This window comes from Procambarus clarkii, chromosome 45, assembly GCF_040958095.1.
Source record: "Procambarus clarkii isolate CNS0578487 chromosome 45, FALCON_Pclarkii_2.0, whole genome shotgun sequence".
Lineage (NCBI taxonomy): Eukaryota > Metazoa > Arthropoda > Malacostraca > Decapoda > Cambaridae > Procambarus > Procambarus clarkii.
Window position 1 is genome coordinate 26,559,700 of NC_091194.1, and position 72,089 is coordinate 26,631,788.

The window sequence follows — 72,089 nt, forward strand, 5'->3', positions numbered from 1 at the left end:
CATCACGGTCCTCACCATACCAGGTCCACACCACCAGCATCATGGTCCTCGCCATACCAGGTCCACAACACCAGCATCATGGTCCTCACCATACCAGGTCCACACCACCAGCATCACAGTCCTCACCATACCAGGTCCACGCCACCACCAGCACCATTGTCCTCACCATACCAGGTCCACACCACCAGCATGATGGTCCTCACCATACCAGGTCCACACCACCACCAGCATCATGGTCCTCACCATAACAGGTCCACACCACCAGCATCATGGTCCTTCTCTATACCAGGTCCTCACCACCACCATCACGGTCCTCACCATACCAGGTCCACACCACCAACAGCATCGTGGTCCTCACCATACAAGATCCACACCACCTGCATCATGGTCCTTACCATACCAGGTCCACAACACCAGCATCATGGTCCTCACCATACCAAGTCCTCACAACCAGCATCATGATCCTCACCATACAAGATCCACACCACCAGCATCATGGTCCTCACCATACAAGGTCCACAACACCAGCATAATTGTCCTCACCATACCAGGTCCACACCACCACCAGCATCACGGTCCTCACCATACCAGGTCCACACCAACACCAGCATCACGGTCCTCACCATACCAGGTCCTCACCACCAGCATCATGGTCCTCACCATACCAGGTCCACACCACCAGCATCATGGTCCTCACCATACCAGGTCCACACTACCACCAGCATCACGGTCCTCACCATACCAGGTCCACACCACCAGTATCATGGTCCTCACCATACCAAGTCCACACCACCAGTATCATGGTCCTCACCATACCAGGTCCACACCACCTGCATCATGGTCCTTACCATACCAGGTCCACACCACCAGCATCATGGTCCTCACCCTACCAGGTCCACACCACCAGCATCACGGTCCTCACCATACCAGGTCCATAACACCAGCATCACGTTCCTCACCATACCAGGTCCACAACGCCAGCATCATGGTCCTCACCATACCAGGCCCACACCACCAGCATTATGGTCCTTGCCATACCAGGTCCACACCACCAGCATCATGGTCCTCACCATACCAGGTCCACACCACCACCTGCATCATGGTCCTCACCATACCAGGTCCATACCACCAGCATCATGGTCCTCACTATACCAGGTCCACATCAGCATCATGGTCCTTACCATACCAGGTCCACACCACCAGCATCATGGTCCTCACCATACCAGGTCCACACCACCATCAGCATCATGGTCCTCACCATTCCAGGTCCTCACCACCAGCATCATGGTCCTCACTATACCAGGTCCACACCACCATCAGCATCATGGTAATCACCATACCAGGTGCACACCACCACCAGCATCACGGTCCTCACCATACCAGGTCCACACCACCACCAACATCACGGTCCTCACCATACCAGGTCCACACCACCACCAGCATCACGGTCCTCACCATACCAGGTCCATACCACCACCAGCATCATGGTCCTCACCATACCAGTTCCACACCACCACCAGCATCATGGTCCTCACCATACCAGGTCCACACCACCACCAGCATTAAGATCCTCACCATACCAGGTCCACACCACCACCAGCATCACGGTCCTCACCATACCAGGTCCACACCACCAGCATCATGGTCCTCGCCATACCAGGTCCACACCACCAGCATCATGGTCCTCACCATACCAGGTCCACACCACCAGCATCACAGTCCTCACCATACCAGGTCCACGCCACCACCAGCACCATTGTCCTCACCATACCAGGTCCACACCACCAGCATGATGGTCCTCACCATACCAGGTCCACACCACCACCAGCATCATGGTCCTCACCATACCAGGTCCACACCACCAGCATCATGGTCCTCACCATACCAGGTCCTCACCACCACCATCACGGTCCTCACCATACCAGGTCCACACCACCACCAGCATCGTGGTCCTCACCATACAAGATCCACACCACCTGCATCATGGTCCTTACCATACCAGGTCCACAACACCAGCATCAGGGTCCTCACCATACCAAGTCCTCACAACCAGCATCATGATCCTCACCATACAAGATCCACACCACCAGCATCATGGTCCTCACCATACAAGGTCCACAACACCAGCATAATTGTCCTCACCATACCAGGTCCACACCACCACCAGCATCACGGTCCTCACCATACCAGGTCCACACCAACACCAGCATCACGGTCCTCACCATACCAGGTCCTCACCACCAGCATCATGGTCCTCACCATACCAGGTCCACACCACCAGCATCATGGTCCTCACCATACCAGGTCCACACTACCACCAGCATCACAGTCCTCACCATACCAGGTCCACACCACCAGTATCATGGTCCTCACCATACCAGGTCCACACCACTAGTATCATGGTCCTCACCATACCAGGTCCACACCACCTGCATCATGGTCCTTACCATACCAGGTCCACACCACCAGCATCATGGTCCTCACCCTACCAGGTCCACACCACCAGCATCACCGTCCTCACCATACCAGGTCCATAACACCAGCATCACGTTCCTCACCATACCAGGTCCACACCGCCAGCATCATGGTCCTCACCATACCAGGCCCACACCACCAGCATTATGGTCCTTGCCATACCAGGTCCACACCACCAGCATCATGGTCCTCACCATACCAGGTCCACACAACCACCTGCATCATTTTCCTCACCATACCACGTCCATACCACCAGCATCATGGTCCTCACTATACCAGGTCCACATCAGCATCATGGTCCTTACCATACCAGGTCCACACCACCAGCATCATGGTCCTCACCATACCAGGTCCACACCACCATCAGCATCATGGTCCTCACCATACCAGGTCCACACCACCATCAGCATCACGGTCCTCACCATAAAAGGTCCTCACCACCAGCATCACGGTCCTCACCATACCAGGTCCACACCACCAACAGCATCATGGTCCTCACCACACAAGATCCACACCACCTGCATCATGGTCCTCACCATAGCAGCTCCACAACACCAGCATCATGGTCCTCACCATACCAAGTCCTCACCACCACCATCATGGTCCTCACCATACCAGGTTCACACTACCAGCATCATGGTCCTCACCATACCAGGTCCACACCACCACCAGCATCACGATCCTCACCATACCAGGTCCACACCACCACCAGCATCATGGTCCTCACCATGCTAGGTCCACATCACCACCAGCATCATGGTCGCCACCATCCCAGGTCCACACCACCACCAGCATCACGGTCCTCACCATACCAGGTCCATACCACCACCAGCATCATGGTCCTCACTATACCAGGTTCACACCACCACCAGCATCATGGTCCTCACCATACCAGGTCCACACCACCACCAGCATCATGGTCCTCACGATACCAGGTCCCCACCACCACCAGCATCATGGTCCTCACCGTACCAGGTCCACACCACCAACAGCATCATGGTCCTCACCATACCAGGTCCACACCACCAGCATCATGGTCCTCACCATACCAGGTCCACATCAGCATCATGGTCCTCACCATACCAGGTCCACACCCCCACCAGCATCATGGTCCTCACCATACCAGGTCCACACCACCGCCAGCATCATGGTCCTCACCATACCAGGCCCACACCACCAGCATTATGGTCCTTGCCATACCAGGTCCACACCACCAGCATCATGGTCCTCACCATACCAGGTCCACACCACCACCTGCATCATGGTCCTCACCATACCAGGTCCATACCACCAGCATCATGGTCCTCACTATACCAGGTCCACATCAGCATCATGGTCCTTACCATACCAGGTCCACACCACCAGCATCATGGTCCTCACCATACCAGGTCCACACCACCATCAGCATCATGGTCCTCACCATTCCAGGTCCTCACCACCAGCATCATGGTCCTCACTATACCAGGTCCACACCACCATCAGCATCATGGTAATCACCATACCAGGTGCACACCACCACCAGCATCACGGTCCTCACCATACCAGGTCCACACCACCACCAACATCACGGTCCTCACCATACCAGGTCCACACCACCACCAGCATCACGGTCCTCACCATACCAGGTCCATACCACCACCAGCATCATGGTCCTCACCATACCAGTTCCACACCACCACCAGCATCATGGTCCTCACCATACCAGGTCCACACCACCACCAGCATTAAGATCCTCACCATACCAAGTCCACACCACCACCAGCATCACGGTCCTCACCATACCAGGTCCACACCACCAGCATCATGGTCCTCGCCATACCAGGTCCACACCACCAGCATCATGGTCCTCACCATACCAGGTCCACACCACCAGCATCACAGTCCTCACCATACCTGGTCCACGCCACCACCAGCACCATTGTCCTCACCATACCAGGTCCACACCACCAGCATGATGGTCCTCACCATACCAGGTCCACACCACCACCAGCATCATGGTCCTCACCATACCAGGTCCACACCACCAGCATCATGGTCCTCACCATACCAGGTCCTCACCACCACCATCACGGTCCTCACCATACCAGGTCCACACCACCACCAGCATCGTGGTCCTCACCATACAAGATCCACACCACCTGCATCATGGTCCTTACCATACCAGGTCCACAACACCAGCATCATGGTCCTCACCATACCAAGTCCTCACAACCAGCATCATGATCCTCACCATACAAGATCCACACCACCAGCATCATGGTCCTCACCATACAAGGTCCACAACACCAGCATAATTGTCCTCACCATACCAGGTCCACACCACCACCAGCATCACGGTCCTCACCATACCAGGTCCACACCAACACCAGCATCACGGTCCTCACCATACCAGGTCCTCACCACCAGCATCATGGTCCTCACCATACCAGGTCCACACCACCAGCATCATGGTCCTCACCATACCAGGTCCACACTACCACCAGCATCACAGTCCTCACCATACCAGGTCCACACCACCAGTATCATGGTCCTCACCATACCAGGTCCACACCACCAGTATCATGGTCCTCACCATACCAGGTCCACACCACCTGCATCATGGTCCTTACCATACCAGGTCCACACCACCAGCATCATGGTCCTCACCCTACCAGGTCCACACCACCAGCATCACGGTCCTCACCATACCAGGTCCATAACACCAGCATCACGTTCCTCACCATACCAGGTCCACACCGCCAGCATCATGGTCCTCACCATACCAGGCCCACACCACCAGCATTATGGTCCTTGCCATACCAGGTCCACACCACCAGCATCATGGTCCTCACAATACCAGGTCCACACAACCACCTGCATCATGGTCCTCACCATACCAGGTCCATACCACCAGCATCATGGTCCTCACTATACCAGGTCCACATCAGCATCATGGTCCTTACCATACCAGGTCCACTCCACCAGCATCATGGTCCTCACCATACCAGGTCCACACCACCATCAGCATCATGGTCCTCACCATACCAGGTCCACACCACCATCAGCATCACGGTCCTCACCATAAAAGGTCCTCACCACCAGCATCACGGTCCTCACCATACCAGGTCCACACCACCACCAGCATCATGGTCCTCACCACACAAGATCCACACCACCTGCATCATGGTCCTCACCATAGCAGCTCCACAACACCAGCATCATGGTCCTCACCATACCAAGTCCTCACCACCACCATCATGGTCCTCACCATACCAGGTTCACACTACCAGCATCATGGTCCTCACCATACCAGGTCCACACCACCACCAGCATCACGATCCTCACCATACCAGGTCCACACCACCACCAGCATCATGGTCCTCACCATGCTAGGTCCACATCACCACCAGCATCATGGTCGCCACCATCCCAGGTCCACACCACCACCAGCATCACGGTCCTCACCATACCAGGTCCATACCACCACCAGCATCATGGTCCTCACTATACCAGGTTCACACCACCACCAGCATCATGGTCCTCACCATACCAGGTCCACACCACCACCAGCATCATGGTCCTCACGATACCAGGTCCCCACCACCACCAGCATCATGGTCCTCACCGTACCAGGTGCACACCACCAACAGCATCATCGTCCTCACCATACCAGGTCCACACCACCAGCATCATGGTCCTCACCATACCAGGTCCACATCAGCATCATGGTCCTCACCATACCAGGTCCACACCCCCACCAGCATCATGGTCCTCACCATACCAGGTCCACACCACCACCAGCATCATGGTCCTCACCATACCAGGTCCACACCACCAGCCTCATGGTCCTCACAATACCAGGTCCACACCACCACCAGCATCATGGTCGTCACCTTACCAGGTCCACACCACCACCAGCATCATGGTCGTCACCATACCAGGTCCTCACCACCAGCATCATGGTCCTCACCATACCAGGTCCACACCACCAGCATCATGGTCCTCACCATACCAGGTCCTCACCACCACCATCACGGTCCTCACCATACCAGGTCCACACCACCACCAGCATCGTGGTCCTCACCATACAAGATCCACACCACCTGCATCATGGTCCTTACCATACCAGGTCCACAACACCAGCATCATGGTCCTCACCATACCAAGTCCTCACCACCAGCATCATGATCCTCACCATACAAGATCCACACCACCAGCATCATGGTCCTCACCATACAAGGTCCACAACACCAGCATCATGGTCCTCTCCATACCAGGTCCACAACACCACCAGCATCACGGTCCTCACCATACCAGGTCCACACCACCAGCATCATGGTCCTCGCCATACCAGGTCCACACCACCAGCATCATGGTCCTCACCATACCAGGTCCACACCACCAGCATCACGGTTCTCACCATACCAAGTCCACGCCACCACCAGCACCATTGTCCTCACCATACCAGGTTCACACCACCAGCATCATGGTCCTCACCATACCAGGTCCACACCACCAGCATCAGGTTCCTCACCATACCAGGTCCACACCACCAGCATCATGGTCTTCACCATACCAGGTCCACACCGCCACCAGCATCATGGTCCTCACCATACCAGGTCCATACCACCAGCATCATGGTCCTCACCATACCAGGTCCATACCACCAGCACCATGGTCCTCACCATACCAGGTCCACACCACCAGCATCATGGTCCTCACCATACCAGGTCCACACCACCACCAGCATCATGGTCCTCACAATACCAGGTCCACACCACCAGCATTATGGTCCTCACCATACCAGGTCCACACCACCACCAGCATCATGGTCCTGGTCCTCACCATACCAGGTCCACACTACCAGCATCATGGTCCCACACCATACCAGGTCCACATCACCACTAGCATTACGGTCCTCACCATACCAGGTCCACACCACCACCAGCATCATGATCCTCACCATACCAGGTCCACACCACCAGCATCACGGTCCTCACCATACCAGGTTCACACCACCACCAGCATCGTGGTCCTCACCATACAAGATCCATACCACCTGCATCATGGTCCTTACCATACCAGGTCCACAACACCAGCATCATGGTCCTCACCATACCAGGTCCACACTACCACCAGCATCACGGTCCTCACCATACCAGGTCCACACCACCACCAGCATCACGGTCCTCACCATACCAGGTCCTCACCACCAGCATCATGGTCCTCACCATACCAGGTCCACACCACCAGCATCAAGGTCCTCACCATACCAGGTCCACACTACCACCAGCATCACGGTCCTCACCATACCAGGTCCACACTACCACCAGCATCACGGTCCTCACCATACCAGGTCCACACCACCAGTATCATGTTCCTCACAACACCAGGTCCACACCACCAGTATCATGGTCCTCACCATACCAGGTCCACACCACCTGCATCATGGTCCTTACCATACCAGGTCCACACCACCAGCATCATGGTCCTCACCCTACCAGGTCCACACCACCACCAGCATCACGATACTCACCATACCAAGTCCACACCACCACCAGCATCATGGTCCTCACCATGCTAGGTCCACATCACCACCAGCATCATGGTCGTCACCATACCAGGTCCACACCACCACCAGCATCACGGTCCTCACCATACCAGGTCCATACCACCACCAGCATCATGGTCCTCACCATACCAGGTCCACACCACCACCAGCATCATGGTCCTCACCATACCAGGTCCACACCACCACCTGCATCATGGTCCTCACGATACCAGGTCCCCACCACCACCAGCATCAAGGTCCTAACCATACCAGGTCCACACCACCAACAGCATCATGGTCCTCACCATACCAGGTCCACACCACCAGCATCATGGTCCTCACCATACCAGGTCCACATCAGCATCATGGTCCTCACCATACCAGGTCCACACCCCCACCAGCATCATGGTCCTCACCATACCAGGTCCACACCACCACCAGCATCATGGTCCTCACCATACCAGGTCCACACCACCACCAGCATCATGGTCCTCACCATACCAGGTCCACACCACCACCAGCATCATGGTCGTCACCATACCAGGTCCTCACCACCAGCATCATGGTCCTCACCATACCAGGTCCACACCACCAGCATCATGGTCCTCACCATACCAGGTCCTCACCACCACCATCACGGTCCTCACCATACCAGGTCCACACCACCACCAGCATCGTGGTCCTCACCATACAAGATCCACACCACCTGCATCATGGTCCTTATCATACCAGGTCCACAACACCAACATCATGGTCCTCAACATACCAAGTCCTCACCACCAGCATCATGATCCTCACCATACAAGATCCACACCACCAGCATCATGGTCCTCACCATACCAGGTCCACAACATCACCAGCATCACGGTCCTCACCATACCAGGTCCACACCACCACCAGCATCACGGTCCTCACCATACCAGGTCCTCACCACCAGCATCATGGTCCTCACCATACCAGGTCCACACCACCAGCATCATGGTCCTCACCATACCAGGTCCACACTACCACCAGCATCACGGTCCTCACCATACCAGGTCCACACCACCACCAGCATCACGGTCCTCACCATACCAGGTCCACACCACCAGTATCATGGTCCTCACCATACCAGGTCCACACCACCAGTATCATGGTCCTCACCATACCAGGTCCACACCACCTGCATCATGATCCTTACCATACCAGGTCCACACCACCAGCATCATGGTCCTCACCCTACCAGGTCCACACCACCAGCATCACGGTCCTCACCATACCAGGTCCATACCACCAGCATCACGGTCCTCACCATACCAGGTCCACACCGCCAGCATCATGGTCCTCACCATACCAGGTCCACACCACCAGCATCATGGTCCTCACCATACCAGGTCCACACCACCATCAGCATCATGGTCCTCTCCATACAAGATCCACACCACCAGCATCATGGTCCTCACCATACCAGGTCCACACCACCACCAGCATCATGGTCCTCACCATACCAGGTCCATACCACCAGCATCATGGTCCTCACCATACCAGGTCCACATCAGCATCATGGTCCTTACCATACCAGGTCCACACCACCAGCATCATGGTCCTCACCATACCAGGTCCACACCACCATCAGCATCATGGTCCTCACCATACCAGGTCCACACCACCATCAGCATCACGGTCCTCACCATAAAAGGTCCTCACTACCAGCATCACGGTCCTCACCATACCAGGTCCACACCACCACCAGCATCATGGTCCTCACCATAAAAGATCCACACCACCTGCATCATGGTCCTCACCATAACAGGTCCACAACACCAGCATCATTGTCCTCACCATACCAAGTCCTCACCACCACCATCATGGTCCTCACCATACCAGGTTCACATTACCAGCATCATGGTCCTCACCATACCAGGTCCACACCACCACCAGCATCACGATCCTCACCATACCAGGTCCACACCACCACCAGCATCATGGTCCTCACCATGCTAGGTCCACATCACCACCAGCATCATGGTCGTCACCATACCAGGTCCACACAACCACCAGCATCACGGTCCTCACCATACCAGGTCCATACCACCACCAGCATCATGGTCCTCACCATACCAGGTCCACACCACCACCAGCATCATGGTCCTCACCATACCAGGTCCACACCACCACCAGCATCATGGTCCTCACGATACCAGGTCCCCACCACCACCAGCGTCATGGTCCTTTCCATACCAGGTCCACACCACCAACAGCATCATGGTTCTCACCATACCAGGTCCACATCAGCATTATGGTCCTTACCATACCAGGTCCACACCCCCACCAGCATCATGGTCCTCACCATACCAGGTCCACACTACCACCAGCATCATGGTCCTCACCATACCAGGTCCACACCACCAGCATCATGGTCTTCACCATACCAGGTCCACACCACCACCAGCATCATGGTCGTCACCATACCAGGTCCACACCACCACCAGCATCATGGTCGTCACCATACCAGGTCCTCACCACCAGCATCATGGTTTTCACCACACCAGGTCCACACCACCACCAGCATCATGGTCGTCACCATACCAGGTCCACATCACCAGCATCATGGTCCTCACCATACCAGGTCCACACCACCATCAGCATCATGGTCGTCACCATACCAGGTCCACACCACCACCAGCATCATGGTCGTCACCATACCAGGTCCTCACCACCAGCATCATGGTTTTCACCATACCTGGTCCACACCACCACAAGCATCATGGTCGTCACCATACCAGGTCCACACCACCAGCATCATGGTCCTCACCATACCAGGTCCACACCACCATCAGCATCATGGTCGTCACCATACCAGGTCCACACCACCACCAGCATCATGGTCGTCACCATACCAGGTCCTCACCACCAGCATCATGGTTTTCACCATGCCAGGTCCTCACCACCAGCATCATGGTTTTCACCATACCAGGTCCACACCACCAGCATCATGGTCCTCGCCATACCAGGTCCACACCACCATCATCTTGGTCCTCACCATACCAGGTCCACACCACCATCATCATGGTCCTCACCATACCAGGTCCACACCACCAGCTTCATGGTCCTCACCATACCAGGTCCACACTACCAGCATCATGGTCCCTCACCATACCAGGTCCACACCACCACCAGCATCATGATCCTCACCATACCAGGTCCACACCACCAGCATCACGGTCCTCACCATACCAGGTCCACACCAACAGCATCACGGTCCTCACCATACCCGGTAAACACCACCAGCATCACGGTCCTCACCATACCAGGTCCACACCACCACCAGCATCGTGGTCGTCACCATACCAGGTCCACACCACCACCAGCATCATGGTCGTCATAATACCAGGTCCACACCACCACCAGCATCGTGGTCCTCACCATACAAGATCCACACCACCTGCATCATGGTCCTTACCATACCAGGTCCACAACACCAGCATCATGGTCCTCACCATACCAAGTCCTCACCACCAGCATCATGATCCTCACCATACAAGATCCACACCACCAGCATCATGTTCCTCACCATACAAGGTCCACAACACCAGCATCATGGTCCTCACCATACCAGGTCCACACCACCACCAGCATCACGGTCCTCACCATACCAGGTCCACACCACCACCAGCATCACGGTCCTCACCATACCAGGTCCTCACCACCAGCATCATGGTCCTCACCATACCAGGTCCACACCACCAGCATCATGGTCCTCACCATACCAGGTCCACACCACCACCAGCATCACGGTCCTCACCATACCAGGTCCACACCACCAGTATCATGGTCCTCACCATACCAGGTCCACACCACCAGTATCATGGTCCTCACCATACCAGGTCCACACCACCTGCATCATGGTCCTTACCATACCAGGTCCACACCACCAGCATCATGGTCCTCACCCTACCAGGTCCACACCACCAGCATCACGGTCCTCACCATACCAGGTCCATACCACCAGCATCACGGTCCTCACCATACCAGGTCCACACCGCCAGCATCATGGTCCTCACAATACCAGGTCCACACCACCAGCATCATGGTCCTCACCATACCAGGTCCACACCACCATCAGCATCAGGGTCCTCTCCATACAAGATCCATACCACCAGCATCATGGTCCTCACCATACCAGGTCCACACCACCACCAGCATCATGGTACTCACCATACCAGGTCCATACCACCAGCATCATGGTCCTTACCATACCAGGTCCACACCGCCAGCATCATGGTCCTCACCATACCAGGTCCACACCACCATCAGCATCATGGTCCTCACCATACCAGGTCCACACCACCATCAGCATCACTGTCCTCACCATAAAAGGTCCTCACCACCAGCATCACGGTTCTCATCATACCAGGTCCACACCACCACCAGCATCATGGTCCTCACTATACAAGATCCACACCACCTGCATCATGGTCCTCACCATAACAGGTCCACAACACCAGCATCATGGTCCTCACCATAGCAAGTCCTCACCACCACCATCATGGTCCTCACCATACCAGGTTCACACTACCAGCATCATGGTCCTCACCATACCAGGTCCACACCACCACCAGCATCACGATCCTCACCATACCAGGTCCACACGACCACCAGCATCATGGTCCTCACCATGCTAGGTCCTCATCACCACCAGCATCATGGTCGTCACCATACCAGGTCCACACCACCACCAGCATCACGGTCCTCACCATACCAGGTCCATACCACCACCAGCATCATGGTCCTCACCATACCAGGTCCACACCACCAACAGCATCATGGTCCTCACCATACCAGGTCCAAACCACCAGCATCATGGTCCTCACCATACCAGGTCCACATCAGCATTATGGTCCTCACCATACCAGGTCCACACCCCCACCAGCATCATGGTCCTCACCATACCAGGTCCACACCACCACCAGCATCATGGTCCTCACCATTCCAGGTCCACACCACCAGCATCATGGTCCTCACCATACCAGGTCCACACCACCACCAGCATCATGGTCTTCACCATACCAGGTCCACACCACCACCAGCATCATGGTCGTCACCATACCAGGTCCTCACCACCAGCATCATGGTTTTCACCATACCAGGTCCACACCACCACCAGCATCATGGTCGTCACCATACCAGATCCTCACCATCAGCATCATGGTCCTCACCATACCAGGTCCACACCACCACCAGCATCACGGTCCTCACCATACCAGGTCCATTCCACCACCAGCATCATGGTCCTCACCATACCAGGTCCACACCACCACCAGCTTCATGGTCCTCACCATACCAGGTCCACACCACCACCAGCATCATGGTCCTCACCATACCAGGTCCACACCACCAGCATCATGGACCTCACCATACCAGGTCCACACCACCAGCATCATGGTCTTCACCATACCAGGTCCACACCGCCACCAGCATCATGGTCCTCACCATACCAGGTCCATACCACCAGCATCATGGTCCTCACCATACCAGGTCTATACCACCAGCACCATGGTCCTCACCATACCAGGTCCACACCACCAGCATCATGGTCCTCACTATACCAGGTCCACACCACCACCAGCATCATTGTCCTCACAATACCAGGTCCACACCACCAGCACTATGGTCCTCACCATACCAGGTCCACACCACCACCAGCATCATGGTCCTGGTCCTCACCATACCAGGTCCACACCACCACCAGCATCATGGTCGTCCCCATACCAGGTCCTCACCACCACCAGCATCATGGTCCTCACCCTACCAGGTCCACACCACCAGCATCACGGTCCTCACCATACCAGGTCCATACCACCAGCATCACGGTCCTCACCATACCAGGTCCACACCGCCAGCATCATGGTCCTCACCATACCAGGTCCACACCACCAGCATCATGGTCCTCACCATACCAGGTCCACACCACCATCAGCATCAGGGTCCTCTCCATACAAGATCCATACCACCAGCATCATGGTCCTCACCATACCAGGTCCACACCACCACCAGCATCATGGTCCTCACCATACCAGGTCCATACTACCAGCATCATGGTCCTCACCATACCAGGTCCACATCAGCATCATGGTCCTTACCATACCAGGTCCACACCGCCAGCATCATGGTCCTCACCATACCAGGTCCACACCACCATCAGCATCATGGTCCTCACCGTACCAGGTCCACACCACCATCAGCATCACTGTCCTCACCATAAAAGGTCCTCACCACCAGCATCACGGTCCTCACCATACCAGGTCCACACCACCACCAGCATCATGGTCCTCACTATACAAGATCCACACCACCTGCATCATGGTCCTCACCATTCCAGGTCCACACCACCAGCATCATGGTCCTCACCATACCAGGTCCACACCACCACCAGCATCATGGTCTTCACCATACCAGGTCCACACCACCACCAGCATCATGGTCGTCACCATACCAGGACCTCACCACCAGCATCATGGTTTTCACCATACCAGGTCCACACCACCACCAGCATCATGGTCGTCACCATACCAGGTCCACACCACCAGCATCATGGTCCTCACCATACCAGGTCCACACCACCACCAGCATCACGGTCCTCACCATGCCAGGTCCACACCACCACCAGCATCACGGTCCTCACCATACCAGGTCCACACCACCACCAGCATCACGGTCCTCACCATACCAGGTCCATTCCACCACCAGCATCATGGTCCTCACCATACCAGGTCCACACCACCACCAGCATCATGGTCCTCACCATACCAGGTCCACACCACCACCAGCATCATGGTCCTCACCATACCAGGTCCACACCACCAGCATCATGGTCCTCACCATACCAGGTCCACACCACCAGCATCATGGTCTTCACCATACCAGGTCCACACCGCCACCAGCATCATGGTCCTCACCATACCAGGTCCATACCACCAGCATCATGGTCCTCACCATACCAGGTCTATACCAACAGCACCATGGTCCTCACCATACCAGGTCCACACCACCAGCATCATGGTCCTCACTATACCAGGTCCACACCACCACCAGCATCATGGTCCTCACAATACCAGGTCCACACCACCAGCACTATGGTCCTCACCATACCAGGTCCACACCACCACCAGCATCATGGTCCTGGTCCTCACCATACCAGGTCCACACCACCACCAGCATCATGGTCGTCACCAAACCAGGTCCTCACCACCACCAGCATCATGGTCGTCACCATACCAGGTCCTCACCACCAGCATCATGGTTTTCACCATACCAGGTCCACACCACCACCAGCATCATGGTCGTCACCATACCAGGTCCACACCACCAGCATCATGGTCCTAACCATACCAGGTCCACACCACCATCAGCATCATGGTCGTCACCATACCAGGTCCACACCACCACCAGCATCATGGTCCTCACCACACAAGATCCACACCACCTGCATCATGGTCCTCACCATAACAGCTCCACAACACCAGCATCATGGTCCTCACCATACCAAGTCCTCACCACCACCATCATGGTCCTCACCATACCAGGTCCACACCACCACCAGCATCATGGTCCTCACCACACAAGATCCACACCACCTGCATCATGGTCCTCACCATACCAGGTCCACACCACCATCAGCATCATGGTCCTCACCATACCAGGTCCACACCACCATCAGCATCACTGTCCTCACCATAAAAGGTCCTCACCACCAGCATCACGGTCCTCACCATACCAGGTCCACACCACCACCAGCATCATGGTCCTCACTATACAAGATCCACACCACCTGCATCATGGTCCTCACCATAACAGGTCCACAACACCAGCATCATGGTCCTCACCATAGCAAGTCCTCACCACCACCATCATGGTCCTCACCATACCAGGTTCACACTACCAGCATCATGGTCCTCACCATACCAGGTCCAAACCACCACCAGCATCACGATCCTCACCATACCAGGTCCACACCACCACCAGCATCATGGTCCTCACCATGCTAGGTGCACATCACCACCAGCATCATGGTCGTCACCATACCAGGTCCACACCACCACCAGCATCACGGTCCTCACCATACCAGGTCCATACCACCACCAGCATCATGGTCCTCACCATACCAGGTCCACACCACCAACAGCATCATGGTCCTCACCATACCAGGTCCACACCACCACCAGCATAATGGTCCTCACCATTCCAGGTCCACACCACCAGCATCATGGTCCTCACCATACCAGGTCCAAACCACCATCAGCCTCATGGTCGTCACCATACCAGGTCCACACCACCACCAGCATCATGGTCGTCACCATACCAGGTCCTCGCCACCAGCATCATGGTTTTCACCATACCAGGTCCACACCACCACCAGCATCATGGTCGTCACCACACCAGATCCTCACCATCAGCATCATGGTCCTCACCATACCAGGTCCACACCACCACCAGCATCACGGTCCTCACCATGCCAGGTCCACACCACCACCAGCATCACGGTCCTCACCATACCAGGTCCACACCACCACCAGCATCACGGTCCTCACCATACCAGGTCCATTCCACCACCAGCATCATGGTCCTCACCATACCAGGTCCACACCACCACCAGCATCATGGTCCTCACCATACCAGGTCCACACCACCACCAGCATCATGGTCCTCACCATACCAGGTCCACACTACCAGCATCATGGTCCTCACCATACCAGGTCCACACCACCAGCATCATGGTCTTCACCATACTAGGTCCACACCGCCACCAGCATCATGGTCTTCACCATACCAGGTCCATACCACCAGCATCATGGTCCTCACCATACCAGGTCTATACCACCAGCACCATGGTCCTCACCATACCAGGTCCACACCACCAGCATCATGGTCCTCACTATACCAGGTCCACACCACCACCAGCATCATTGTCCTCACAATACCAGGTCCACACCACCAGCACTATGGTGTTCACCATACCAGGTCCACACTACCACCAGCATCATGGTCCTGGTCCTCACCATACCAGGTCCACACCACCACCAGCATCATGGTCGTCACCATACCAGGTCCTCACCACCACCAGCATCATGGTCCTCACCCTACCAGGTCCACACCACCAGCATCACGGTCCTCACCATACCAGGTCCATACCACCAGCATCACGGTCCTCACCATACCAGGTCCACACCGCCAGCATCATGGTCCTCACCATACCAGGTCCACACCACCAGCATCATGGTCCTCACCATACCAGGTCCACACCACCATCAGCATCAGGGTCCTCTCCATACAAGATCCATACCACCAGCATCATGGTCCTCACCATACCAGGTCCACACCACCACCAGCATCATGGTCCTCACCATACCAGGTCCATACCACCAGCATCATGGTCCTCACCATACCAGGTCCACATCAGCATCATGGTCCTTACCATACCAGGTCCACACCGCCAGCATCATGGTCCTCACAATACCAGGTCTACACCACCATCAGCATCATGGTCCTCACCATACCAGGTCCACACCACCATCAGCATCACTGTCCTCACCATAAAAGGTCCTCACCACCAGCATTACGGTCCTCACCATACCAGGTCCACACCACCACCAGCATCATGGTCCTCACTATACAAGATCCACACCACCTGCATCATGGTCCTCACCATAACAGGTCCACAACACCAGCATCATGGTCCTCACCATAGCAAGTCCTCACCACCACCATCATGGTCCTCACCATACCAGGTTCACACTACCAGCATCATGGTCCTCACCATACCAGGTCCACACCACCACCAGCATCACGATCCTCACCATACCAGGTCCACACCACCACCAGCATCATGGTCCTCACCATGCTAGGTCCACATCACCACCAGCATCATGGTCGTCACCATACCAGGTCCACACCACCACCAGCATCACGGTCCTCACCATACCAGGTCCATACCACCACCAGCATCATGGTCCTCACCATACCAGGTCCACACCACCAACAGCATCATGGTCCTCACCATACCAGGTCCACACCACCAGCATCATGGTCCTCACCATACCAGGTCCACATCAGCATCATGGTCCTCACCATACCAGGTCCACACCCCCACCAGCATCATGGTCCTCACCATACCAGGTCCACCCCACCACCAGCATCATGGTCCTCACCATTCCAGGTCCACACCACCAGCATCATGGTCCTCACCATACCAGGTCCACACCACCACCAGCATCATGGTCTTCACCATACCAGGTCCACACCACCACCAGCATCATGGTCGTCACCATACCAGGTCCTCACCACCAGCATCATGGTTTTCACCATACCAGGTCCACACCACCACCAGCATCATGGTCGTCACCATACCAGGTCCACACCACCAGCATCATGGTCCTCACCATACCAGGTCCACACCACCATCAGCATCATGGTCGTCACCATACCAGGTCCACACCACCACCAGCATCATGGTCGTCACCATACCAGGTCCTCACCACCAGCATCATGGTTTTCACCATACCAGGTCCACACCACCACCAGCATCATGGTCGTCACCATACCAGATCCTCACCATCAGCATCAGTAGTAGGGATGGCAACGCACAGAGGAATTTTTTTTTTCTGGGAGAAAATTCCCCTCTGAGTCGTGGGGGTTTCAGGTGAATTTGGAAATTCCCCTGTGAGTCGTACGACTCACAGACGAATTTTTGTTTTCTTGGAAATTCGTGTGTATCGCTTGGGGGTTTTCAGGTAAATTTTGTGTCACAGATTTTAGAAGTATGGAATTCTTATGAGAAAATAATTTCCGAGACTTAGAAGTTTGTTAAGGCCTTATGGGACAAATTCAAGGAACGTATGTAGCGCTTTAGGGTTTCCAGGAGAACTCTACGGACATATTTTACATGTTTTCAACTTACAAAAATCGTCTATGTAAGCTTTAGTTATTCATATAAATTTAGAAAAATCACCTGTGTAAGTCATGGTTTTCAGGGTTTCGTACAACACACCCCCCTCCCTCCCCCCCCTTACCTCGCAATCTCTCGTGTCACCTTTATTTACCTTACGCCCGGCCAGCCAGACATCGCATACAGGGTACCTCTTATCTTATCTTATCTTATCTTATCCATAATATCTGGACCGTCCCTCCTCTCTCTCTCTCTCCCTCCTCTCTCTCTCTCTCCTCTTCATATTATTCCCTCTTCCTATTTTTCTGACATACTAATATTTTATTCCTTTTTCATTAACCAGTCAGTTTTATACAAATCAACCGAAGCATCTCAATGTAACCTTTAATACTGAAACTGTCTCAGAGACTATCTAAGCTGGCCCCAGCTACCTGCCCCAGGCTATCTGCCCGAGGCTATCTGCCCCAGGCTATCTGCCCGAGGCAATCATCACCTGATTATCCGCCCCAGACATCTACCAGTCATTGCCGGCGTTCGCCACCGTAATAATTTATATATATATATACATTAGGCGTTAATAAAACTTATTTATTTATTTATAATTTATTTTGTCATCTATTTCATAGTTTACACAATTTATAATAAACGACTCATTTAGCCCGAAGTTCTAAGAAGCTCGCTCCTCAATCCGCTTGTATAATATCCGTCCTATTCACTCTTCATCTCTGTAAATAAAGAATAACAGTTTCAGATAGCGTTTACACATGTACAATATTTATCAGACACATAAAACCTCAAAACAAATGTACTCACCATTTTCCGTTAGATAATTTGTTATAGCCTCATTCAGCCAGTCGTCTCCAAGCACATTTTCCAACAAATATCGCTCTTATCATAACACAGCGTTTCATAGCAGCTCGGCATATTTTTAAATAAAGCATAAGATAGCCTCATTACGTTCCTATCATTCTGCATATATTCTCCATAAGTAAAACTAGTTTCAAATAGCTTTATTGCAGTTTTTAGATCCTTGTTTGAAAGATGGTAACAGAAAAACATCGCATATAGCCCGCATACGTAAGTATTTAAACTTTGAAGTCTCTCTGTAAACGTGTATACATCACAGTCTTTATAATAATTTAAAAACTCCGAAATGTATGGCGAATACACATTTATTCCATATGAATCGAGTATAACTATTTTCCGTTTAGATTTATATACTGCAATCCAGTGACCCATTACTTCCTTAGAGTCTCTTCCTAAGGTATTTATTATAAACATAATTGGTTTATCCCGTATTTGCTTCATTATTCTATATATATCCGTGGCTAAATAGCATCCAATATATTTAGCTTTACTACCTTTCATATCGTTCAATGCCGTATTAATTTGTTTGCAGTTCATGCTCTTGTATCACACACAACTCGCCTATCGGAATAAATTCTCAATACTCCCGTTGTAATTCCGAATAAAATAATAACTTTATTTGATTTCGCTGGAACAGCAAATTCTAATGTAATTCTCAGGTTGCCCGAAGCCTCTATAGGAAGGGTATCTCTCAATTCCTCAGGCGTTAGTCTAAATGCCAGTAATGTTCTTCCTTTTATAAATGAATTATATGTCAAGGTATTGCAAGCATTAAAGCCTACTGTATTTTGAGTCTCGTAGTATAGTTTCGAACATTTATTCGGGAATTTGCAAGTTATATTAAATAAGTTTGTCCCATCACGTGTAATATATACATTAGATAAATCGCAGTGATCGAAATAAAGTGGATTAAGTGTATACGCTCCTGATATTGCTTCCATATCCATCATCATAATAAATAATTTATCTGGGATAATGCTCCCCCATGGCTGGTCAATACTTAATCTCTGCTGCCCATTACCAAGAATGAACGTCTTGTGGAGTGTCTTATCAAACGTATATGTAACTGGCGTATTTTGTTCAGCCAGAGCTCTATTAATAGCCTCCAATCCAGATGCAAATGGAGTTATCCGATCAATCCACATTCTAGCTAGTTTTATGTTAAACTTATATCCAGATTCAATACTGTTTATAACCCACGGATCACTGTTAAGTTCTAATCTCAAACGAATATCAATTCCATCCAAAAGATATTCGCTCAAAGTTGTAATGTCCAATAGCAGTTTAAAGCAACAATTTACTCCCTCAGTTTTTAACTTTACAAATCTAGATTTAAGGTCTTCTGAGGCATTCTTAAAATAATCTACATCATATTTTTCAGGGAAAACATCATTATAGAAATACGTCAGTTCTTTAAATCTTTCAGCTTTACATTCAGAAAGCGTCGTCATTAGCTTTACATATGATAAATATGAAAATAGTGAATTAGTTTCCACCACTTGCTCATTTAAATAAACAGTTACAGCTTTAAACATTGTCTGGGACAAGCCATTAACTATTGATGCATTTTTAATATCCGCTAAAGCCGTAATTCCGTCAGGTCCCGTTAATTCAACCATCAGTTCTAGCGTCAAGCTCGAAAGATCAATAAATTGACCCTTAACTCCCGGGATACGAAATTCAATATAAGAGTCTTTAAATTTATTGTTAATACTTGAATTCACAGGTAAAATATCCTGTGTCTGTCTTGAAAATATCGTACTTTCAACCATTCTATGAGGACTAACTTTAGGAAAGCCATCGCTTATAGCAGCTGTATAATTTTCTAAAGGAACTTGCAATGCTGCACTAGGAGCATTTACACTCAACATGTCTGCGTCTAGCATACAACTAGTACTGTTTTTATGAAAACACGTCTTTATATCTATCCATTTTCTTTATATAGGCAGGTCTTTTCGTTTTTCTTTTCGTTATTCGGCCACCTGTTAACAATTTAGGACCTATACTTTTCAATGTTTCCATACCGCGTTTTCTAATTGAATCTTTCAAAGTACCTTGACCAGCATTTATATCCTGCAAAACATTCTGTCCCATTGTCAATGCTGCTGGCATGATAGTTTTTAATAGGAAAGGTGTTGCTCTACGAGCTAGACCAGTTAAGAAACTTAATATTCCACCTCCTCTTAAATGTCTTCTATCAAAAACAGTAATATCGCCCAGTGCTCCACCTCTCTTCCCTCGAGGAGCGATAAATCGCCCTACCTCGTCAACAGACAGCGGTACAAACCCGACCCTCATGTTTAAACAGGCCAAGAGAGAATGATAAACTCCCTCTACTCATGTCATTATATATCAACTGGTCTAATATGTAATACTGCAATCGTACATCCATCCTTTTCAAAATATACAGGCTCCCCATCTTGATCTGTTAATCTAATACTGATGCCATCAATATTAGTCGTATTTAAAGGTTTATATAATTTCCTGTGTGTTACATTACTTTGAAACGAAACAACATCCAAGATATTTACAATCTGATTACCAAACATGGTGGGCTGCACCTTATCACAATATACACACAAGAAATCTATACGGCCTCCTGGCCTAGGATGATAATAGCAAGTATCTTGTACAAATAACCTGTTATTAGGTGGCTTATTCATAATAAAAATATCATAGGCTTTACCTACTTCAGCTCCAATAACTTTACATATATTTCGACCGAAAGATAAAGAAATTCGAACAACTAATTTTCCATCCTTTGTAATAAATAATTTTAACAACTTCTCACTAAATGCTGCATTAAACTTAATTCGATTAATACTCGAATCATATTTCATATAAACGTCCCCGTGATCTGGGAAATTATAATTAAGTACGGGTCCTATAAAACTCAGTGAACCTTTTGAAAATATAGTAGAAATTTCTCTATTTAAAATAGTCGTTAGCTCTATGCAATTATCACTGGCTAAAATATCCGACTTTAAAGTGAAAGATGTATTCACCGTACTCAAATCAGATAAATTTTTATTAGACACTAGAAGTTGAACTGAAATAAAACTTTCCGGGTCATTCCTCCTAACAGCGAAATAAGATGGAGGCAGGAATATATTCTTCAGGCACACTTCATAAGCTTTATTCGGGTCTAAAGGCAGCTGATTATGTAATCTATTTTCAAAAGCATTGGGAGCATTGTTTTTAAATACATCAGTATCAGAGTTACTCGCTGCATATATAACGTAACTATCCATCCTGTAGACTAATAGTAAATGATAAAAATAAACAGAAACTCACCTTAATATGATATCCAGGTAGACTCTCCTTCATCTACAGCCTTGATCTTCCTCTTCAAACTTGGAGGAGAAAACACTTGATTTTTCGCATCTACATTTCTAAATAAATTCTTAGGTGTAGATGTCAAAGAGTAGAACAACTTTGCAATTGGCAGTTTATCTTCTGGGAATAACAATTTCGGAGTGCACATCCTGCCTATAACGTCATCAACAATATTGAGCCCAGTAACTGGCGATGTAATGTTCCCTTCCTCATCCCACTTTACAAGTCCAGTTGTATTAAAATAATTTAACAAGGAGACAGCAAAATCATAATCCTTAAGCTTTAATCTTAAGTCTATCAAGTGTTGTATAACAGGATTTGTTCTCACTGTCATCGTAGGCTTCTCAACACTTACTGCCGTAGGCTTCTGTTGGTCAATAGCTTTTCGTGGTACAAGATAGAATTCTTTCATTATTCCTTATTAAATAGCCTTGAAATGAAATTTATAGCTATGGGAAGTAAAATGCCCAATAAATTACCTCCTCTTTTACTCGTTAATATGTCTTTCTTGAGTGAAATAGCTTTCTTCTTACAGGCTAATGTATGGAGTAGAGCTCTATATTTAGAAAGTCTCTTTAAAATAGGCTTCCCAACTTCAATTTTATTTTTTAAGAAATTATTAAATATTTCTGATAAGCAAAGTATATGTTCCTTTTTAAGAGTCTTAATTAACTTTTTCCTAGAATTATAACCTAATCTAGCTAATAGTTCAATAAATCCACGATACTTGCTAACTAAGGGCTGCTTCTTCATAGTTTCTTCACGTCATCTGAATTCACCCACTGATCAAATGAACTGTCGTAACCGACGTATCTAACTTTATATAAAGTAGTATTACCAACTTTACGTTTACTTATAATTCTCTCAATTTCAAATGTATCTGACAAGTAGGTGGGAGTCAACTCCTCTCTATAAAATCCGCCTTCTATAAGTCTATTATTTAAGTCCTTTAGATAATATAAAGGCACGGGTTGTTTAGTATCAATTTGAGCAATTGTAAATATTTCCTTAGTGTTCTGTTGATGAAAGCCTCTTTTGAACTTTGAAATACGATTAGATAAGGCAAGCCGTACTGTATCTCCTACAGACAGATGATTACTGATGCGTGGCTTAGTCTGCTGCTCTCCTTTATACATGAGCTTAAATTGCCTAGTCACATCTTGAGGCAAAGATAAAGCATGTACATCAATAGGTATTTTCCCCTTTAATCCTCTATGTGGTGTTCTATTATACGTTTTAACCATATCAGGTAAAACATTTATATAGGTTAAGGTATTATAAGCCGTTAAATATTTATATATCTTAGTTTTCAATGTTCTTATAAATCTCTCTGCAATGCTAGCTTTAGTTTCCTGAGAAAATACACTGTACAGATCAATGTTTTTACTGTCTAACAATCGTTTCATATATTTATTATAGAATTCACCGCCCTTATCAGTGTTAAGCTTCCTTACACCTTTTGATGAAGGTAAATCCAGAACAGCTTTCATGGCTTCACTTACACTCTGACCTGATTTAGTGGATAGTGGAACTACATGTGCAAACCTTGAAAATATATCAACACAAACTAATAAATATTTAATATCATTGTTGTGCTTAGCTAACAATGTCATATCAGCCAAGTCACTGGTAAAGAAAGCTTTAGGTCTAGGTGCTAAGATACGTCTTCGTTTAAATTTACGTTTTTTTAATAGATGTAAGGTATAAGCATTAGACGTTTTTAAATAGTCTTTCACATCTTTTATAGTGATTTCAGGGATTGTTTTCTTTGCAGCCTTATACAATTTTAAAACGCCACCAAACCCACCTATAGACTTGGGGTCATTGTATATCTTATTAAGAGTTTGTGTAATGTTCACCATTGATACACTATTTCATATGGGGGTTCATTTACAATATTTCCCCTAAATATTATGGATTCAGGTGTTTTAACGCCCAAGTCAACAAGTAAATACCCATACTGTCGAGAAATCACTTTCTTATATATATCTAAAAATTTCTTGGCATCTTGTTTTCCGAATATTTGTCTGCCTAATGTTTCTATCTGGGACAAGTCTCTTGATTTAAGCAGAATAAAATGAGAAGCATTTAAACTTATAGATCTAGAAAATTTCCCACTGAAAAATATATTTTGGGTTATAAAAATAACAGAGATGTTCTCATGCCGTCCCTTAGTAAATATATCACTTACTATTTTAGAGTTTGTAGATTCAACATACAAGTCATCATAAACAACTAATATATGAGATGTGTCCTCTGGATCACGATCATCTAAAGGGTTTACAATTTCAGAGTAAAAAGATATCTTATGTTTAAAGAGTGGATTAGTTCTCAACTCTTTATACCCGCTTCCACAGATAATTATTTTTGCAAAGTTCTGCTGATATTTCTCTATCATTTTAGCACATAAATAGCTCTTCCCACCATTTGAAAATCCAGCAATAATAATTCTTGACGGTTCACTAAATATATTCAACTGGGATTCAGTAATAACTTTTTTCTGCCCTTCCATGTTGCTAGGATTCAATAGACTAACTACAAATATATAATGAAAGGAGTATTTAAACGAAATCTACATTCGAGTTTTTATTTAAACATAACCAATAAAATCATAGTCATAACATATCCAATACAGTAATAAAATCATAGAATATACAATATCATAGCCAATAAAATCATAGTCATTTCATATCCAATACAGTAATAAAATCATAGAATATACATTATTATAGACATTTGAATCATAGTCATTTTCATATCAAATACAGAAATAAAATCATAGAATATCAAATATCATAGCCAATAAAATCATAGTCATAACATATCCAATACAGTAATAAATAAATCAGTCTTAAAATAGCAATTTGAACATATCAAATACAGTAATAAAATCATAGAATATACATTATCATAGACATTAAATCATAACATATCCAATACAGTAACAAATCATATCCAATACAGTAACAAATCTTAGTCATTTTCATATCAAATACAGTAACGAATCATATCCAATACAGTAACAAATCTTAGTCATTTTCGTAACAAATCATAGCCAATACAATATCATAGACATTTGAATATAGTTATAGATAATACATAGACAATACAGTAACAGACTTAGTTGTTGTTAGGGAATAATTGCTGAGCGACTCTATCCCGCTTTTCCCAAAGATTAAAAATAGGGAACAATTGACGTCTTGGTTGGGGATTATCTACAATTACTGGATCCCCTACCTGCACCTCTTCCTCTACCTGTACCTCTTCCTGTACCTCTTCCTCTACCTGTACCTGTACCTCACGCTCTGGAATGTCTGGGTGACCGTAAGCTAATGACTCTGTGGGACTAATGAGGTACCTCTTGTCATCAAAAGCTGACAGACCGCGCTTAGTTGTTTTACACGTGCATATCTGTCCATTAACATTACGAATAGATCGGGATACAAAATTAAAAGTTGTATTTGTCTCTAATGTGTTCTGAAAAGATGCATGCGTTATTTTCTTTTGTTGGTGATAAGGAATCCCTTTACATTTACATAAATGTTCATTATCAAGGGTTAGGAGAGAATAAGTTTTAGGCTTGAGTGCAATTAATTCAGTTATGATTTTCTGCTTTACTTCTGACTTGAGGAGTCCTAGTTCACCTTTGCGAGTAGCAGAATACATGGGATGATCTTTGTCGAAATTACTGAAATCCATATAATCTACTAGAGGAGCTTTTGTCATTTCTTGGAAAGCATCTTTACAGGTCAGAGTAAATATGAATGAGTCTGTATCCGTATAAATTAGTCTAGCTCTCTCCCCATAATGGGCTTTAACTACATTATACCAGAACTCGTATAAACGCCTCTTGGCTATCTGCAAGATCTGATATCCCATGTAAGAAGGAGTGGTAACTTTAAGGATGTCTTTCATTACTGTACAGAGAACCCTATCTTGACCTAAAGAGACAGCTCGTTTATACAAAGGGTTTCTTGCATGAGTTAAGAATGAATGTTTTGTCGTTACTAGATGGTGAGTATTAGCATATCTAGATATATTTGTCATTGATTTCCCGTACAGACTATTACTTATGAGTTTAAAAGCTTTTCCTTTAACTTTACAGGTGGTATTGGCTCGTTCTCGAATGTTGGTTGAAATAAAATCTTTTAAATAGGGAGCCTGATTAAATTCATAGATTGTTTTTACTCGTTCAACTTCTAGTCCAAGTTTTAATAGCAATTGCAGGAAATCAAGGCTTACTAAGTAGTCGTTTTGGGGCAAGTGGGATGCAATTAACTTAGTATTTTTAGGTGGGAGCTTACGTTTTTCATCATTAAGGGTTTTCTTACTGTACTCTGACAAAAACTCCTCAGTTATATTAGTATGAGACAGTACAAGGGGCAGATCATCAGTATACCTGGCTACCTCGGGAGATACATGTTTTGTATCGCATAAAATCCAATAGCCTTTGTCTTGATTACAGGGGATATGTTGTAACCCTTGCCCTAATAAGGTATCCCGCTCAAGGTCAGTTAATTGTCTAATCCCTCCCTGGGGAAGTACCTCAGCCATGCACGCTGCATATAAGCTGTTAAAGTCGAGGTACAAAATGTGAGTATCGTCATCAGAGCTAGGGTTAGATGTAGTGTGCTCGTTAACAGCCTGTGTAAATTGTCTAATGGAAGATGTGAACCCTCCTCTAAGATTCCTTCTCAACAAATCATATATATTCTGATCATACACATAGTCAAGTACAACTTTTGATTTAAATAAGAACGCATCCCAAGCATAACTAGGAAGTGATACATAGAAAACAATATCTAGTTCATAAATTTCTTTCAGTGATGTTCGCCAAAGTGTAAATATATCAACTAGCATTCCCACGTCAACTTTTAAATATAACATGAGGTAATCCTTGATGTTTGTACAGTTCCCTAAATTAAATACTTTAAGAGCATTGTTATAATCTTCTTCAGACAGTGGAGAGTCATGTAAAACATTGTAAAACTTATCTCGCGAAGGGAGCTGAGGTTCGTCTAACACGTCCATGGAAGAAATATAATCATAACATAGGCTTTGTTTACCTTTAATTAACAGAGCTTTAGCATCATCGGATACGCCATTTAGTATGTGTTCAGTGTACTTGGTGGCTTTCTTACCGGCAACGTGCTCGCTTGCTAAGGTTCCTAATGACCCATTAAGGAGAGCTAGGCTATCTAGGAATTTAAGTTTACCTATGATGACTTGCATAAATTTCAATCCTTCCTTGGTTAGAATTTCTACATCGCGGTGAGGATTTTTGGACAGTTCTTTAAGTATAATTCCAAGATCATAGGCAGCATTATGGGAAAATGTGGTCAAGTATCTACGAGCATTTTTACATTGTAAATTACAACGAGCACAATAAGCACCTAAGTAATTATTTTCCTGAATAGCATGATTATGATGTCTATGTTTATCTTTCTTATCCTTGAAAGTTTGATGACACAATTGACACGTATTTTGTCTTTGAAACATTCTTTCCTGTTCTCTAGACAAGTTCTTAGGGAAGTTGGGGAGCTGAGCATGAATAGCTTTCCATGAGGCTTCTAGCTTTGTAATAAAATGATTAACCACGTCTGGGCCTACGTATGAATACGTTTCTACGACATTGAATTCCCTGTCTAAAATCATGTAAGCATAAGCAATTGCTTTATGCTTACATTCTACCATGCCTCTAGGATTTTGACGGTCTAATAGACATTCAAAATCGTAATAGGCGGTGTGAGTTGGGCTATAGGTCCTACCGTAATTTTTAAAACTGATTTTATCACTAGGATTATAGAACGAAAATACTTGGGATACAGTGCATGACTCTTCGTGAGCTTGAATTTCATCTAAGGGAGCATGCAAAAGACAAATTTTGCAGAATTTATGAGTGTTAGGAATCCTTTCAGAATGGTGGTTAATATTCTTTACAAATTTATCAAAATCCTTGATCAGACAGAGATGCTTACCTTCTAATAACAACAAAGGGACTTTATCGGCATACTTTTCCTGGCTTTTCCTAGCTAAACTAAGATAGTATCTGTTACTTTTATGAGTTACTGTATAAATGTAAATAGAAATTTTGTTAAGCTTCTCTATTTTCTTAAGGTTATCAAATGATACGGGGAATCTGATTTCATCTGCCCATACTACGAATCTTCTACACCATCGAAGGTTTTTGTAACACTTTCTAACGTTATTCATAGTCCTGCCCAATGCCAAGTTTTTATATGCCGCAATGCACTGTAACAAACACTCATCTCCTTCACTTTCAGGGTTAAATACTGATTCTTTACCCCTTAATTTTGCAGGATATGGTACGTAAGATCCAAGGTGCATAGGGTGGCGAATATACGAAAAATTAATGGCAAAGCCTGACATGGAATGAATTCCTACACTTGAGGATTGGACATTTTTTAGGCATTCGTCAATTTTAGCAGACATTTCGTCAACCCATGAATTTACAAGAACTTCCACCTCTTCCTGTGTAACAATCTGAGTTTCGCCTCTAATTGAAAATACTTCGTCTAATATTTCATATTGATTGTCGGCATGATTAAGTTTTTGCAAAATTAGGCTTACATCAGGGTAAATGTGAAATGAGGGAGGGAATTCTTCCTGTATTTGTCTGAACTGATTGTCTATATATTCTATAAAAAATTCCCTATACCTATTTATATATAAGCTGGGGTCAGCGTCTAAATGACCGGGAATGGAGAACGAATGTCTGGAGAATGAACCTTCGAAATGGTTAATGACTTCTAACACTCGCGGAACAACGTTATCTAAGTTAAGTACCTCTGGGGAATCTGGAGCGTTGACTTCTTCATCTGATATGTCGTGAACAGGGGGTTGATTGTCTTCTTCTTCTTCATCTGAGGATGCCTGCTGGTTGCCGTCTGGTGCATCTTCTTCTAGCTCCTGTGACAGCTGGGGTTGACTGCGTACAGGTGTGCTCCACTCAGAGGGTTGGGTTGAATCCAGGGGAGATTCTGTAATATAATATTAGCAATGAAATAAACATTAAGAGGAAAACAAATTTGAAAACAATAAGAGGATTTGAAAACCTTAATAGGAAAATATGGTGTAAATAAGAGGAATTATTATTAAGAGGAAAACAAAAAGTTTAAATAAGAGGAAAAACTGAATTACAGATAAATAATAATATTACTTACGAGCTGGGATGTTGATTCCACCAAGTATGAGATTCTCTTGATCACGAATAGGAACTCCTGTAATGGAAATATTTTTCTGTATGAGTACTTATTACTTGTTTATACACTTGTTAAAAATACAATTATTAACTTTTAAAATTACGAAAATTATTGTGAAAACGTACGGTTATTTATGATGCGACGGCGTTTGGGTGGAGGTTCAATGACGTTTCTGGCTTCGGTGGGAGGTTCCCGGTTAACGGAGAAACGACAGTATGGGCAGGAAGTAGAACCATGAACTGAAATGAAAATAATATATATATATATAAATTGACTGTCTGTATGTATGTAAGTATGTGTGTTTCGGATATATATTTTCTTTGAAAGTTTATTGAATGTGCGAGAAAAAGTGGTACTTACGATTTGCACAATAGAGTTGTCCACAGCTGGTACAGGTTACGTCAAAATGTCCAGGCGGCGTAGGCCCGTTGCATCCTATACAGTACAGTCTACATTCTTGAAGAGCGTTGATGGACATTTCACCTAGGCATGTTAAACATCGTGTTTGACACACATGAACGATTTCGTTGTTGATAGGAGACAGGCACAGAGGACACACTGACATGATGATATGACTAGGCTAGGGGAACCTTGTGAACAGGATGAAGATTGAATGTTGACTGAAAGTGTAGGCCTCTGAGACTTTGGCGATCTGAGGGGGCCCCTGAATGAGCGTAATAATGATAGTGTGCCCCTGAGTGAGCGTTTGGCTGTTTTATTAATAGCGAGAATGATTGGCGAATACTGGGAATAAACTCTTTTATTATAAATTGTGTAAACTATGAATTAGATGACTAAATAAATTATAAATAAATAAATAAGTTTTATTAACGCTTAATGTATATATATATATATAAATTATTACGGCGGCGAACGCCGACAATGACTGGTAGATGTCTGGGGCGGATAATCAGGTGATGATTGCCTCGGGCAGATAGCCTGGGGCAGATAGCCTCGGGCAGATAGCCTGGGGCAGGTAGCTGGGCCAGCTTAGATAGTCTCTGAGACAGTTTCAGTATTAAAGGTTACATTGAGATGCTTCGGTTGATTTGTATAAAACTGACTGGTTAATGAAAAAGGAATAAAATATTAGTATGTCAGAAAAATAGGAAGAGGGAATAATATGAAGAGGAGAGAGAGAGAGAGGAGGGAGAGAGAGAGAGAGGAGGGACGGTCCAGATATTATGGATAAGATAAGATAAGATAAGATAAGAGGTACCCTGTATGCGATGTCTGGCTGGCCGGGCGTAAGGTAAATAAAGGTGACGCGAGAGATTGCGAGGTAAGGGGGGGAGGGAGGGAGGGGGGTGTGATGTACGAGACTTGAAAACCATGACTTACACAGGTGATTTTTCTAAATTTATATGAATAACTAAAGCTTACATAGACGATTTTTGTAAGTTGAAAACATGTAAAATATGTCCGTAGAGTTCTCCTGGAAACCCTAAAGCGCTACATACGTTATTTGAATTTCTCCTATAAGGCCTTAACAAACTTCTAAGTCTCGGAAATTATTTTTCTCGTAAGAAATCCTTACTTCTAAAATCTGTGACTGACAAAATTTACCTGAAAACCCCCAAGCGATACACACGAATTTCCAAGAAAACAAAAATTCGTCTGTGAGTCGTACGACTCACAGGGGAATTTCCAAATTCACCTGAAACCCCCACGACTCAGAGGGGAATTTTCTCCCAGAAAAAAAAAATTCCTCTGTGCGTTGCCATCCCTACTACTAGCATCATGGTCCTCACCATACCAGGTCCACACCACCACCAGCATCACGGTCCTCACCATGCCAGGTCCACACCACCACCAGCATCACGGTCCTCACCATACCAGGTCCACACCACCACCAGCATCACGGTCCTCACCATACCAGGTCCATTCCACCACCAGCATCATGGTCCTCACCATACCATGTCCACACCACCACCAGCATCATGGTCCTCACCATACCAGGTCCACACCACCACCAGCATCATGGTATTCACCATACCAGGTCCACACCACCAGCATCATGGTCCTCACCATACCAGGTCCACACCACCAGCATCATGGTCTTCACCATACCAGGTCCACACCGCCACCAGCATCATGGTCCTCACCATACCAGGTCCATACCACCAGCATCATGGTCCTCACCATACCAGGTCTATACCACCAGCACCATGGTCCTCACCATACCAGGTTCACACCACCAGCATCATGGTCCTCACTATACCAGGTCCACACCACCACCAGCATCATGGTCCTCACAATACCAGGTCCACACCACCAGCACTATGGTCCTCACCATACCAGGTCCACACCACCACCAGCATCATGGTCCTGGTCCTCACCATACCAGGTCCACACCACCACCAGCATCATGGTCGTCACCATACCAGGTCCTCACCACCACCAGCATCATGGTCGTCACCATACCAGGTCCTCACCACCAGCATCATGGTTTTCACCATACCAGGTCCACACCACCACCAGCATCATGGTCGTCACCATACCAGGTCCACACCACCAGCATCATGGTCCTAACCATACCAGGTCCACACCACCATCAGCATCATGGTCGTCACCATACCAGGTCCACACCACCACCAGCATCATGGTCGTCACCATACCAGGTCCTCACCACCAGCATCATGGTTTTCACCATACCAGGTCCACACCACCACCAGCATCATGGTTCTCACCATACCAGGTCCATACCACCAGCATCATAGTCCTCACCATACCAGGTCCACATCAGCATCATGGTCCTTACCATACCAGGTCCACACCGCCAGCATCATAGTCCTCACCATACCAGGTCCACACCACCATCAGCATCATGGTCCTCACCATACCAGGTCCACACCACCATCAGCATCACTGTCCTCACCATAAAAGGTCCTCACCACCAGCCTCACGGTCCTCACCATACCAGGTCCACACCACCACCAGCATCATGGTCCTCACTATACAAGATCCACACCACCTGCATCATGGTCCTCACTATAACAGGTCCACAACACCAGCATCATGGTCCTCACAATAGCAAGTCCTCACCACCACCATCATGGTCCTCACCATACCAGGTTCACACTACCAGCATCATGGTCCTCACCATACCAGGTCCACACCACCACCAGCATCACGATCCTCACCATACCAGGTCCACACCACCACCAGCATCATGGTCCTCACCATGCTAGGTGCACATCACCACCAGCATCATGGTCGTCACCATACCAGGTCCACACCACCACCAGCATCACGGTCCTCACCATACCAGGTCCATACCACCACCAGCATCATGGTCCTCACCATACCAGGTCCACACCACCAACAGCATCATGGTCCTCACCATACCAGGTCCACACCACCAGCATCATGGTCCTCACCATACCAGGTCCACATCAGCATCATGGTCCTCACCATACCAGGTCCACACCCCCACCAGCATCATGGTCCTCACCATACCAGGTCCACACCACCACCAGCATCATGATCCTCACCATTCCAGGTCCACACCACCAGCATCATGGTCCTCACCATACCAGGTCCACACCACCACCAGCATCATGGTCTTCACCACAGCAGGTCCACACCACCACCAGCATCATGGTCGTCACCATACCAGGTCCTCACCACCAGCATCATGGTTTTCACCATACCAGGTCCACACCACCACCAGCATCATGGTCGTCACCATACCAGGTCCACACCACCAGCATCATGGTCCTCACCATACCAGGTCCACACCACCATCAGCATCATGGTCGTCACCATACCAGGTCCACACCACCACCAGCATCATGGTCGTCACCATACCAGGTCCACACCACCAGCATCATGGTCCTCACTATACCAGGTCCACACCACCATCAGCATCATGGTCGTCACCATACCAGGTCCACACCACCACCAGCATCATGGTCGTCACCATACCAGGTCCTCACCACCAGCATCATGGTTTTCACCATACCAGGTCCACACCACCACCAGCATCATGGTCGTCACCATACCAGATCCTCACCATCACCATCATGGTCCTCACCATACCAGGTCCACACCACCACCAGCATCACGGTCCTCACCATACCAGGTCCATTCCACCACCAGCATCATGGTCCTCACCATACCAGGTCCACACCACCACCAGCATCATGGTCCTCACCATACCAGCTCCACACCACCACCAGCATCATGGTCCTCACCATACCAGGTCCACACCACCAGCATCATGGTCCTCACCATACCAGGTCCACACCACCAGCATCATGGTCTTCACCATACCAGGTCCACACCGCCACCAGCATCATGGTCCTCACCATACCAGGTCCATACCACCAGCATCATGGTCCTCACCATACCAGGTCTATACCACCAGCACCATGGTCCTCACCATACCAGGTCCACACCACCAGCATCATGGTCCTCACTATACCAGGTCCACACCACCACCAGCATCATTGTCCTCACAATACCAGGTCCACACCACCAGCACTATGGTCCTCACCATACCAGGTCCACACCACCACCAGCATCATGGTCCTGGTCCTCACCATACCAGGTCCACACCACCACCAGCATCATGGTCGTCACCATACCAGGTCCTCACCACCACCAGCATCATGGTCCTCACCCTACCAGGTCCACACCACCAGCATCACGGTCCTCACCATACCAGGTCCATACCACCAGCATCACGATCCTCACCATACCAGGTCCACACCGCCAGCATCATGGTCCTCGCCATACCAGGGCCACACCACCAGCATCATGGTCCTCACCATACCAGGTCCACACCACCATCAGCATCAGGGTCCTCTCCATACAAGATCCATACCACCAGCATCATGGTCCTCACCATACCAGGTCCACACCACCACCAGCATCATGGTCCTCACCATACCAGGTCCATACCACCAGCATCATGGTCCTCACCATACCAGGTCCACATCAGCATCATGGTCCTTACCATACCAGGTCCACACCGCCAGCATCATGGTCCTCACCATACCAGGTCCACACCACCATCAGCATCATGGTCCTCACCATACCAGGTCCACACCACCATCAGCATCACTGTCCTCACCATAAAAGGTCCTCACCACCAGCATCACGGTCCTCACCATACCAGGTCCACACCACCACCAGCATCATGGTCCTCACTATACAAGATCCTCACCACCTGCATCATGGTCCTCACCATAACAGGTCCACAACACCAGCATCATGGTCCTCACCATAGCAAGTCCTCACCACCACCATCATGGTCCTCACCATACCAGGTTCACACTACCAGCATCATGGTCCTCACCATACCAGGTCCACACCACCACCAGCATCACGATCCTCACCATACCAGGTCCACACCACCACCAGCATCATGGTCCTCACCATGCTAGGTCCACATCACCACCAGCATCATGGTCGTCACCATACCAGGTCCACACCACCACCAGCATCACGGTCCTCACCATACCAGGTCCATACCACCACCAGCATCATGGTCCTCACCATACCAGGTTCACACCACCAACAGCATCATGGTCCTCACCATACCAGGTCCACACCACCAGCATCATGGTCCTCACCATACCAGGTCCACATCAGCATCATGGTCCTCACCATACCAGGTCCACACCCCCACCAGCATCATGGTCCTCACCATACCAGGTCCACACCACCACCAGCATCATGGTCCTCACCATTCCAGGTCCACACCACCAGCATCATGGTCCTCACCATACCAGGTCCACACCACCACCAGCATCATGGTCTTCACCATACCAGGTCCACACCACCACCAGCATCATGGTCGTCACCATACCTGCTCCTCACCACCAGCATCATGGTTTTCACCATACCAGGTCCACACCACCACCAGCATCATGGTCGTCACAATACCAGGTCCACACCACCAGCATCATGGTCCTCACCATACCAGGTCCACACCACCACCAGCATCACGGTCCTCACCATGCCAGGTCCACACCACCACCAGCATCACGGTCCTCACCATACCAGGTCCACACCACCACCAGCATCACGGTCCTCACCATACCAGGTCCATTCCACCACCAGCATCATGGTCCTCACCATACCAGGTCCACACCACCACCAGCATCATGGTCCTCACCATACCAGGTCCACACCACCACCAGCATCATGGTCCTCACCATACCAGGTCCACACCACCAGCATCATGGTCCTCACCATACCAGGTCCACACCACCAGCATCATGGTCTTCACCATACCAGGTCCACACCGCCACCAGCATCATGGTCCTCACCATACCAGGTCCATACCACCAGCATCATGGTCCTCACCATACCAGGTCTATACCACCAGCACCATGGTCCTCACCATACCAGGTCCACACCACCAGCATCATGGTCCTCACTATACCAGGTCCACACCACCACAGGCATCATGGTCCTCACAATACCAGGTCCACACCACCAGCACTATGGTCCTCACCATACCAGGTCCACACCACCACCAGCATCATGGTCCTGGTCCTCACCATACCAGGTCCACACCACCACCAGCATCATGGTCGTCACCATACCAGGTCCTCACCACCAGCATCATGGTTTTCACCATACCAGGTCCACACCACCACCAGCATCATGGTCGTCACCATACCAGGTCCACACCACCAGCATCATGGTCCTAACCATATCAGGTCCACACCACCATCAGCATCATGGTCGTCACCATACCAGGTCCACACCACCACCAGCATCATGGTCCTCACCACACAAGATCCACACCACCTGCATCATGGTCCTCACCATAACAGCTCCACAACACCAGCATCATGGTCCTCACCATACCAAGTCCTCACCACCACCATCATGGTCCTCACCATACCAGGTCCACACCACCACCAGCATCATGGTCCTCACCACACAAGATCCACACCACCTGCATCATGGTCCTCACCATACCAGGTCCACACCACCATCAGCATCATGGTCCTCACCATACCAGGTCCACACCACCATCAGCATCACTGTCCTCACCATAAAAGGTCCTCACCACCAGCATCACGGTCCTCACCATACCAGGTCCACACCACCACCAGCATCATGGTCCTCACTATACAAGATCCACACCACCTGCATCATGGTCCTCACCATAACAGGTCCACAACACCAGCATCATGGTCCTCACCATAGCAAGTCCTCACCACCACCATCATGGTCCTCACCATACCAGGTTCACACTACCAGCATCATGGTCCTCACCATACCAGGTCCACACCACCACCAGCATCACGATCCTCACCATACCAGGTCCACACCACCACCAGCATCATGGTCCTCACCATGCTAGGTGCACATAACCACCAGCATCATGGTCGTCACCATACCAGGTCCACACCACCACCAGCATCACGGTCCTCACCATACCAGGTCCATACCACCACCAGCATCATGGTCCTCACCATACCAGGTCCACACCACCAACAGCATCATGGTCCTCACCATACCACGTCCACACCACCACAAGTATAATGGTCCTCACCATTCCAGGTCCACACCACCAGCATCATGGTCCTCACCATACCAGGTCCACACCACCATCAGCATCATGGTCGTCACCATACCAGGTCCACACCACCACCAGCATCATGGTCGTCACCATACCAGGTCCTCACCACCAGCATCATGGTTTTCACCATACCAGGTCCACACCACCACCAGCATCATGGTCGTCACCACACCAGATCCTCACCATCAGCATCATGGTCCTCACCATACCAGGTCCACACCACCACCAGCATCACGGTCCTCACCATGCCAGGTCCACACCACCACCAGCATCACGGTCCTCACCATACCAGGTCCACACCACCACCAGCATCACGGTCCTCACCATACCAGGTCCATTCCACCACCAGCATCATGGTCCTCACCATACCAGGTCCACACCACCACCAGCATCATGGTCCTCACCATACCAGGTCCACACCACCACCAGCATCATGGTCCTCACCATACCAGGTCCACACCACCAGCATCATGGTCCTCACCATACCAGGTCCACACCACCTGTCGGAAAATCCGACACCATTTAATAATAATATCATACAGACAGATAAGTGCTGCTGTATTACCAACAAGTTACCCATAGAAAACGTAACTTGTAGTGGAATTACCATCTAAAGAAAACGGGATATCATCACCACATACTATTATAATTCACCAGCTATTCTGCTGGGAATTATTCTTAAATACATTAGTCTTTGGACTTTACCATCATAAAAACATCTTATATAAATTAACTTAATTATCAATATTAAAGTAGAGTAAATGTGACCCTTCTATCACTTTCTGAAATCTGGACAAAGTAGGCCAGGCGTCAGTGAGGAAGGAGGGAGCCATTGTTGTGTCACCTCCGAGACGTGTGGAGCGAGTTCGGCTCCTATCATTCTGGACAATGTCGGCCAGTGACGTCAATAGAATGGAGTGTTAGATGCAGCCATTTATATTGAGACCAGAGGCTCACACGGGAGCAAATTCGGCTCCTGTTAATTTACTTGGACGTAGTGTTATGGAAACCAAAGGTACCATCTCCAACACGATGTCTACAATCAAGTTAAGTGTCTATCCGAAACCCATTATCATTCATTTATGGCCATTAATGTCAGGATATAGGGTGACCCGGTTAGATCGCGAAATCGCCTCAAACTAAAGGTAATTAAGCCAGGTCTTTAATGTTCCATGTACTGTATAGTGTTTTCTCTGATATAACTTGTCATATATAGGATTCTGGCTTCACAGTTAGCGCCCTTTTGACAGGTCAAGACGAGGAAGAGTTTGTGCACCAGTTACTGGGTGATATGGAAGCTACCTCAAAGAGGATAATTTGGTGTCTACACCCTAGTTATACCTGGTGGACTAACCTGCTGTACTATAAGATAAGGAACCTCTTCAATGTATGTAGTTATTTCTGTAGTTTGATTGGCTGCATATATATATATATATAAACTATTAAACCCCCCCCTAATGTGTAGAGGATCGATTTGTGAGATTGAGATTATTGCAGAAATACAGTCCACTTATCATTATACAAATTGCTATCGAAGTATATAAATTAACGTAAATATAAATTCATATAAATTAAATAAATATAAATCTCACAGGTCGGTTCCCACATTATTTGGTCATCTTCGAACCGGATGACGGATTATTTGATCCTTTGAACCCACATTTGGTCATCTTAGTACCGGATGAACCAGTTAACCAGTGGATTCATTAAATATCTAGTGCAGTGTTATTTAAACAAAGCCAGCCAGTCATAGACAGCGGCGTTGCCTCGTGGGAGCTCAGGAGCCTCCCTCAGCCGAGTTCAGCTTCGTCAGCGGTTTCATGCACACCCACAGATATTTGGTGGCGTGTTATTTCGTGAAATGACAGCGCTAATATAGAAGCCAGCCTAATTAGTGACTGTGTCTTCGCGATATTGTTCACGGATTTCGTGGTGTTACATTTCGCGAGAGATTATCTACGAATTTTGTGGACTTTATTTCGCGAGGTCACCAATAATATTTAATACTTCTAGATAATATTAGAAGTTTCTTAGAAGTTATTAAGAGGCTATTATCAATAATTGTGTATATTATTTCTCCAAAATAGAGAATTATTTAATATATATTGCACTAGTGATCACAGTATAATATTTACTAATTGCCAACCCACAACAGGGTAGGATATGACTAGTTGAACTATTATTGTTCATCCTAGTCCCATTATTACAATAGTCAGTTGTACTATATTGAACAAACTAACACCATTAATGAATGGTCCAGACCCTATTTTGGGTGTAATTTTTATCAACTCGAGTTGAGTTGTATATATAATAATTTACTTATGATCATTACACCTTTGAGTGATTAATTAGTGTCTCTTCCATCCTAGGGTGATATAGAAGAGCTAACCTAAAGGTACTTCCATGACACTGGTTTATCACTCAAATCATTAGTGTGTATGATTGTATATATATAATGTGTATTAATTTTAAGTGCTAACCTCTAGTAGAGGTAGGATTATTGCCTAGTGAGTTCAGAATTTACCCTAGGCTACCATTAGAGTTTGTTCAGTATTATGAGCAGCCCAAGTACAAGCCCCACAAGGCTTCACCAACTAGCCAGTATGGATAATGCAGGGAGAATGAAAAGAACCCTTGCAGGTCTTAAAGGCCATTTAACAAGACAGATCAAGAAATGTGAAGATTTGTCACAACAATCTCAAGTTGATTATGCTGACCTGGAAAGCTATTATCAAGCAGCTGCAGGTAAATTTGAGCAAATCAAATGCCAAATAGCAACATATGTGGCTGAACTTGCCAACACTAATTTATCAGAAACAGAAATAGACGACATTATGGTTGATCTTGCGAATTATGAAGATCACACTCAGGCCACGTTACAGCCTTATGTCAAATTAATTGCCCAGAACAAGGCAACAGCAACAACAACAACAGTTGCATCTAATACGAGTCAAGCGGAAGCTCGACTCCCTCCAATTAATTTACCCACTTTCTCAGGGAAAGATGAGGAAGATTGGGACGAATTTTGGAACAAATTCGTTGACCTTGTAGACTCAAAACAATCTTTACCAAAGAGTAGTAAATTCTCTTATTTGCAAGGCCAATTATCAGGTGAGGCTAAAACAGTAGTATCCCATCTGAGATTAACTAATGACGGCTATGATCTGGCAGTAAAACTCCTCAAGGATAATTATGCTGATCCAGAAGTAAGAACATCACATTTAGTTCATGAGCTGTTGCATTTACCCCCACCGGAGGCTTCAGCTGATTCACTCCAAGTCTTCAAGCTGGAGGTAGAATCATTGATCAATGCCCTCAGCCTGACAGCAGATACAAACGGGGCTGAGTGGGTCTTGAAAATAATTGTCCAGGAGAAAATACCTAGGGACATATTGAGACAAATGAGTGCTCATTACAATAAAAGTATCTTATCCATGAATGAAATATCTGAAGGTTTAAAGTCAGTAGTTCATCAATTACGAACACATGACAAATTAAAACCACCAAGTAAACCCTCAGAAACCAATAATAGTAAACCACAGAGTACCAAAGGTACTCCAAATCAATCTAGACAATATAATTCAACACCAAAGTGGAACAGTGGCAGTGTGGGCGTATATGCAGTTGGACCCTCCAAGCCTATAGTTACTGTGTCACCCAAGAACGTGACACCAAAGGGTACTGGAAGCTATGGAACATGTTTGTTCTGCAATGAGAAACATTCAATGTACCACTGCCCTAATTTTCCTGATAGTGACGCCCGTGTTGAGCGACTCAAAGATTTGCAACATTGCACGAGGTGCCTCAGGAAACATAACATCAACGACTGTGAGACCCAATTACACACCTGTAATAGGTGTAACAAAGGTCAGCACCATGCAGCATTATGCAGAGACACCAAAACAACGTCTCCAAACCCCAAGGTGGAAGATAGCATTCCCACCTCAGTACAGTACTGCAAGGTGCAACCAACAAAGAGTGTCCATTCGGCAAAGTCTAAAGGTAATACGACTTTGCCTACTGCCCAAATTACCATCCTGAATAAGAGGGCCAAGGTCCATACCCGTGGGTTGTTTGACCAAGGATCCCAGAGAACATATATCACTAAAAAGCTGGCAGATGAATTACAATTAAGGCCTGTAGCCCAGATGTCATTCAACATCTCAGGGTTTGTAACAGATGCAGGACCTCAAGTCTACCAGGTGGTACAACCATCAGTACGCTTAGGCAGGTACGTCTGTCGAGTACAAGCCATTGTGGTGGACAAAATACCAGTAGACCTACAAGTTCAAGGTCTGAGAGCAACAGCCAAATTCCTGAGAAATAGAGGAATAAAATTGGCAGATAATATTAAGTCTGATCACCTCACTGACTTCGGTCTCCTTGTTGGGACAGACTATTGCCATCGATTCATCGGTAGCCCTACTAAATATCAGGGTATAACCATGTTAAACTCTGCAGGAGGTAAATTACTCTCAGGCCCAGTATCAAGCCTGAGGAGACCTATGCCTGCAGATAAACAATACCAGTAGAAATCTAAATTTGTCAGCTGATTATATTTCTCCAGTAGCATTATACTATGGAGATTACAGCTGACTATACCAACAGAGGTTGATGTTAGTATCATCATTTGAAGCTGAAGATGAGTTCATGAGGCCTCAGTGGCAAATCAGTGAACAGTAGCCTAAAACAGCTACAAGTCACTGCGACCAATGTCACTGAACCCACTGCAGTCTCAGAACCATACTTTACTTTAATGATGAGCTATTCAATCCTCTGAATCAATTAACTAAATTAAACCCTAATAAATCTGATGACTGATTTGATACATTTATTATTTAATCAAGATGTATTCCATGGGCCTCAGTGTTTATATATCAGTGACCAGTTACCTGAAGAAACTTCAAGTTATATCTAATGTCACTGATCTCACTGCAGTCCCTGAATCATACTTGACTGTAGTACTTGATCACATCCAGTCTTCTGGGTTAAATAATATGTAATAAGGCTTGAATATTAGCCTTTTAAGAATTGACAGGGAAATGAAATCGCATTAGACTTCTAACCCCTGCAACTCTAGTACGGGACATCCGTCCTGTACGAACAGACACACAAATGTGTGATTACTAACTACTAACATCAAATTAATCTAATAATTCGAAGGAGGAGTATCGGTGTTCGTCTGTTCTAAAGAGGACTTCGACCCGTGAGCAGCCCCCTGGGGAATTATGTCGGAAAATCCGACACCATTTAATAATAATATCATACAGACAGATAAGTGCTGCTGTATTACCAACAAGTTACCCATAGAAAACGTAACTTGTAGTGGAATTACCATCTAAAGAAAACGGGATATCATCACCACATACTATTATAATTCACCAGCTATTCTGCTGGGAATTATTCTTAAATACATTAGTCTTTGGACTTTACCATCATAAAAACATCTTATATAAATTAACTTAATTATCAATATTAAAGTAGAGTAAATGTGACCCTTCTATCACTTTCTGAAATCTGGACAAAGTAGGCCAGGCGTCAGTGAGGAAGGAGGGAGCCATTGTTGTGTCACCTCCGAGACGTGTGGAGCGAGTTCGGCTCCTATCATTCTGGACAATGTCGGCCAGTGACGTCAATAGAATGGAGTGTTAGATGCAGCCATTTATATTGAGACCAGAGGCTCACACGGGAGCAAATTCGGCTCCTGTTAATTTACTTGGACGTAGTGTTATGGAAACCAAAGGTACCATCTCCAACACGATGTCTACAATCAAGTTAAGTGTCTATCCGAAACCCATTATCATTCATTTATGGCCATTAATGTCAGGATATAGGGTGACCCGGTTAGATCGCGAAATCGCCTCAAACTAAAGGTAATTAAGCCAGGTCTTTAATGTTCCATGTACTGTATAGTGTTTTCTCTGATATAACTTGTCATATATAGGATTCTGGCTTCACAGTTAGCGCCCTTTTGACAGGTCAAGACGAGGAAGAGTTTGTGCACCAGTTACTGGGTGATATGGAAGCTACCTCAAAGAGGATAATTTGGTGTCTACACCCTAGTTATACCTGGTGGACTAACCTGCTGTACTATAAGATAAGGAACCTCTTCAATGTATGTAGTTATTTCTGTAGTTTGATTGGCTGCATATATATATATATATAAACTATTAAACCCCCCCCTAATGTGTAGAGGATCGATTTGTGAGATTGAGATTATTGCAGAAATACAGTCCACTTATCATTATACAAATTGCTATCGAAGTATATAAATTAACGTAAATATAAATTCATATAAATTAAATAAATATAAATCTCACAGGTCGGTTCCCACACCACCAGCATCATGGTCTTCACCATACCAGGTCCACACTGCCACCAGCATCATGGTCTTCACCATACCAGGTCCATACCACCAGCATCATGGTCCTCACCATACCAGGTCCACACCACCACCAGCATCATGGTCCTGGTCCTCACCATACCAGGTCCACACCACCACCAGCATCATGGTCGTCACCATACCAGGTCCTCACCACCACCAGCATCATGGTCCTCACCCTACCAGGTCCACACCACCAGCATCACGGTCCTCACCATACCAGGTCCATACCACCAGCATCACGGTCCTCACCATACCAGGTCCACACCGCCAGCATCATGGTCCTCACCATACCAGGTCCACACCACCAGCATCACGGTCCTCACCATACCAGGTCCATACCACCAGCATCACGGTCCTCACCATACCAGGTCCACACCGCCAGCATCATGGTCCTCACCATACCAGGTCCACACCACCAGCATCATGGTCCTCACCATACCAGGTCCACACCACCATCAGCATCAGGGTCCTCTCCATACAAGATCCATACCACCAGCATCATGGTCCTCACCATACCAGGTCCACACCACCACCAGCATCATGGTCCTCACCATACCAGGTCCATACCACCAGCATCATGGTCCTCACCATACCAGGTCCACATCAGCATCATGGTCCTTACCATACCAGGTCCACACCGCCAGCATCATGGTCCTCACCATACCAGGTCCACACCACCATCAGCATCATGGTCCTCACCATACCAGGTCCACACCACCATCAGCATCACTGTCCTCACCATAAAAGGTCCTCACCACCAGCATCACAGTCCTCACCATACCAGGTCCACACCACCACCAGCATCATGGTCCTTACTATACAAGATCCACACCACCTGCATCATGGTCCTCACCATAACAGGTCCACAACACCAGCATCATGGTCCTCACCATAGCAAGTCCTCACCACCACCATCATGGTCCTCACCATACCAGGTTCACACTACCAGCATCATGGTCCTCACCATACCAGGCCCACACCACCACCAGCATCACGATCCTCACCATACCAGGTCCACACCACCACCAGCATCATGGTCCTCACCATGCTAGGTCCACATCACCACCAGCATCATGGTCGTCACCATACCAGGTCCACACCACCACCAGCATCACGGTCCTCACCATACCAGGTCCATACCACCACCAGCATCATGGTCCTCACCATACCAGGTCCACACCACCAACAGCATCATGGTCCTCACAATACCAGGTCCACACCACCAGCATCATGGTCCTCACCATACCAGGTCCACATCAGCATCATGGTCCTCACCATACCAGGTCCACACCGCCACCAGCATCATGGTCCTCACCATACCAGGTCCATACCACCAGCATCATGGTCCTCACCATACCAGGTCTATACCACCAGCACCATGGTCCTCACCATACCAGGTCCACACCACCAGCATCATGGTCCTCACTATACCAGGTCCACACCACCACCAGCATCATGGTCCTCACAATACCAGGTCCACACCACCAGCACTATGGTCCTCACCATACCAGGTCCACACCACCACCAGCATCATGGTCCTGGTCCTCACCATACCAGGTCCACACCACCACCAGCATCATGGTCGTCACCATACCAGGTCCTCACCACCACCAGCATCATGGTCGTCACCATACCAGGTCCTCACCACCAGCATCATGGTTTTCACCATACCAGGTCCACACCACCACCAGCATCATGGTCGTCACCATACCAGGTCCACACCACCAGCATCATGGTCCTAACCATACCAGGTCCACACCACCATCAGCATCATGGTCGTCACCATACCAGGTCCACACCACCACCAGCATCATGGTCGTCACCATACCAGGTCCTCACCACCAGCATCATGGTTTTCACCATACCAGGTCCACACCACCACCAGCATCATGGTTCTCACCATACCAGGTCCATACCACCAGCATCATAGTCCTCACCATACCAGGTCCACATCAGCATCATGGTCCTTACCATACCAGGTCCACACCGCCAGCATCATGGTCCTCACCATACCAGGTCCACACCACCATCAGCATCATGGTCCTCACCATACCAGGTCCACACCACCATCAGCATCACTGTCCTCACCATAAAAGTTCCTCACCACCAGCATCACGGTCCTCACCATACCTGGTCCACACCACCACCAGCATCATGGTCCTCACTATACAAGATCCACACCACCTGCATCATGGTCCTCACCATATCAGGTCCACAACACCAGCATCATGGTCCTCACCATAGCAAGTCCTCACCACCACCATCATGGTCCTCATCATACCAGGTTCACACTACCAGCATCATGGTCTTCACCATACCAGGTCCACACCACCAGCATCATGGTCCTAACCATACCAGGTCCACACCACCATCAGCATCATGGTCGTCACCATACCAGGTCCACACCACCACCAGCATCATGGTCCTCACCACACAAGATCCACACCACCTGCATCATGGTCCTCACCATAACAGCTCCACAACACCAGCATCATGGTCCTCACCATACCAAGTCCTCACCACCACCATCATGGTCCTCACCATACCAGGTCCACACCACCACCAGCATCATGGTCCTCACCACACAAGATCCACACCACCTGCATCATGGTCCTCACCATACCAGGTCCACACCACCATCAGCATCATGGTCCTCACCATACCAGGTCCACACCACCATCAGCATCACTGTCCTCACCATAAAAGGTCCTCACCACCAGCATCACGGTCCTCACCATACCAGGTCCACACCACCACCAGCATCATGGTCCTCACTATACAAGATCCACACCACCTGCATCATGGTCCTCACCATAACAGGTCCACAACACCAGCATCATGGTCCTCACCATAGCAAGTCCTCACCACCACCATCATGGTCCTCACCATACCAGGTTCACACTACCAGCATCATGGTCCTCACCATACCAGGTCCACACCACCACCAGCATCACGATCCTCACCATACCAGGTCCACACCACCACCAGCATCATGGTCCTCACCATGCTAGGTGCACATCACCACCAGCATCATGGTCGTCACCATACCAGGTCCACACCACCACCAGCATCACATTCCTCACCATACCAGGTCCATACCACCACCAGCATCATGGTCCTCACCATACCAGGTCCACACCACCAACAGCATCATGGTCCTCACCATACCAGGTCCACACCACCACCAGCATAATGGTCCTCACCATTCCAGGTCCACACCACCAGCATCATGGTCCTCACCATACCAGGTCCACACCACCATCAGCATCATGGTCGTCACCATACCAGGTCCACACCACCACCAGCATCATGGTCGTCACCATACCAGGTCCTCACCACCAGCATCATGGTTTTCACCATACCAGGTCCACACCACCACCAGCATCATGGTCGTCACCACACCAGATCCTCACCATCAGCATCATGGTCCTCACCATACCAGGTCCACACCACCACCAGCATCACGGTCCTCACCATGCCAGGTCCACACCACCACCAGCATCACGGTCCTCACCATACCAGGTCCACACCACCACCAGCATCACGGTCCTCACCATACCAGGTCCATTCCACCACCAGCATCATGGTCCTCACCATACCAGGTCCACACCACCACCAGCATCATGGTCCTCACCATACCAGGTCCACACCACCACCAGCATCATGGTCCTCACCATACCAGGTCCACACCACCAGCATCATGGTCCTCACCATACCAGGTCCACACCACCAGCATCATGGTCTTCACCATACCAGGTCCACACCGCCACCAGCATCATGGTCTTCACCATACCAGGTCCATACCACCAGATCATGGTCCTCACCATACTAGGTCTATACCACCAGCACCATGGTCCTCACCATACCAGGTCCACACCACCAGCATCATGGTCCTCACTATACCAGGTCCACACCACCACCAGCATCATTGTCCTCACAATACCAGGTCCACACCACCAGCACTATGGTCCTCACCATACCAGGTCCACACCACCACCAGCATCATGGTCCTGGTCCTCACCATACCAGGTCCACACCACCACCAGCATCATGGTCGTCACCATACCAGGTCCTCACCACCACCAGCATCATGGTCCTCACCCTACCAGGTCCACACCACCAGCATCACGGTCCTCACCATACCAGGTCCATACCACCAGCATCACGGTCCTCACCATACCAGGTCCACACCGCCAGCATCATGGTCCTCACCATACCAGGTCCACACCACCAGCATCATGGTCCTCACCATACCAGGTCCACACCACCATCAGCATCAGGGTCCTCTCCATACAAGATCCATACCACCAGCATCATGGTCCTCACCATACCAGGTCCACACCACCACCAGCATCATGGTCCTCACCATACCAGGTCCATACCACCAGCATCATGGTCCTCACCATACCAGGTCCACATCAGCATCATGGTCCTTACCATACCAGGTCCACACCGCCAGCATCATGGTCCTCACCATACTAGGTCCACACCACCATCAGCATCATGGTCCTCACCATACCAGGTCCACACCACCATCAGCATCACTGTCCACACCATAAAAGGTCCTCACCACCAGCATCACGGTCCTCACCATACCAGGTCCACACCACCACCAGCATCATGGTCCTCACTATACAAGATCCACACCACCTGCATCATGGTCCTCACCATAACAGGTCCACAACACCAGCATCATGGTCCTCGCCATAGCAAGTCCTCACCACCACCATCATGGTCCTCACCATACCAGGTTCACACTACCAGCATCATGGTCCTCACCATACCAGGTCCACACCACCACCAGCATCACGATCCTCACCATACCAGGTCCACACCACCACCAGCATCATGGTCCTCACCATGCTAGGTCCACATCACCACCAGCATCATGGTCGGCACCATACCAGGTCCACACCACCACCAGCATCACGGTCCTCACCATACCAGTTCCATACCACCACCAGCATCATGGTCCTCACCATACCAGGTCCACACCACCAACAGCATCATGGTCCTCACCATACCAGGTCCACACCACCAGCATCATGGTCCTCACCATACCAGGTCCACATCAGCATCATGGTCCTCACCATACCAGGTCCACACCCCCACCAGCATCATGGTCCTCACCATACCAGGTCCACACCACCACCAGCATCATGGTCCTCACCATTCCAGGTCCACACCACCAGCATCATGGTCCTCACCATACCAGGTCCACACCACCACCAGCATCATGGTCTTCACCATACCAGGTCCACACCACCACCAGCATCATGGTCATCACCATACCAGGTCCTCACCATCAGCATCATGGTTTTCACCATACCAGGTCCACACCACCACCAGCATCATGGTCGTCACCATACCAGGTCCACTCCACCAGCATCATGGTCCTCACCATACCAGGTCCACACCACCATCAGCATCATGGTCGTCACCATACCAGGTCCACACCACCACCAGCATCATGGTCGTCACCATACCAGGTCCTCACCACCAGCGTCAGGGTTTTCACCATACCAGGTCCACACCACCACCAGCATCATGGTCGTCACCATACCAGATCCTCACCATCAGCATCATGGTCCTCACCATACCAGGTCCACACCACCACCAGCATCACGGTCCTCACCATGCCAGGTCCACACCACCACCAGCATCACGGTCCTCACTATACCAGGTCCACACCACCACCAGTATCACGGTCCTCACCATACCAGGTCCATTCCACCACCAGCATCATGGTCCTCACCATACCAGGTCCACACCACCACCAGCATCATGGTCCTCACCATACCAGGTCCACACCACCACCAGCATCATGGTCCTCACCATACCAGGTCCACACCACCAGCATCATGGTCCTCACCATACCAGGTCCACACCACCAGCATCATGGTCTTCACCATACCAGGTCCACACCGCCACCAGCATCATGGTCCTCACCATACCAGGTCCATACCACCAGCATCATGGTCCTCACCATACCAGGTCTATACCACCAGCACCATGGTCCTCACCATACCAGGTCCACACCACCAGCATCATGGTCCTCACTATACCAGGTCCACACCACCACCAGCATCATGGTCCTCACAATACCAGGTCCACACCACCAGCACTATGGTCCTCACCATACCAGGTCCACACCACCACCAGCATCATGGTCCTGGTCCTCACCATACCAGGTCCACACCACCACCAGCATCATGGTCGTCACCATACCAGGTCCTCACCACCACCAGCATCATGGTCGTCACCATACCAGGTCCTCACCACCAGCATCATGGTTTTCACCATACCAGGTCCACACCACCACCAGCATCATGGTCGTCACCATACCAGGTCCACACCACCAGCATCATGGTCCTAACCATACCAGGTCCACACCACCATCAGCATCATGGTCGTCACCATACCAGGTCCACACCACCACCAGCATCATGGTCGTCACCATACCAGGTCCTCACCACCAGCATCATGGTTTTCACCATACCAGGTCCACACCACCACCAGCATCATGGTTCTCACCATACCAGGTCCATACCACCAGCATCATAGTCCTCACCATACCAGGTCCACATCAGCATCATGGTCCTTACCATACCAGGTCCACACCGCCAGCGTCATGGTCCTCACCATACCAGGTCCACACCACCATCAGCATCATGGTCCTCACCATACCAGGTCCACACCACCATCAGCATCACTGTCCTCACCATAAAAGTTCCTCACCACCAGCATCACGGTCCTCACCATACCAGGTCCACACCACCACCAGCATCATGGTCCTCACTATACAAGATCCACACCACCTGCATCATGGTCCTCACCATATCAGGTCCACAACACCAGCATCATGGTCCTCACCATAGCAAGTCCTCACCACCACCATCATGGTCCTCACCATACCAGGTTCACACTATCAGCATCATGGTCCTCACCATACCAGGTCCACACCACCACCAGCATCACGATCCTCACCATACCAGGTCCACACCACCACCAGCATCACGATCCTCACCATACCAGGTCCATACCACCAGCATCATGGTCCTCACCATACCAGGTCCACACCACCAGCATCATGGTCCTCACTATACCAGGTCCACACCACCACCAGCATCATGGTCCTCACAGTACCAGGTCCACACCACCAGCACTATGGTCCTCACCATACCAGGTCCACACCACCACCAGCATCATGGTCCTGGTCCTCACCATACCAGGTCCACACTACCAGCATCATTGTCCCACACCATACCAGGTCCACATCACCACTAGCATTACGGTCCTCACCATACCAGGTCCACACCACCACCATCATCATGATCCTCACCATACCAGGTCCACACCACCAGCATCACGGTCCTCACCATACCAGGTCCACACCACCAGCATCACGGTCCTCACCATACCCGGTAAACACCACCAGCATCACGGTCCTCACCATACCAGGTCCACACCACCACCAGCATCACGGTCCCCACCATATCAGGTACACACCACCACCAGCATCATGGTCCCCACAATACCAGGTCCACACCACCAGCATCATGGTCCTCACCATTCCAGGTCCACACCACCAGTATCATGGTCCTCACCATACCAGGTCCTCACCACCACCATCACGGTCCTCACCATACCAGGTCCACACCACCACCAGCTTCGTGGTCCTCACCATACATGATCCACACCACCTGCATCATGGTCCTTACCATTCCAGGTCCACAACACCAGCATCATGGTCCTCACCATACCAAGTCCTCACAACCAGCATCATGATCCTCACCATACAAGATCCACACCACCAGCATCATGGTCCTCACCATACCATGTCCACACCACCACCAGCATCACGGTCCACACCATACCAGGTCCACACCACCACAAGCATCACGGTCCTCACCATACCAGGTCCTCACCACCAGCATCATGGTCCTCACCATACCAGGTCCACACCACCAGCATCACGGTCCTCACCATACCAGGTCCACACCACCACCAGCATCACGGTCCTCACCATACCAGGTCCACACCACCAGTATCATGGTCCTCACCATACCTGGTCCACACCACCAGTATCATGGTCCTCATTATACCAGGTCCACACCACCTGCTTCATGGTCCTTACCATACCAGGTCCACACCACCAGCATCATGGTCCTCACCCTACCAGGTCCACACCACCAGCATCACGGTCCTCACCATACCAGGTCCATACCACCAGCATCACGGTCCTCACCATACCAGGTCCACACCACCACCAGCATCATGGTTCTCACCATACCAGGTCCATACCACCAGCATCATAGTCCTCACCATACCAGGTCCACATCAGCATCATGGTCCTTACCATACCAGGTCCACACCGCCAGCATCATGGTCCTCACCATACCAGGTCCACACCACCATCAGCATCATGGTCCTCACCATACCAGGTCCACACCACCATCAGCATCACTGTCCTCACCATAAAAGTTCCTCACCACCAGCATCACGGTCCTCACCATACCAGGTCCACACCACCACCAGCATCATGGTCCTCACTATACAAGATCCACACCACCTGCATCATGGTCCTCACCATATCAGGTCCACAACACCAGCATCATGGTCCTCACCATAGCAAGTCCTCACCACCACCATCATGGTCCTCATCATACCAGGTTCACACTACCAGCATCATGGTCTTCACCATACCAGGTCCACACCACCAGCATCATGGTCCTAACCATACCAGGTCCACACCACCATCAGCATCATGGTCGTCACCATACCAGGTCCACACCACCACCAGCATCATGGTCCTCACCACACAAGATCCACACCACCTGCATCATGGTCCTCACCATAACAGCTCCACAACACCAGCATCATGGTCCTCACCATACCAAGTCCTCACCACCACCATCATGGTCCTCACCATACCAGGTCCACACCACCACCAGCATCATGGTCCTCACCACACAAAATCCACACCACCTGCATCATGGTCCTCACCATACCAGGTCCACACCACCATCAGCATCATGGTCCTCACCATACCAGGTCCACACCACCATCAGCATCACTGTCCTCACCATAAAAGGTCCTCACCACCAGCATCACGGTCCTCACCATACCAGGTCCACACCACCACCAGCATCATGGTCCTCACTATACAAGATCCACACCACCTGCATCATGGTCCTCACCATAACAGGTCCACAACACCAGCATCATGGTCCTCACCATAGCAAGTCCTCACCACCACCATCATGGTCCTCACCATACCAGGTTCACACTACCAGCATCATGGTCCTCACCATACCAGGTCCACACCACCACCAGCATCACGATCCTCACCATACCAGGTCCACACCACCACCAGCATCATGGTCCTCTCCATGCTAGGTGCACATCACCACCAGCATCATGGTCGTCACCATACCAGGTCCACACCACCACCAGCATCACGGTCCTCACCATACCAGGTCCATACCACCACCAGCATCATGGTCCTCACCATACCAGGTCCACACCACCAACAGCATCATGGTCCTCACCATACCAGGTCCACACCACCACCAGCATAATGGTCCTCACCATTCCAGGTCCACACCACCAGCATCATGGTCCTCACCATACCAGGTCCACACCACCATCAGCATCATGGTCGTCACCATACCAGGTCCACACCACCACCAGCATCATGGTCGTCACCATACCAGGTCCTCACCACCAGCATCATGGTTTTCACCATACCAGGTCCACACCACCACCAGCATCATGGTCGTCACCACACCAGATCCTCACCATCAGCATCATGGTCCTCACCATACCAGGTCCACACCACCACCAGCATCACGGTCCTCATCATGCCAGGTCCACACCACCACCAGCATCACGGTCCTCACCATACCAGGTCCACACCACCACCAGCATCACGGTCCTCACCATACCAGGTCCATTCCACCACCAGCATCATGGTCCTCACCATACCAGGTCCACACCACCACCAGCATCATGGTCCTCACCATACCAGGTCCACACCACCACCAGCATCATGGTCCTCACCATACCAGGTCCACACCACCAGCATCATGGTCCTCACCATACCAGGTCCACACCACCAGCATCATGGTCTTCACCATACCAGGTCCACACCGCCACCAGCATCATGGTCTTCACCATACCAGGTCCATACCACCAGCATCATGGTCCTCACCATACTAGGTCTATACCACCAGCACCATGGTCCTCACCATACCAGGTCCACACCACCAGCATCATGGTCCTCACTATACCAGGTCCACACCACCACCAGCATCATTGTCCTCACAATACCAGGTCCACACCACCAGCACTATGGTCCTCACCATACCAGGTCCACACCACCACCAGCATCATGGTCCTGGTCCTCACCATACCAGGTCCACACCACCACCAGCATCATGGTCGTCACCATACCAGGTCCTCACCACCACCAGCATCATGGTCCTCACCCTACCAGGTCCACACCACCAGCATCACGGTCCTCACCATACCAGGTCCATACCACCAGCATCACGGTCCTCACCATACCAGGTCCACACCGCCAGCATCATGGTCCTCACCATACCAGGTCCACACCACCAGCATCATGGTCCTCACCATACCAGGTCCACACCACCATCAGCATCAGGGTCCTCTCCATACAAGATCCATACCACCAGCATCATGGTCCTCACCATACCAGGTCCACACCACCACCAGCATCATGGTCCTCACCATACCAGGTCCATACCACCAGCATCATGGTCCTCACCATACCAGGTCCACATCAGCATCATGGTCCTTACCATACCAGGTCCACACCGCCAGCATCATGGTCCTCACCATACTAGGTCCACACCACCATCAGCATCATGGTCCTCACCATACCAGGTCCACACCACCATCAGCATCACTGTCCTCACCATAAAAGGTCCTCACCACCAGCATCACGGTCCTCACCATACCAGGTCCACACCACCACCAGCATCATGGTCCTCACTATACAAGATCCACACCACCTGCATCATGGTCCTCACCATAACAGGTCCACAACACCAGCATCATGGTCCTCGCCATAGCAAGTCCTCACCACCACCATCATGGTCCTCACCATACCAGGTTCACACTACCAGCATCATGGTCCTCACCATACCAGGTCCACACCACCACCAGCATCACGATCCTCACCATACCAGGTCCACACCACCACCAGCATCATGGTCCTCACCATGCTAGGTCCACATCACCACCAGCATCATGGTCGGCACCATACCAGGTCCACACCACCACCAGCATCACGGTCCTCACCATACCAGGTCCATACCACCACCAGCATCATGGTCCTCACCATACCAGGTCCACACCACCAACAGCATCATGGTCCTCACCATACCAGGTCCACACCACCAGCATCATGGTCCTCACCATACCAGGCCCACATCAGCATCATGGTCCTCACCATACCAGGTCCACACCCCCACCAGCATCATGGTCCTCACCATACCAGGTCCACACCACCACCAGCATCATGGTCCTCACCATTCCAGGTCCACACCACCAGCATCATGGTCCTCACCATACCAGGTCCACACCACCACCAGCATCATGGTCTTCACCATACCAGGTCCACACCACCACCAGCATCATGGTCATCACCATACCAGGTCCTCACCATCAGCATCATGGTTTTCACCATACCAGGTCCACACCACCACCAGCATCATGGTCGTCACCATACCAGGTCCACACCACCAGCATCATGGTCCTCACCATACCAGGTCCACACCACCATCAGCATCATGGTCGTCACCATACCAGGTCCACACCACCACCAGCATCATGGTCGTCACCATACCAGGTCCTCACCACCAGCGTCAGGGTTTTCACCATACCAGGTCCACACCACCACCAGCATCATGGTCGTCACCATACCAGATCCTCACCATCAGCATCATGGTCCTCACCATACCAGGTCCACACCACCACCAGCATCACGGTCCTCACCATGCCAGGTCCACACCACCACCAGCATCACGGTCCTCACCATACCAGGTCCACACCACCACCAGCATCACGGTCCTCACCATACCAGGTCCATTCCACCACCAGCATCATGGTCCTCACCATACCAGGTCCACACCACCACCAGCATCATGGTCCTCACCATACCAGGTCCACACCACCACCAGCATCATGGTCCTCACCATACCAGGTCCACACCACCAGCATCATGGTCCTCACCATACCAGGTCCACACCACCAGCATCATGGTCTTCACCATACCAGGTCCACACCGCCACCAGCATCATGGTCCTCACCATACCAGGTCCATACCACCAGCATCATGGTCCTCACCATACCAGGTCTATACCACCAGCACCATGGTCCTCACCATACCAGGTCCACACCACCAGCATCATGGTCCTCACTATACCAGGTCCACACCACCACCAGCATCATGGTCCTCACAATACCAGGTCCACACCACCAGCACTATGGTCCTCACCATACCAGGTCCACACCACCACCAGCATCATGGTCCTGGTCCTCACCATACCAGGTCCACACCACCACCAGCATCATGGTCGTCACCATACCAGGTCCTCACCACCACCAGCATCATGGTCGTCACCATACCAGGTCCTCACCACCAGCATCATGGTTTTCACCATACCAGGTCCACACCACCACCAGCATCATGGTCGTCACCATACCAGGTCCACACCACCAGCATCATGGTCCTAACCATACCAGGTCCACACCACCATCAGCATCATGGTCGTCACCATACCAGGTCCACACCACCACCAGCATCATGGTCGTCACCATACCAGGTCCTCACCACCAGCATCATGGTTTTCACCATACCAGGTCCACACCACCACCAGCATCATGGTTCTCACCATACCAGGTCCATACCACCAGCATCATAGTCCTCACCATACCAGGTCCACATCAGCATCATGGTCCTTACCATACCAGGTCCACACCGCCAGCATCATGGTCCTCACCATACCAGGTCCACACCACCATCAGCATCATGGTCCTCACCATACCAGGTCCACACCACCATCAGCATCACTGTCCTCACCATAAAAGTTCCTCACCACCAGCATCACGGTCCTCACCATACCAGGTCCACACCACCACCAGCATCATGGTCCTCACTATACAAGATCCACACCACCTGCATCATGGTCCTCACCATATCAGGTCCACAACACCAGCATCATGGTCCTCACCATAGCAAGTCCTCACCACCACCATCATGGTCCTCACCATACCAGGTTCACACTATCAGCATCATGGTCCTCACCATACCAGGTCCACACCACCACCAGCATCACGATCCTCACCATACCAGGTCCACACCACCACCAGCATCACGATCCTCACCATACCAGGTCCATACCACCAGCATCATGGTCCTCACCATACCAGGTCCACACCACCAGCATCATGGTCCTCACTATACCAGGTCCACACCACCACCAGCATCATGGTCCTCACAGTACCAGGTCCACACCACCAGCACTATGGTCCTCACCATACCAGGTCCACACCACCACCAGCATCATGGTCCTGGTCCTCACCATACCAGGTCCACACTACCAGCATCATTGTCCCACACCATACCAGGTCCACATCACCACTAGCATTACGGTCCTCACCATACCAGGTCCACACCACCACCATCATCATGATCCTCACCATACCAGGTCCACACCACCAGCATCACGGTCCTCACCATACCAGGTCCACACCACCAGCATCACGGTCCTCACCATACCCGGTAAACACCACCAGCATCACGGTCCTCACCATACCAGGTCCACACCACCACCAGCATCACGGTCCTTACCATATCAGGTACACACCACCACCAGCATCATGGTCCCCACAATACCAGGTCCACACCACCAGCATCATGGTCCTCACCATTCCAGGTCCACACCACCAGTATCATGGTCCTCACCATACCAGGTCCTCACCACCACCATCACGGTCCTCACCATACCAGGTCCACACCACCACCAGCTTCGTGGTCCTCACCATACATGATCCACACCACCTGCATCATGGTCCTTACCATTCCAGGTCCACAACACCAGCATCATGGTCCTCACCATACCAAGTCCTCACAACCAGCATCATGATCCTCACCATACAAGATCCACACCACCAGCATCATGGTCCTCACCATACCATGTCCACACCACCACCAGCATCACGGTCCACACCATACCAGGTCCACACCACCACAAGCATCACGGTCCTCACCATACCAGGTCCTCACCACCAGCATCATGGTCCTCACCATACCAGGTCCACACCACCAGCATCACGGTCCTCACCATACCAGGTCCACACCACCACCAGCATCACGGTCCTCACCATACCAGGTCCACACCACCAGTATCATGGTCCTCACCATACCAGGTCCACACCACCAGTATCATGGTCCTCACCATACCAGGTCCACACCACCTGCTTCATGGTCCTTACCATACCAGGTCCACACCACCAGCATCATGGTCCTCACCCTACCAGGTCCACACCACCAGCATCACGGTCCTCACCATACCAGGTCCATACCACCAGCATCACGGTCCTCACCATACCAGGTCCACACCGCCAGCATCATGGTCCTCACCATACCAGGTCCACACCACCAGCACCATGGTCCTCACCATACCAGGTCCACACCACCATCAGCATCATGGTCCTCTCCATACAAGATCCACACCACCAGCATCATGGTCCTCAAAATACCAGGTCCACACCACCACCTGCATCATGGTCCTCACCATACAAGATCCACACCACCTGCATCATGGTCCTTACCATACCAGGTCCACAACACCAGCATCATGGTCCTCACAATACCAAGTCCTCACAACCAGCATCATGATCCTCATTATACAAGATCCACACCACCAGCATCATGGTCCTCACCATACAAGGTCCACAACACCAGCATCATGGTCCTCACCATACCAGGTCCACACCACCACCAGCATCACGGTCCTCACCATACCAGGTCCACACCACCACAAGCATCACGGTCCTCACCATACCAGGTCCTCACCACCAGCATCATGGTCCTCACCATACCAGGTCCACACTACCACCAGCATCACGGTCCTCACCATACCAGGTCCACACCACCACCAGCATCACGGTCCTCACCATACCAGGTCCACACCACCAGTATCATGGTCCTCACCATACCAGGTCCACACCACCAGTATCATGGTCCTCACCATACCAGGTCCACACCACCTGCATCATCGTCCTTACCATACCAGGTCCACACCACCAGCATCATGGTCCTCACCCTACCAGGTCCACACCACCAGCATCACGGTCCTCAGCATACCAGGTCCATACCACCAGCATCACGGTCCTCACCATACCAGGTTCACACCGCCAGCATCATGGTCCTCACCATACCAGGTCCACACCACCAGCATCATGGTCCTCACCATACCAGGTCCACACCACCAGCAGCATCATGGTCCTCTCCATACAAGATCCACACCACCAGCATCATGGTCCTCACCATACCAGGTCCACACCACCACCTGCATCATGGTCCTCACCATACCAGGTCCATACCACCAGCATCATGGTCCTCACTATACCAGGTCCACATCAGCATCATGGTCCTTACCATACCAGGTCCACACCACCAGCATCATGGTCCTCACCATACCAGGTCCACATCACCATCTGCATCATGGTCCTCACCATACCAGGTCCACACCACCATCAGCATCACGGTCCTCACCATAAAAGGTCCTCACCACCAGCATCACGGTCCTCACCATACCAGGTCCACACCACCACCAGCATCATGGTCCTCACCATACAAGATCCACACCACCTGCATCATGGTCCTCACCATACCAGGTCCACACCACCACCAGCATCATGGTCCTCACCATGCTAGGTCCACATCACCACCAGCATCATGGTCGTCACCATACCAGGTCCACACCACCATCAGCATCACGGTCCTCACCATACCAGGTCCATACCACCACCAGCATCATGGTCCTCACCATACCAGGTCCACATCAGCATCATGGTCCTCACCATTCCAGGTCCACACCCCCACCAGCATCATGGTCCTCACCATACCAGGTCCACACCACAACCAGCATCATGGTCCTCACCATACCAGGTCCACACCACCAGCATCATGGTCGTCACCATACCAGGTCCACACCACCACCAGCATCATGGTCGTCACCATACCAGGTCCACACCACCACCAGCATCATGGTCGTCACCATACCAGGTCCTCACCACCAGCATCATGGTCCTCACCATACCAGGTCCACACCACCACCATCACGGTCCTCACCATACCAGGTCCACACCACCACCATCACGGTCCTCACCATACCAGGTCCACACCACCACTAGCATCGTGGTCCTCACCATACCAGGTCCACAACACCAGCATCATGGTCCTCACCATACCAAGTCCTCACCACCAGCATCATGATCCACACCATACAAGATCCACACCACCTGCATCATGGTCCTTACCATACCAGGTCCACAACACCAGCATCATGGTCCTCACCATACCAAGTCCTCACCACCAGCATCATGATCCTCACCATACAAGATCCACACCACCAGCATCATGGTCCTCACCATACAAGGTCCACAACACCAGCATCATGGTCCTCACCATACCAGGTCCACACCACCACCAGCATCACGGTCCTCACCATACCAGGTCCTCACCACCAGCATCATGGTCCTCACCATACCAGGTCCACACCACCAGCATCATGGTCCTCACCATACCAGGTCCACACTACCACCAGCATCACGGTCCTCACCATACCAGGTCCACACCAGCACCAGCATCACGGTCCTCACCAAACCAGGTCCACATCACCAGTATCATGGTCCTCACCATACCTGGTCCACACCACCAGTATCATGGTCCTCACCATACCAGGTCCACACCACCTGCATCATGGTCCTTACCATACCAGGTCCACACCACCAGCATCATGGTCCTCACCCTACCAGGTCCACACCATCAGCATCACGGTCCTCACCATACCAGGTCCATACCACCAGCATCACGGTCCTCACCATACCAGGTCCACACCGCCAGCATCATGGTCCTCACCATACCAGGTCCACACCACCAGCATCATGGTCCTCACCATACCAGGTCCACACCACCATCAGCATCATGGTCCTCTCCATACAAGGTCTACACCACCAGCATCATGGTCCTCACCATACCAGGTCCACACCACCACCAGCATCATGGTCCTCACCATACCAGGTCCATACCACCAGCATCATGGTCCTCACCATACCAGGTCCACATCAGCATCATGGTCCTTACCATACCAGGTCCACACCACCAGCATCATGGTCCTCACCATACCAGGTCCACACCACCATCAGCATCATGGCCCTCACCATACCAGGTCCACACCACCATCAGCAACACGGTCCTCACCATAAAAGGTCCTCACCACCAGCATCACGGTCCTCACCATACCAGGTCCACACCACCACCAGCATCATGGTCCTCACCATACAAGATCCACACCACCTGCATCATGGTCCTCACCATAACAGGTCCACAACACCAGCATCATGGTCCTCACCATACCAAGTCCTCACCACCACCATCATGGTCCTCACTATACCAGGTTCACACTACCAGCATCATGGTCCTCACCATACCAGGTCCACACCACCACCAGCATCACGATCCTCACCATACCAGGCCCACAAAACCACCAGCATCATGGTCCTCACCATGCTAGGTCCACATCACCACCAGCATCATGGTCGTCACCATAACAGGTCCACACCACCACCAGCATTACGGTCCTCACCATACCAGGTCCATACCACCACCAGCATCATGGTCCTCACCATACCAGGTCCACACCACCACCAGCATCATGGTCCTCACCATACCAGGTCCACACCACCACCAGCATCATGGTCCTCACGATACCAGGGCCCCACCACCACCAGCATCATGGTCCTCACCATACCAGGTCCACACCACCAACAGCATCATTTTCCTCACCATACCAGGTCCACACCACAAACATCATGGTCCTCACCATACCAAGTCCACATCAGCATCATGGTCCTCACCATACCAGGTCCACACCCCCACCAGCATCATGGTCCTCACCATACCAGGTCCACACCACCATCAGCATCATGGTCGTCACCATACCAGGTCCACACGACCACCAGCATCATGGTCGTCACCATACCAGGTCCACACCACCACAAGCATCACGGTCCTCACCATGCCAGGTCCACACCACCACCAGCATCACGGTCCTCACCATACCAGGTCCACACCACCACCAGCATCACGGTCCTCACCATACCAGGTCCATACCACCACCAGCATCATGGTCCTCACCATACCAGGTCCACACCACCACCAGCATCATGGTCCTGGTCCTCACCATACCAGATCCACACTACCAGCATCATGGTCCCACACCATACCAGGTCCACATCACCACTAGCATTACGGTCTTCACCATACCAGGTCCACACCACCACCAGCATCATGATCCTCACCATACCAGGTCCACACCACCAGCATCACGGTCCTCACCATACCAGGTCCACACCACCAGCATCACGGTCCTCACCATACACGGTAAACACCACCAGCATCACGGTCCTCACCATACCAGGTCCATACCACCACCAGCATCACGGTCCCCACCATATCAGGTCCACACCACCACCAGCATCATGGTCCCCACAATACCAGGTCCACACCACCAGCATCATGGTCCTCACCATTCCAGGTCCACACCACCAGCATCATGGTCCTCACCATACCAGGTCCTCACCACCACCATCACAGTCCTCACCATACCAGGTCCACACCACCACCAGCATCGTGGTCCTCACCATACAAGATCCACACCACCTGCATCATGGTCCTTACCATACCAGGTCCACAACACCAGCATCATGGTCCTCACCATACCAAGTCCTCACAACCAGCATCATGATCCTCACCATACAAGATCCACACCACCAGCATCATGGTCCTCACCATACAAGGTCCACAACACCAGCATCATGGTCCTCACCATACCAGGTCCACACCACCACCAGCATCACGGTCCTCACCATACCAGGTCCACACCACCACCAGCATCACGGTCCTCACCATACCAGGTCCTCACCACCAGCATCATGGTCCTCACCATACCAGGTCCACACCACCAGCATCATGGTCCTCACCATACCAGGTCCACACTACCACCAGCATCACGGTCCTCACCATACCAGGCCCACACCACCACCAGCATCACGGTCCTCACCATACCAGGTCCACACCACCAATATCATGGTCCTCACCATACCAGGTCCACACCACCAGTATCATGGTCCTCACCATACCAGGTCCACACCACCTGCATCATGGTCGTTACCATACCAGGTCCACACCACCAGCATCATGGTCCTCACCCTACCAGGTCCACACCACCAGCATCACGGTCCTCACCATACCAGGTCCATACCACCAGCATCACGGTCCTCACCATATTAGGTCCACACCGCCAGCATCATGGTCCTCACCATACCAGGTCAACACCACCAGCATCATGGTCCTCACCATACCAGGTCCACACCACCATCAGCATCATGGTCCTCTCCATACAAGATCCACACCACCAGCATCATGGTCCTCACCATACCAGGTCCACACCACCACCTGCATCATGGTCCTCACCATACCAGGTCCATACCACCATCATCATGGTCCTCACTATACCAGGTCCACATCAGCATCATGGCCCTTACCATACCAGGTCCACACCACCAGCATCATGGTCCTCACCATACCAGGTCCACACCACCATCAGCATCATGGTCCTCACCATACCAGGTCCACACCACCATCAGCATCACGGTCCTCACCATAAAAGGTCCTCACCACCAGCATCATGGTCCTCACCATACAAGACCCACACCACCTGCATCATGGTCCTCACCATAACAGCTCCACAACACCAGCATCATGGTCCTCACCATACCAAGTCCTCACCACCACCATCATGGTCCTCACCATACCAAGTCCTCACCACCACCATCATGGTCCTCACCATACCAGGTTCACACTACCACCAGCATCACGATCCTCACCATACCAGGTCCACACCACCACCAGCATCATGGTCCTCACCATGCTAGGTCCACATCACCACCAGCATCATGGTCGTCACCATACCAGGTCCACACCACCACCAGCATCACGGTCCTCACCATACCAGGTCCATACCACCACCAGCATCATGGTCCTCACTATACCAGGTCCACACCACAACCAGCATCATGGTCCTCACCATACCAGGTCCACACCACCACCAGCATCATGGTCCTCACGATACCAGGTCCCCACCACCACCAGCATCATGGTCCTCACCATACCAGGTCCACACCACCAACAGCATCATGGTCCTCACCATACCAGGTCCACACCACCAGCATCATGGTCCTCACCATACCAGGTCCACATCAGCATCATGGTCCTCACCATACCAGGTCCACACCCCCCCAGCATCATGGTCCTCACCATACCAGGTCCACACCACCATCAGCATCATGGTCGTCACCATACCAGGTCCACACCACCACCAGCATCACGGTCCTCACCATACCAGGTCCACACCACCACCAGCATCACGGTCCTCACCATACCAGGTCCTCACCACCAGCATCATGGTCCTCACCATACCAGGCCCACACCACCAGCATCATGGTCCTCACCATACCAGGTCCACACTACCAACAGCATCACGGTCCTCACCATACCAGGTCCACACCACCACCAGCATCACGGTCCTCACCATACCAGGTCCACACCACCAGTATCATGGTCCTCACCATACCAGGTCCACACCACCAGTATCATTGTCCTCACCATACCAGGTCCACACCACCTGCATCATGGTCCTTACCATACCAGGTCCACACCACCAGCATCATGGTCCTCACCCTACCAGGTCCACACCACCAGCATCACGGTCCTCACCATACCAGGTCCATACCACCAGCATCACGGTCCTCACCATACCAGGTCCACACCGCCAGCATCATGGTCCTCACCATACCAGGTCCACACCACCAGCATCCTGGTCCTCACCATACCAGGTCCACACCACCATCAGCATCATGGTCCTCTCCATACAAGATCCACACCACCAGCATCATGGTCCCCACCATACCAGGTCCACACCACCACCTGCATCATGGTCCTCACCATACCAGGTCCATACCACCAGCATCATGGTCCTCACTATACCAGGTCCACATCAGCATCATGGTCCTTACCATACCAGGTCCACACCACCAGCATCATGGTCCTCACCATACCAGGTCCACATCAGCATCATGGTCCTCATTATTCCAGGTCCACACCCCCACCAGCATCATGGTCCTCACCATACCAGGTCCACACCACAACCAGCATCATGGTCCTCACCATACCAGGTCCACACCACCAGCATCATGGTCGTCACCATACCAGGTCCTCACCACCAGCATTCATGGTCCTCACCATACCAGGTCCACACCACCAGCATCATGGTCCTCACCATACCAGGTCCTCACCACCACCATCACGATCCTCACCATACCAGGTCCACACCACCACTAGCATCGTGGTCCTCACCATACCAGGTCCACAACACCAGCATCATGGTCCTCACCATACCAAGTCCTCACCACCAGCATCATGATCCTCACCATACAAGATCCACACCACCTGCATCATGGTCCTTACCATACCAGGTCCACAACACCAGCATCATGGTCCTCACCATACCAAGTCCTCACCACCAGCATCATGATCCTCACCATACAAGATCCACACCACCAGAATCATGGTCCTCACCATACAAGGTCCACAACACCAGCATCATGGTCCTCACCATACCAGGTCCACACCACCACCAGCATCACGGTCCTCACCATACCAGGTCCTCACACCCAGCATCATGGTCCTCACCATACCAGGTCCACACCACCACCTGCATCATGGTCCTCACCATACCAGGTCCATACCACCAGCATCATGGTCCTCACTATACCAGGTCCACATCAGCATCATGGTCCTTACCATACCAGGTCCACACCACCAGCATCATGGTCCTCACCATACCAGGTCCACATCAGCATCATGGTCCTCATTATTCCAGGTCCACACCCCCACCAGCATCATGGTCCTCACCATACCAGGTCCACACCACAACCAGCATCATGGTCCTCACCATACCAGGTCCACACCACCAGCATCATGGTCGTCACCATACCAGGTCCACACCACCACCAGCATCATGGTCGTCACCATACCAGGTCCACACCATCACCAGCATCATGGTCGTCACCATACCAGGTCCTCACCACCAGCATCATGGTCCTCACCATACCAGGTCCACACCACCAGCATCATGGTCCTCACCATACCAGGTCCTCACCACCACCATCACGGTCCTCACCATACCAGGTCCACACCACCACTAGCATCGTGGTCCTCACCATACCAGGTCCACAACACCAGCATCATGGTCCTCACCATACCAAGTCCTCACCACCAGCATCATGATCCTCACCATACAAGATCCACACCACCTGCATCATGGTCCTTACCATACCAGGTCCACAACACCAGCATCATGGTCCTCACCATACCAAGTCCTCACCACCAGCATCATGATCCTCACCATACAAGATCCACACCACCAGAATCATGGTCCTCACCATACAAGGTCCACAACACCAGCATCATGGTCCTCACCATACCAGGTCCACACCACCACCAGCATCACGGTCCTCACCATACCAGGTCCTCACCACCAGCATCATGGTCCTCACCATACCAGGTCCACACCACCAGCATCATGGTCCTCACCATACCAGGTCCACACTACCACCAGCATCACGGTCCTCACCATACCAGGTCCACACCAGCACCAGCATCACGGTCCTCACCATACCAGGTCCACATCACCAGTATCATGGTCCTCACCATACCTGGTCCACACCACCAGTATCATGGTCCTCACCATACCAGGTCCACACCACCTGCATCATGGTCCTTACCATACCAGGTCCACACCACCAGCATCATGGTCCTCACCCTACCAGGTCCACACCATCAGCATCACGGTCCTCACCATACCAGGTCCATACCACCAGCATCACGGTCCTCACCATACCAGGTCCACACCGCCAGCATCATGGTCCTCACCATACCAGGTCCACACCACCAGCATCATGGTCCTCACCATACCAGGTCCACACCACCATCAGCATCATGGTCCTCTCCATACAAGATCTACACCACCAGCATCATGGTCCTCACCATACCAGGTCCACACCACCACCAGCATCATGGTCCTCACCATACCAGGTCCATACCACCAGCATCATGGTCCTCACCATACCAGGTCCACATCAGCATCATGGTCCTTACCATACCAGGTCCACACCACCAGCATCATGGTCCTCACCATACCAGGTCCACACCACCATCAGCATCATGGCCCTCACAATACCAGGTCCACACCACCATCAGCAACACGGTCCTCACCATAAAAGGTCCTCACCACCAGCATCACGGTCCTCACCATACCAGGTCCACACCACCACCAGCATCATGGTCCTCACCATACAAGATCCACACCACATGCATCATGGTCCTCACCATAACAGGTCCACAACACCAGCATCATGGTCCTCACCATACCAAGTCCTCACCACCACCATCATGGTCCTCACTATACCAGGTTCACACTACCAGCATCATGGTCCTCACCATACCAGGTCCACACCACCACCAGCATCACGATCCTCACCATGCTAGGTCCACATCACCACCAGCATCATGGTCGTCACCATAACAGGTCCACACCACCACCAGAATTACGGTCCTCACCATACCAGGTCCATACCACCACCAGCATCATGGTCCTCACCATACCAGGTCCACACCACCACCAGCATCATGGTCCTCACCATACCAGGTCCACACCACCACCAGCATCATGGTCCTCACGATACCAGGGCCCCACCACCACCAGCATCATGGTCCTCACCATACCAGGTCCACACCACCAACAGCATCATGGTCCTCACCATACCAGGTCCACACCACCAGCATCATGGTCCTCACCATACCAGGTCCACATCAGCATCATGGTCCTCACCATACCAGGTCCACACCCCCACCAGCATCATGGTCCTCACCATACCAGGTCCACACCACCATCAGCATCATGGTCGTCACCATACCAGGTCCACACCACCACCAGCATCATGGTCGTCACCATACCAGGTCCACACCACCACAAGCATCACGGTCCTCACCATGCCAGGTCCACACCACCACCAGCATCACGGTCCTCACCATACCAGGTCCACACCACCACCAGCATCACGGTCCTCACCATACCAGGTCCATACCACCACCAGCATCATGGTCGTCACCATACCAGGTCCACACCACCACCAGCATCATGGTCCTGGTCCTCACCATACCAGATCCACACTACCAGCATCATGGTCCCACACCATACCAGGTCCACATCACCACTAGCATTACGGTCCTCACCATACCAGGTCCACACCACCACCAGCATCATGATCCTCACCATACCAGGTCCACACCACCAGCATCACGGTCCTCACCATACCAGGTCCACACCACCAGCATCACGGTCTTCACCATACACGGTAAACACCACCAGCTTCACGGTCCTCACCATACCAGGTCCATACCACCACCAGCATCACGGTCCCCACCATATCAGGTCCACACCACCACCAGCATCATGGTCCCCACAATACCAGGTCCACACCACCAGCATCATGGTCCTCACCATTCCAGGTCCACACCACCAGCATCATGATCCTCACCATACCAGGTCCTCACCACCACCATCACAGTCCTCACCATACCAGGTCCACACCACCACCAGCATCGTGGTCCTCACCATACAAGATCCACACCACCTGCATCATGGTCCTTACCATACCAGGTCCACAACACCAGCATCATGGTCCTCACCATACCAAGTCCTCACAACCAGCATCATGATCCTCACCATACAAGATCCACACCACCAGCATCTTGGTCCTCACCATACAAGGTCCACAACACCAGCATCATGGTCCTCACCATACCAGGTCCACACCACCACCAGCATCACGATCCTCACCATACCAGGTCCACACCACCACCAGCATCACGGTCCTCACCATACCAGGTCCTCACCACCAGCATCATGGTCCTCACCATACCAGGTCCACACCACCAGCATCATGGTCCTCACCATACCAGGTCCACACTACCACCAGCATCACGGTCCTCACCATACCAGGCCCACACCACCACCAGCATCACGGTCCTCACCATACCAGGTCCACACCACCAGTATCATGGTCCTCACCATACCAGGTCCACACCACCAGTATCATGGTCCTCACCATACCAGGTCCACACCACCAGTATCATGGTCCTCACCATACCAGGTCCACACCACCTGCATCATGGTCGTTACCATACCAGGTCCACACCACCAGCATCATGGTCCTCACCCTACCAGGTCCACACCACCAGCATCACGGTCCTCACCATACCAGGTCCATACCACCAGCATCACGGTCCTCACCATATTAGGTCCACACCGCCAGCATCATGGTCCTCACCATACCAGGTCCACACCACCAGCATCATGGTCCTCACCATACCAGGTCCACACCACCATCAGCATCATGGTCCTCTCCATACAAGATCCACACCACCAGCATCATGGTCCTCACCATACCAGGTCCACACCACCACCTGCATCATGGTCCTCACCATACCACGTCCATACCACCATCATCATGGTCCTCACTATACCAGGTCCACATCAGCATCATGGTCCTTACCATACCAGGTCCACACCACCAGCATCATGGTCCTCACCATACCAGGTCCACACCACCATCAGCATCATGGTCCTCACCATACCAGGTCCACACCACCATCAGCATCACGGTCCTCACCATAAAAGGTCCTCACCACCAGCATCATGGTCCTCACCATACAAGATCCACACCACCTGCATCATGGTCCTCACCATAACAGCTCCACAACACCAGCATCATGGTCCTCACCATACCAAGTCCTCACCACCACCATCATGGTCCTCACCATACCAAGTCCTCACCACCACCATCATGGTCCTCACCATACCAGGTTCACACTACCACCAGCATCACGATCCTCACCATACCAGGTCCACACCACCACCAGCATCATGGTCCTCACCATGCTAGGTCCACATCACCACCAGCATCATGGTCGTCACCATACCAGGTCCACACCACCACCAGCATCACGGTCCTCACCATACCAGGTCCATACCACCACCAGCATCATGGTCCTCACTATACCAGGTCCACACCACCACCAGCATCATGGTCCTCACCATACCAGGTCCACACCACCACCAGCATCATGGTCCTCACGATACCAGGTCCCCACCACCACCAGCATCATGGTCCTCACCATACCAGGTCCACACCACCATCAGCATCACGGTCCTCACCATAAAAGGTCCTCACCACCAGCATCATGGTCCTCACCATTCAAGATCCACACCACCTGCATCATGGTCCTCACCATAACAGCTCCACAACACCAGCATCATGGTCCTCACCATACCAAGTCCTCACCACCACCAACATGGTCCTCTCCATACCAAGTCCTCACCACCACCATCACGGTCCTCACCATACCAGGTCCACACCACCACCAGCATCACGGTCCTCACCATACCAGGTCCATACCACCACCAGCATCATGGTCCTCACCATACCAGGTCCACACCACCACCAGCATCATGGTCCTGGTCCTCACCATACCAGATCCACACTACCAGCATCATGGTCCCACACCATACCAGGTCCACATCACCACTAGCATTACGGTCCTCACCATACCAGGTCCACACCACCACCAGCATCATGATCCTCACCATACCAGGTCCACACCACCAGCATCACGGTCCTCACCATACCAGGTCCACACCACCAGCATCACGGTCCTCACCATACACGGTAAACACCACCAGCATCACGGTCCTCACCATACCAGGTCCATACCACCACCAGCATCACGGTCCCCACCATATCAGGTCCACACCACCACCAGCATCATGGTCCCCACAATACCAGGTCCACACCACCAGCATCATGGTCCTCACCATTCCAGGTCCACACCACCAGCATCATGGTCCTCACCATACCAGGTCCTCACCACCACCATCACAGTCCTCACCATACCAGGTCCACACCACCACCAGCATCGTGGTCCTCACCATACAAGATCCACACCACCTGCATCATGGTCCTTACCATACCAGGTCCACAACACCAGCATCATGGTCCTCACCATACCAAGTCCTCACAACCAGCATCATGATCCTCACCATACAAGATCCACACCACCAGCATCATGGTCCTCACCATACAAGGTCCACAACACCAGCATCATGGTCCTCACCATACCAGGTCCACACCACCACCAGCATCACGGTCCTCACCATACCAGGTCCACACCACCACCAGCATCACGGTCCTCACCATACCAGGTCCTCACCACCAGCATCATGGTCCTCACCATAGCAGGTCCACACCACCAGCATCATGGTCCTCACCATACCAGGTCCACACTACCACCAGCATCACGG